Source organism: Magnolia sinica, chromosome 1 (genome assembly GCF_029962835.1).
Source record: "Magnolia sinica isolate HGM2019 chromosome 1, MsV1, whole genome shotgun sequence".
Classification (NCBI taxonomy): Eukaryota; Viridiplantae; Streptophyta; class Magnoliopsida; order Magnoliales; family Magnoliaceae; genus Magnolia; species Magnolia sinica.
Window position 1 is genome coordinate 95,210,530 of NC_080573.1, and position 72,089 is coordinate 95,282,618.

Genomic DNA, 72,089 nt, shown 5'->3' on the forward strand with positions numbered 1-72,089 from the left:
CATGGGTCATAGTTGCCATGTTATATGGGTCGTGGTTGTCATGTTGCATGGATCGTGGTTTGCAACGTGTGCACTTCCTTTTCTACCAAATTAACTATTGGTACCATAGCTTAAGGCCTACGATGGGGTGATCCGATCCATCCACCTTGTTGACCAGCTTGCCGTGGGCGCAAAAAGTCCTGACTTGGACAGTGTCCACTTTTAACAAACATCAAAGTGAGCCTAGAAAGTTTCGACAGTCAACATTATTTTCAATTTTCTGGCCCACACGAGCACTAGATCAGGCTGATATTTGGGCCCTACCCCTAAAATGACACAATAAAAAGGATAGGCGGCATGGATTATACACATATATCAATGTGGGCCCATATGGGTCATTGTTTGCATGGGTTGTAGTTGTCATGTTATATGGGTTGTGGTTGTCATGTTGCAAGGATCGCGGTTCCTTTACTACCAAATGAAAGGATAGCCACTGGTACAATAGCCTAAGGTCCACAATGGGGTGATCTGTTCTGTCCACCTTGTCGGCCTGCTCGCCGTGGGCCCAAAAGTCCTGACTTGGGCAATGTCCATTGCTAACAAACATCACAGTGATCCTGGAAAGTTTCAACAGCAGGTTCCATTGTCATCATTATTTTCTATTATGTGACCCACATGAGCTCTGGATCAGGCTGATATTTGGGCCCTAGCCCTAAAATGACACGATAGGAAGGATGGGTGGCATGGATTATACACATACATCAATGTGGGCCCCAAGAGTTTGGTCCTTGCCCACGCACAAAAAAAGGTTTCGTACACATCACTTTCTTGGCATTAAATACGACGTAACTTCTTATTCCCTAGAAAATCGTACAACTACTGAAACAAGGACAAGGGCATTTTGGTCAAAGTAATTTTTGGAAGCTTGTCAGAAGGCCACTCTTGGGATATATAGAACATCGTAGCTTTCTAGGTAATTGACCCAAACTTTGAGGCGAGTATGGTCAATTTCCCAAAAAATAAGAGGATGGCTCCAAATCTTATACTGATTGTAATATTTTAACTCAAAAAATGAAGTTTATCTATTAATGAAGCGGACCACATCACAAAAAGTATTGTGAGTAGGCCATAAACCTTTTCGATAAATACGATATTTGTGTTTTCCTTACATCCATATATTTGTGAAATTATGAATACGTTAGATGACATATAAATAGCATCGTGGGCCCCATAGAGCTCAGTGTATACCGTTCTCAGTTAATCACAAGTTGGTACAACAAAAACTTACATGAGTGAGAAACTTCGATAGTTATGCTTCCCAATGCCCATCAAAAGGTACATCCATCTGTTTGATGATGGGGCCCATCAAAAGGTATATCTAATCCGTTGACAACGTTCATAACTTAGGATTTTCCTAGTAATGTGTTAACTCAACGTAGTTTTAAGCTATCGGTGGCGCACAACGAGAAAAAATGTTCAACAGTTTATTGAAATAATATCTACTATTTTGTTGTGCTATGGGCCACTAGATCTAAATATGTTGGTCATTTTCTAGACATTTACCTTTCTCAAAATTCTAGAGAGAATGGACGGAGCAGATTTGACCAAAAGTCGAAGATGGGACTTATAGACGTCATACAAAAATGAGTTTATAAAAAAAATGATCGTAGGGCCCCATTTCGAATTATGACCTTGACCCCACCTCTCTCTTTCTAAGTTTTTTCTCTAAGACCCACCTCCACCCCCACCGTCATTGTTATTTCACTGTGATTATCTCCAGCATCTTCTCCAGCTTTGGCTTCTTGTACTTTTGTAAAATACATTCTTTTGTAACCAAAAACTATAAAAATGACAAACCAAGGTATGTGGACAATATTTGATTTTTTAAATTTTTTTCTATTGTTGAAAGAGATTGTTGTGGGTTGTGATGGTTATGGTGGTTGTCGTAGGTTGTGAATATAAAAATGATCAGGAATGATGACAACCTAGATCACTTCAGAATAGTAAGCCTAACCCATTCTACACTCTTATTTTAATACACAGTGTAGGGGTCATGGTTGTCATCTAGTAAGGATCGATGTTGTCAATAGTGGCCGCGGTCGAGGTTGTCAATATTTTGCACAGTTGAGGTTGGCTACAATTAAAAGCGAGGTTGTCAATATTTGGCACGGTCGAGTTTGGCTACAATCAGATTCGAGGCTTTCAATATTTGGCATGGCCGAGGTTGGCATACAATAAGGATCTAGGTTGTCAATATTTGGCATGGTCGAAGTTGTCATACAATAAGGGTCGATGTTATCAGTATGACAAGCTCGACCCTTAAATGAAAGATTGTTAATCTTGACCCTTATTGTCTCATTGTCAACCTCTACCATTAATGGATGACAACCTCGACCCTTGACCTATTAAATGACTACCTACCATTAGTGGATGATAATCTCGATCCTTATTAGAATGCAGGTCTAAAACAACCAATAAGGACCACTTGCTTGGATTATGAGAAGGCAAAAGTATTCTATTCAATTTTTAAAGGAATACATATTAAAGGATTTTGACAACACTCCTACTAGAAAACAAATGTTTAGGAAGAGTTGCTTTGGACATATATTGGATTTCCCAATGGGTTGGTGGAAGGCCCATGGTCAAATAATCCACTGTCTCATACCCTGTACTTCAGATACAAAGTGTGCATTCTTAGACCTGAGTTACGGTCCATGACTTGTACACTAAGTATACATAAATCCGCCCATCATACAGTTATTAAGATGCATAATTATATGTATTCTAGATTGTCATCACATTAACACCCATACACCCAAACATTGTCTACTTCATTTAATAATACTTCATCCATAACATTCTCATTCACCAAATAAATTCTTAAAACCGATATAATTCCACCCATTTGGGACTTTATTAAACTAAAATAATCAATCATTATCAAAGTTAGAACTATAAATTAACATTTTCTAATTTAATCAAACTAGCAGCAGTTGGAATAAATAAAAACTAAAACTTTAAAAATAAATCTCAAAATCAATTCAGTTGTCTAATGTAGTGAGCTCTTCTTCCGTCAAATGCGACCATTGGTCTTGAGTTTCATCCACCAACCCAACTTCATTTTTCAGTACCTGATTAGATCATCCGGCATCGTCCATCTCTGTACGATTGTTAATCTACAATATTAGCTGGCCAAGCTAGTGAGTGAACCCAACATGGTTCATACGTAGCACAATATAAGATAGCACGATCAAACTGAAGGAGTGCGTATGCATTATTAGCATGGATGCAGATATGTCATGATATGCATGTCAAGTGGGATGATTGTCCACTTGCTTAGTTTGGATATTTGTCAATCCAAAAAAATGTACTCTCCAGACATCCACCGTTGGTAGGCATACGCAATCTGTATCCATCAGATATCCACCTAGGTAGACATGGGCAATCATACATTTACTCTGTGAGTATGCTTCAACTATCATGGGCATTTGGTAATGAATCTATCATGTATAACCATTCAAGGAGATCCCCCAGGAACTCAAGGCATAAGGTGTGTATGCATTTTCAATGGATGCATGTAATGTATGCTCAATGTCTATACATTGATATGTACATTCAACCAGATATACCTCTCTCTAAGAGAACACGAAGTAATGATATCAATGATTGGTATGTGTACATATTTAGCATTCATCAGAACATTCTAAGTCATATATCATAAAGCAAGGATCATAATTATACAATGTTCCAACAATCATACAACAACCATATCAATTAGAACAATATCAACCATCAAACCATCTATCGTAATCATGTAGATATGAAACATGTTGGGATTCACTCACTTATTTATGGTAGGGTCGAATCTTTCAATTAATTTGACATTTTGGAATCTATACTTCAAATCCCTATTAAGATTATTTAACATTTAATAAGTTTAATCCCATATTCTACCAATAAGTAAGGTCCACCTTTGATTATAGCAAGATGACCCAGCATTAATTCATTAGTTAAATTTTGGAAACAATAGGCACTGTCGATCAATGCGGTTGATTGATCAAGTTAGCTCAAGGACCCTCGATCGATCGACCATGGATCAATGAAAATTTAAATTTAAATCCTTAAGTCTTTGGATACTTTTGGCCACCTTCAATCAATCGAACCCTACCAATCGATCGATCAAGTGTGGTCAAATTAAATTACTTTGCTCCCTGGACAATTTTGATAATCATCAATCGAATGAGTTTGATCGATCGGGGCGATCCCCTTGATCGATTGAACCCTGAATTTGATTAGTCGAACTTGGTTACAAATTTTGGAATTTTGTGGCTGGATAAAAATCGACCTTCTTCGATCAATCAAACCCTTCAATCGATCCATCGAAGTCAGACAGGTTCTGTTACACAGAATGCTTTTCTGAAAATTCTAAGGTTTTTCTACTTCTTAGTTTTGATGGATTCCATTATGGAATTGGGTCCAACACATCTAATGATTTTTCTCATAGTTGAATTTGAAAAAACCAAAGGGTCACACATATTCGAACATCTAGTATTTATAACTTGATAGTTGAAATTGTTTTCGATAAATCTATTATTAAATATAAAATTTCATAGATCGCTATGAGAAATCTATTTGTTAATCTAATCTAAGTTTTGAGGCTCCAATACAATTTGGCCTTAATATCTATAGATTCGAATTTTCTTAGATTGAAACAACTGGATTTCTCACATTTGATCATCCTTGTTACAAAAACTTATTAAAAATAGTCTTCTATTATTCATAACTTATCCCTTAGATCAAAATGAAGGACGTAGGGCGAATCCACCACGACCATTGGTTGAATATAGGGTTTTTAGGTAGGAAATTACAGAAAAAAAAGATGAAAACTTACCAGCGGAGGCCCTTCTTTCATAGGGTTTCTCTCTCTTTCTCTCTTTACTCTTTGGTTTAGGATTTTCTGCAAGAATTTCCTATAACTTTTCCCTTTAAATAGAGAAAGCCCTAATTCTAGAAGATTCCACTATAAATTGTTGGTTTTGGCAAAAATATAATTCCTGTGGTGTGAGGAATAGATCCACTGACCTATCTGTAAGTGTTATGGTCTCATGCTCCTTTGGTTGTCAAATTCTGTTGTGCCAAAACCTCTATATGTGTCTTGTATAGTTTGTTGTTATATGAATGTTCAAGACATTGCATCAATGCTTCAAGTCAAGTACAGTGATCTACTTCAAGAAATACAAGGTCATGTACTTGGTCCTCTTCTGTAAGCTTCAATATTCAGAACTACATCGATAAGAAGAGTGCTTATTCAAGTCTAAAGAAGATGTTCAACTCAAATTGAAGTACAACCTAAGAAGACAAATCCAAGCTGTAGAAGATCTCAAGATCAAGCTACATCAAGTAAAGATCTTAAGCTTCATAAGGTTCAAAGGTTAACCATCTTCTGATTAAATGAAGTTTCAATGTTCATACTTCATGTCTCAGGTATGATAGACCTTAGTTTGACCTTAGGGTAGGCCATTTTGTATAAATAATTCAAGTTAAATCTTTTTATATAATTTTGGTCTGTTCTAAGACTAGTCTTGGACCTTGTTCGACTAGTCCTAGCACTGGTTTGACCAGTCCAAGAAATTTCACGACCAGTCCTAAGTTGTTGCAATTTTTTTGAAATTTTTTGGTTATGCTACGACTTGTCCTGAGACTTGGTCGACCGGTCGTGTGAACAGTGCACGACTCGTCCCACAACCAGTCCTGGTTCTACGACTCGAACTACAACAACCAATCCTAGTTTCCTACGACCAGTCCTGGGTCTGCTAAGACCGATCGTGGATGGTCTATGTAACGACCTTGGAATTTTTGTGCTAATCTTTCCTTAAGTAGTTGTTTTGGGGTAATTAGCACTTTACTCGATTGCTTGTGAAATTCGCATCAATCACTTTAAATTGTATCTGCATGGCTCTAAACGTGTAGATTAGTGAGCGCTACGTTACTCTGAAATCTGGGATCCATCGCTAAATCCAGTTGTTCTGGAAAATTTTTGGAAGATCTGGATCGGACCTAGACCGCGCGTCGAAAGTCTGATGGCGATGATCTTAGGCTGTTGCGGTCACTGAGTTGGGCTTGATCTTCACCTCAAAAATCAAGTCGATCCGATGTTCTGAGTCGATTTGATTGAGTTCGGAGTGAAGAGTGTAAGAACGGTTGGAATTTATTAAGCTTTTTTTGAAATCTGAGTCGTGTCGCTTGCGCGACGATTTTAAGCTATCTGACCGTTGAATTCTGACCCAATTTCACCCTCTGATTAGGATAGTTGGCCCAGGCATATCCTAGTGCTTGTGGACCTGATCGAGATTCCGTGACCGTTGAATTGAGTGTGGTCCGCCACGGCTGATCTGAAGAGCCGGTCGGTATGAAAACTCAGCTTGACCTAGATCCATGGTCAAGGAGCTTAAGTCCGACCTTTTGTGGTTATAGGCCCACCAGAAGTGCTTCGTTGGATCGAGAAAGGCTTACTTTGGTTATAACCTAAGTATACCTTGACCCTGGGGTTATTTCCATCATTTTAAGGCCTATATATAGTCCTTAAACCCTAGCTCTCATTTCCATACGAATTTTCTCTAACCCTAGCTTGGAAAGAGAGTGGAAAAGAGAGAGATAGTGAGAGAGATAAGTTGGTGAATCATCTTGGATTCTTCCTTGTTCTTCTTCATCTTTGAACCTTTACTTTGAATCGTTCTTCTGACGGTTCTGAGTTCTTTTGGGGTAAGTTAACCTAACCCTAACCTGTGTTAGAGCTTAGACTAGTCTTGGAGTTGTTGTATCTCATTTCTATCTTTGTTTTAGGGTATTCTTTCGCCGTTGACGAAGACAACTCGTCTAAATCAGTCGGTGTTTCTTTTCTGGCTTAAGGTGGGGACTTTAAGTGTATAGGTTATGGTTTTCAAGGCTTTCAATTCCAGTTAGTGATTTATTCTTGTTATGGATGAGATTTCACATGCCAAATGTTATGTTTACATTGCTTTCCTGATATGCATGTGCTATATTGAGATTTGTGTATTCTAAGTGTATTTATAAAGTACCGTATACGTATATATTATGCACTTATGTTTGCCATGATTATTTGTCATGTATGTATGCTAGATGCATGCATGACAACTCCTTGGAAAAAGGAATTGTCTAAGTGCATGTATTCCAACATACGTCATGTATGTTGTTTCCATGTATGCTAAGTGTTTGTAGAAATGCATGAATGATCTAAGTGTAACTTATTACACTTATTGCGGGCATTGAGAAGTGATTCTTAATACTCCTATTGATGCGCATGATTTCCTTTATGCAGTTACATTCCAAGTTATTTAAATTCAAGCATCTCCTATGCTTACATTTATGTTAAGTTGATATTCTTCAGATGTGTATGTACCATGATTTGAGTTGTTGTTCCATTACTGTTTTACATTTCATATGGATATCTGTAGTAGTGTAAGATGTTTGGGACTATGCCTTAGTCCAGGAAGTCGGTAATTGACCCTATATTCGTGGTTGAGATTGCTTTCGCCACGTAGGATGTATTAGACGAACCCGAGCCGTATTAGAGTTGGCGGCAGTGGTTTAGCCACGCGGAGTGTTTACGCACTCTATGTCGTTCAATTCAACGTGCGCTCGTGCTAGTCGAGTTCGTCAAGTAACCCGATTGTCCGTTGTATGTTAACCATGTATGGACGCTACTATTTGAATCTAGAATACCGAACTTACCAGTGAAATCCTAATTAACTATGGTACTTGATCCACTAAGACTCATGAGCCGGACATGGTGGTATGGGACACCGTGGTTGAGCTGTCGGCCTACGCTGGGGTGACGAGCCTCCCCGTAGTGACCAGTGAGCAACCAAACTCGTGAGCCGATTATGGTGGTATGGGACACTATATTCGTGCTGTCGGCCTACATTGATTGGTGACGAGCCCTTTGTAGTGACCTCGAGCATACCTGGATACCGCAAGGAGGTGACAAGCCGAATTGTGGTAGTAAGGGCATGAAAGGCGTGCATTGATTGGTGACGAGCCCTTTGCTACGACCTCAAATATATGATCGTATGAGATGTCTAGGATTGACGACCCTAGTATGGATTACTGTTTGGATGGTGATATGAGGAAGGTATCTTAGCTTCCTAATCCTGCTATATGAATTGGACTAATAACAACTTGGTAATCATATCCATGCACCGCATTTGCATGTGCTTTGTAGATGTGGCGCACTTTGAGGCGATGTCATGCGTAACGTAAGATGAAGACGCTGAGGGTGTACGCGTGAGGGCACGCATCATATTGCATTCATCTTTGCATTAACAAGAGTACTTAGGATTTATTTAATTGTCCTGCTTTATCATTACTGTTTGATTGAACTGATAACATGTTAACCAGTACCTTATTGTTCCACTGAGTTGATCACTCACTCCCACGTTTCTGGGGCGGTGTTACACACCCACCAGACTCTGTCTTAGGCTCTGATGTTGCAGATATGGATGCGACTTCTAAGGCAGAGCGAGAGCTGGATGATGACGAGGCTGCCTTCTCCTATATGCAGTTTTCAGACGGGTTCTAACGAGCTTCGGTCTGATGTGCGGGATCATGGGATTATTTTTGGGAACTTAAATGATGTAACTTGATACTTATAATTTTGTTAAATAACACTTTCATACGATCTGGCTTGTATATGTAATTCAGGGGTTTACACTTGTACACATATTCTACTATAAGTCTTCCGCTTGCTTTGTTCACTTATCCCTGAATCATATCTGTGTTTTGGCTTAATCTATTCCATATTTTATGCACTAATACAGTCAATATACATCCATCATTAAATATGTTGCATAAGTGATGTTTTGGACTCGGGAGCTGAGTTATGCTCGACCCCCGAATTTCAGGGCGTTACAGTCTAAGACCAGTCATGGACAGCTTAAGACTAGTCGTAGAATGGTTTTTTCAGATAGTGCTCAAAATTTTAAAATGTCGTTGGTTCTACGACCAGTTGAAGTGTTTTCAAGACCAGTCGTAGACGAGATTTTTATATCTATAAATAGAGCACGAACTTCAGAGATTGATAACTTAATTCAAGAAAATTCAAGGCTTCACTCTGAGATAAGTTTGTGTTCATTTTAAGCTACTTTGTGCTTATTTAATATTCTCTTTTTGTTAGCTTATGCATTTGATTTTGTTTTTACATTCCAATCTGATTTGAAAGAGGAATTTTTGTATTCCGTCGTTTTGGAATCAAAATCAAATAAAGCTAAGCCCAACTGGTTTAATTTAAAATCAATTAGAACCTAGAACCATTTTAAAGTGAGTTTTGGACATTGAACTTCTATATTCGAACTTCTACTCCGATTGGTTCTTCCGGGCTGCTTCAAAGAAAAGGAGAAATTCAGGTATTTTACATTATTGTAATTTACATTCTTTTTGGTTTCTTTTGTGATTCGCCAGAAAAATCTCATTATACTGGTTATCTGAGGAAAGCCAAAAAACTCAGAAAGAGGGATTTTTGAATTGTATAAGCCCATTTAAAAGACACAATTGTGAAGGTTTTAGGTGAACCTATGAAACCTATTTTAATAGTGAACGCTGATATCCCTTGTGTGAGGATATTAGGAGTGGAGTAGCTATGTGGCTATTGTTTAACAGTTGGTGTACACACAGGCGAACCATTATAATTTCTTGTGTCGTGTGATTTGAATGTTTATTTAATTTCTATATCTTTTATCATTCAGATTTGGGGGATATATGTGTGGATGTGAATGTTGTAATATTTACATTTCTAGCATTGTGGGAATGTTGTAATAGTTTAGAATTTATTTCTTGCTATTTCTTTTATTTCCTTTTCAGTTTGAGTTTTTGATACAAAGAACGTTCTAGAAATAAGGTTGTCCTGCCATAAACCCTTGGTTTTTATGGTGTAAGGTTGTCCTTAGAACAATATTTGTATCAACGTTTCAATACTTGATTATTAAGGCTGCTTTTTATTTCAGCATTGTGAATTGATTTCCTTTATTTGGCTATCAAACTCTTTTACTCCGCTGTTATTATTTTAACTTGGCATAGTCCTATTCACCCCCCCTCTAGGACATATAGCTAGGCCATTTCAAGTGGTATCAAAGCTTAATAACTCATTTTTAATTTTTTATTCTTGGATTCATTTCTTGAGCTAACACTCTAAGCTATATATAAGATGTGAAATTTTGATAGCCTTTCAGTCACTAGGCCTCCACCATTTGATGGCTCCAACTATGCCTATTGGAAAGCCATGATGAGGATTTTCCTCAAATCAATGGATGAGAGTGTATGGCAAGCCACAATGACTGAATGGATCCCACCTACCACTGAAGTGACTGGTATCGATGGTTCAAAATCGATGAGAGTAACACCGTATTTCTCATGGACTACTATTTAGAAAAATGAGAGTAGTGCCAATGCAAAAGTACTAAATGCAATCACTTGCGCACTATCACCAGATGAGTTGAAAAGAATTATATCCTATGATACTGTAAAGCAAGCTTGGGATATTTTAGAAATGACACACGAGGGTACATTAATTGTCAAGAAATCTAAAGTCCAACTCCTCACAACCAAATTTGAGGAAATTCATATAGAAGAAAATGAAATGTTTATGGACTTTTATATAAGATTGAATGACATTGTAAACTCTATGTGGGGTCTTGGCGATAAAATCCCAGAAATTAAAGTGTGTGCAAAGATACTACGCTCACTTCCTGAACGGTTCAACTCTAAGGTAACCGCGATCCAGGAACTTCGTGATACGGACAATATGAGGGTAGAAGAACTAGTTGGTTCTTTACAAACCTATGAGTTAAACTTTGAAGCTCTTAAGGGTAAATTTATCGCTCTTAAATCTTCTAAATATATTTCTTAAGAAAATTCTGAAGATGATATGGCTCTTTTAGCGAAAAAGTTTTATAATATTTTCAAAAGTAAGAAGAAGGTTGATTTTCAAAAATCAAATGATAAGAAAAGATTTAAACCTAAATCTAAAACTTGAAAATCTTTGAAAGATAGTCAATGTTACAACTGCCAAGAATATGGGCATTTAGTAAATAAATGTCCTAAAAAGGACAAATCTAAAAAGAAAGGAATGTTAGCTACTTGGGATGAATCTTCTGTCACTGAAGCCTCTTCTGAATCAGAAGATTCTGGAACTGAGTCGGGCAATGAAGTTAAAGCTCTTATAACTCTAGCTAAGTTCACTTTTTCAACTTATGATGATTCAACTAGTGAAGAAAATCTGAATAGTGATCATGAAATGAAGAAGATCTACAAGAAGCTTATAATGCCCTATACAAGGAAAGTTGTAAAATTGCTATAAAACTAAAACTTTAAAAAGAAAAGTTTTTAAAACTTAAAGAAAATTTTGAGTCACTTGTTTTAGAAAAATCCCATATTTCAGATTGTTTTGAAAAGACTAAAAGTGATTTAGAATTTAAAACCTCCCTGATTGAAAAACTTAAATCTGAAAACGATAAACTTAAGCTTGAAAACTATTCACTTTTGAGTTTAAAGGATACATGGAGGTATGCCCAAGGAGATCCAAAGTTTGAAAAACTTCTATCCAGATTTAAAAAATGTGGTAACAGATCCGGGTTGGGCTATGATAAGAATATACCTTCTAAACAGAAGAATTCTCCTCCTAAGTTTGTGAAGGGAGAAACCTCTAACTCAAAAGGGAAAAGTATTAATCAAAGTTTCTCTAAAAATGCTAAAACTTTTCAAAAACCTAAAAGCAATTATGTCAACTATAGAACTCAAATCTAAAATCCTTTAGCTAAAAAAATAGTTGATTTGTTTAAGGAGCTCTTAAAATCTAACTCAGTAGGTCATTCTTACAACAACAGACAAAAGAAGACCAACTATATTCCTAAACACAACAGTTATGAAATGGGTTCCTAAGGTTACTTGCTTGGTTGCCCACACTGCTTTCAAAGCTGAAAGCCATTCAAAGTGGTACCTTGATAGTGGGTGCTCCAGGCATATGATAGGCGACAAGGCTTTATTTACCGATCTTAAAGATATGACTAATGGGTCAGTCACATTTGGTGATGGTAGCAACTGCAAGATTATTGGCCAAGGTACGGTTTAACTCTATAACCTCCCTTTGTTTAAAAATGTTTTATACATTGAAGGATTAAAATACAATCTGTTAAGCATATCTCAAATATGCGATAACAATCATAGTGTAAGATTTTCTAACTAAGGTTGTGAAATTCTAAATAATAAGGGTTCAGTAATATTAACTGGTCGTAGAACTTCTAAAAACTACTATATTGTTAGTGAATCCAGTTCATCTAGTCAAACGTGTTACATGGTCCACACCGATGAGACTGATTTGTGGCATAAACGTCTTAGACATGTACACTACCGTAATTTGTATAGACTGAGCAAAAGAGAACTTATAAGAGGTCTACCTAAATTACAAAAAATAGATAAAATATGTGGTGAATGCCAGATTGGCAAGCAAACTAGGAGCTCTCACAAGAAGGTGAATTCCAATGCCACATCAAGACCACTCAAGCTTCTCCATATGGATTTAATAGGACCAACCAGGATGGAGAGTCGAGGTGGCAAAAAATACATACTGGTGATCGTGGATGATTATACCAGATTCACTTGGGTAGCTTTCTTAAGGGATAAATCAGAAACCCTTGAGGAAGTAAAAAAGAGTTCTTAAACGGATCTAAACGAAAAAATGTTCTCAAGTCTGTAAGATCCGTAGTGATCATAGATTTGAATTTGAGAATAGCAGTTTTGAGAAATTTTGTAGCGATCAGGGAATATCGCATGAATTCTCTACACCCAAAACTCCACAACAAAATGGAATTGTAGAAAGAAAAAATAGGAGTGCTTCAAGAAACAATTAATGTAATGTTGAATAGTATGAAGCTATCTAAACATTTTTAGGCTGAATTCGTAAATTCTGCATGCTATATAATCAATTGGGTCTATACGAGAAAGTCAAACTGCAAGACAACTTATGAGATGTGGTTGCATAAGAAGCCTATTGTCAAATACTTTCGAGTTTTTGGCAACAAGTGTTATATTCTACGCGACCGTGAAAATCTGAAAAAGTTTGACACTAAAAGTGATGATGGGATCTTTTTAGGATATTCTTTAAACAGTCGTGCATATCGTGTTCTAAACAACAAGACCGGTGTGATTCAAGAGTCCATTAATGTGGTCATTGATGATCACTTGAATACACCTGCCCCTAGTTCAGATAATGATGAAGTTCTTTTAATTGACAAACCAGATACTTCATCAAGTCAAAATAATTCTGAATTAAGGACTGTCAAAGATTATTTAACCACTCAAATTCTTGGAAACCTTCTCACTGGTGTGCGCACTCGTAGAAAATTAGAAGACATATGTAACTATGTGTGTTTTACATCCCAGATTGAACCTGTAAACGTAAAAGAAGCTCTTTCTGACGAAAACTGGATAGTAGCTATGCAGGAAGAACTTAATCAGTTTGTTCGAAATGATGTCTGGTACCTTGTTCCTAGACCTATAGATAAACATATTATTGGAACAAAGTGAATTTTCAAAAATAAGTCTGATGAACTTGGGAATATTATTTGAAACAAGGCAAGACTGGTTGTACAAGGGCAAACTCAAATAGAAGGGATTAATTACGATGAAACCTTTGCCCCAGTTGCTCGCCTTGAATCAATCAGACTTTTTATATCCATTGCATGCTTTAGAAAGTTTAAAATTTATCAAATGGATGTAAATAGTGTCTTTTTGAATGGTGATTTACATGAAGAAGTATATGTTAAACAACCTACAGGGTTTGAAGACCCTAAGTTTACTAATCATGTATACCGTCTTAAAAAAGCTCTACATGGTCTAAAACAAGCTCCCAAGGCATGGTACGAAAAATTGACTAAGTTTTTACTAAGTTATAATTTTTAAATGGGTAGTGTCGATAAGACGCTCTTTGTTAAGAAACATAACGATGATATCTTAATGGTTCAGATCTATGTTGATGATATTATTTATGGATCAACATGTACTAACATGACTGTTGAGTTTGCAGATTTAATGAAATCTAAGTTCGAAATGAGCATGGTTGGGGAATTAAATTATTTCCTAGGGTTGCAAGTAAAACAACAACCTAACGGTATTTTTATTTCTCAAACCAAGTATGCCTTGAACTTGATTAAAAAGATCGGATTTGAGAATGGTAAGAATTTTATTACTCCTATGAGTACAACTCTAAGACTCTCAAAGGACTCTACAGTTAAAGATGTGGATCCTAAATTGTATAGAAGTATGATTGGTAGTTTACTTTATTTAACTGCTAGTAGACCTGATATTGCTTTAAGTATTGGTATTTGTACTAGATATCAGTCTAACCCTAAAGAGTCACATCTAACTGCAGTTAAGCAGATTATTCGATATGTCGCAAGTTCAGTAAATTTAGGTCTTTGGTATCCATATGATACTAGTGTTCAGTTGGCTGGGTACACTGATGCTGATTGGGCTGGGAATATCGATGAGAGGAAATCAACCAGTGGTGGTTGTTTTTATATTGGAAATTGTTTAGTCTCTTGGTTTAGTAAGAAGCAAAGTTTTGTATCACTCTCAACTGCTGAGGCTGAATACATTGCAGCTGAAAATGCATGTACTCAGCTTGTTTAGATGAAACGTATGTTAAGTGATTACGGAATAACACAAGATTCTATGGTCTTATATTGTGATAATTCCAGTGCAATAAATATTTCTAAAAATCCAATCCAGCATTCACGTACCAAGCACATTGACATTGGGTATCATTACATTCATGAATTATTGAAAGATAAAATAATATCTTTGGAATACATTCTGATCGAGACTCAACTTGCTGACATTTTCACTAAATCGCTCGACAAAAGCAGGTTTAGTAAATTGAAATTTGATCTTGGTATGTGCAATTTAAATTAAATATTCTTGCATACTTGTATCATACTGTGTGTGTGTGTGTGTATGATAATTTAATGGCTTAAGTTTCAAATTTTTATGAAAAATGCTTATTTTTGTCGGTACACGACCAGTCATGTGTGCACTGAACCAGTCGTGTCAGGACTGGTCGAGCACATCCATGACTCGTCGTAAAACTCGATGGATCTTTTAAAATTGGGGAAAACCTTTTCTTCTTCATTTCCACTTTTCTCTCCAACAAGCCGACGCCCGACCAGTCGTACCCACCTTCATTGTTCTTCAAGGTTAGTGGGTTTTATGCATTTTTCTTATAGATTCTAGTTAATAATATTACTTCATTTTTACTCTTGGAGTAATCTATTTGATCTTTCATTGCAATTTTGGAATTTTCTTTTGAAAAATCTAATCTATCAAAACTCCACTTCAAATCTTTTGTATCTATTTGTTTCTTTGAGTCTTGGATTGCGAATGGATGTTAAGGGAAAAAAGAAAACTTCTCGTGGTCCATCGTCTTCTAGATCAACTTTTATCACTCAACGCCATCTTCGGTCACCCGAAAATGATCCCTCTGATGTACGAGATTTGCGTATGCACAAAGTCATTGTTGAACGTCTTGTTGATCTTAACTATATTACTCATTTTGGTATCCTACCTCTACTCCAATCTGTAGGATGGGATAACATCTTACATTGGGGTGGGCCTGCATACCAATCTATTGCTCAATCCATGTTTGCATGCATTTCTTATTTTTCTAGTGAGAATTTATCATTTAAAATTGATGCTAGAGAAGGTCCATTTGATGTAGATCGTCATCTAATTGCTGACCTTATGGACATTCCTGTTAATGATGAGGGTATTCCCATTCATACTTTAGCTGAAAAACCCTCAGAATTAGAAAAGCGCATGCCCACTAGAGAACTGTGTAATATGGATGTGCAATGGACTCATAAAGGGAATGTGCTCCCCTCAAAGTATTTGTTATCCAGATATAGGGTTCTTCACAGAATATTTATTTCAAATTTGTACTCGCGTTCTGGTAACAAAACAGAACTAACTGCTTTTATGGTTCATGTTTTGCATTCTGTCATCTCTGGTGTAAACATCTGTCTGACTTCTTTAATTTGTCATTCCATCATTCAGTTTTGTCTCCATCCAGGTCATAGTGATATTCCATTTGCCTATCTTATGACTATTTTAGCCACTCACATGCTCATGGCTATGCCTGTTGGAGAGGCACCTATCCATCATCTTATATTCAACAATACAAATATTAACAACATGAAATTGGAATTGGCTCCTGGCCAAGTGGATGTTGGTGGTAGTGGTGCTGAAGCAGGGAATGAAGCAGAAGCTGGGAATCTTCCTCCTGATGATGGCTTAAATTTTAAAATTTTAAGATTTTATGGTCTTAAATGATCCGGGTTTTCAGCCTTCTGATGTTGATGAGAGGTTGAATTCTCTTAAGGAAGAGATAGCTCAATTACGTGTAACACAATCATCTCAATTTGCTTATCTGCGCAAGTATATGAGGCGCGTTACTAAGGGTTTACACAAAATTGATCCATCTATTCCTGCTCTCTCTTCTGGATCTGACTAAATGTTTTTCTCTAATAGTCTGTAATAACTTCAATACTTCTTTGCTTTCTCTCAGTTTGTAAGACTGTTTTTTTATCTATCTTTAGATTGAACTGGATTATGATATGTGGATTTTACTTGTGCTTATCTTTTTCTCCTATCTTGCCTAGTTATTTCATCTATTACTCTCCTATTTACTATTCTTGTCCATTTATTCTTCCTTTGTCATTTTGTGACAAAAAGTGGGAGAAAATTTTAGTTTGATTATTTATGGTTATAAAATGGAGATGGATATGGTTTAGTAGCAGCAATAGCAGATTTATAATTTTTTATGTATGCTACTCAGGGGGAGTAAGTATAGAGGAGTGCCTCTAGATGAATGTTGTATGTTAGTTTATAACAACTGGTGCATGATTCTTTGTTAAGTATGTTTTGTGCTCCTCTTATTTTTATTTGAATGTGTTTTATCACAAATTTGACAAAGGGGGAGATTGTAAGTGCTATAGTCTCATGCTCCTTTGGTTGTCAAATTCTGTTGTGCCAAAACCTTTATATGTGTCTTGTATAGTTTGTTGTTATATGAATGTTCAAGACACTGCATCAATGCTTCAAGTCAAGTATGGTGATCTACTTTAAGAAATGTAAGGTCATGTACTTGGTCCTCTTCTGTAAGCTTCAATATTCAGAACTACATCGATAAGAAGAGTGCTTGTTCAAGTCTAAAGAAGATGTTCAACTCAAAATGAAGTACAACCTAAGAAGACAAATCCAAGCTTTAAAAGATCTCAAGATCAAGCTACATCAAGTAAAGATCTTAAGCTTCATAAGGTTCAAAGGTCAACCATCTTCTAATTGAATGAAGTTTCAATGTTCATATTTCATGTCCCAAGTATGATAGATCTTAGTTTGACCTTAGGGTAGGCCATTTTGTATACATAATTCAAGTTGAATCTTTTTATATAATTTTGGTATGTTCTAAGACTAGTCCTGGACCTTGTTCGACTAGTCTTAGCACTGGTTCGACCAATCCAAGAAATTCCATGACCAGTCCTAAGTTGTTGTAATTTTTTTGAAATTTTTTGGTTATGCTACGACTTGTCCTGAGACCTGGTCGACCGGTCGTGTGAACAGTGCACGACTCGTCCCACAACTAGTCCTGGTTCTACGACTCGAACTGCAACAACCAATCCTGGTTTCCTACGACTAGTCCTGGGTCTGCCACGACCGATCGTGGATGGTCTAAGACCAGTCATGGACAGCTTAAGACTAGTCGTAGAATGGTTTTTTCAGATAGTACTCAAAATTTCAAAATGTCGTTGGTTCTACGACCAGTTGAAGTGTTTTCAAGACCAGTCATAGACGAGGTTTTAGCATCTATAAATAGAGCACGAATTTCAGAGATTGATAACTCAATTCAAGAAAATTCAAGGCTTCACTCTGAGATAAGTTTATGTTCATTTTAAGCTACTTTGTGCTTATTTAATATTCTCTTTTTGTTAGCTTATGCATTTGATTTTATTTTTACATTCCAATCTGATTTGAAAGAGGAATTTCTGTATTCCGTCTTCTTGGAATCAAAATCAAATAAAGCTAAGCCCAACTGGTTTAATTTAAAATCAGTTAGAACCTAGAACCATTTTAAAGTGAGTATTGGACATTGAACTTCTACTCCGATTAGTTCTTCTGGGCTGCTTCAAAGAAAAGGAGAAATCCAGGTATTTTACATTATTGTAATTTACATTCTTTTTGGTTTCTTTTGGGATTCACCAGAAAAATCTCATTGTACTGGTTTTCTGAGGAAATCCAGAAAACTCAGAAAGAGGAGTTTTTGAATTGTGTAAGCCCATTTAAAAGACACAATTGTGAAGGTTTTAGGTGAACCTGTGAAACCTATTTTGATAGTGAACACTGATATCCCCTATGTGAGGATATTAGGAGTGGAGCAGCTGTGTGGCTATTGTTTAACAGTTGGTGTACACACAGGCGAACCACTATAATTTCTTGTGTCGTGTGATTTGAATGTTTGTTTAATTTCTATATCTTTTATCATTCAGATTTGGGAGATGTATGTGTGGATGTGAATGTTGTAATATTTACATTTCTAGCATTGTGGGAATGTTGTAATAGTTTAGAATTTATTTCTTGCTATTTCTTTTATTTCCTTTTCAGTTTGAGTTTTTGATACAAAGAACGTTCTAGAAATAAGGTTGTCCTGTAATAAACCCTTGGTTTTTATGGTGTAAGGTTGTCCTTAGAACAACATTTGTATCAACGTCTCAATACTTGATTATTAAGGCTGCTTTTTATTTCAGCATTGTGAATTGATTTCCTTTATTTGGCTATCATACTCTTTTACTCTACTGTTATTATTTTAACTTGGCGTAGTCCTATTCACCCCCCCCCCCCCCTCTAGGACATATAGCTAGGCCATTTCAGTATCCCACTACAAAGAGTGCTTTTACTAATTGGCACAATGCTTGGTTTTGTTAATAAAGTAAAAAAATAAATAAATCAAATTATGTCTTTATTTAGTCAAGGTCTTAATTGGGTCACTAAAATTAGGGTTGTTACTGTTCTCAACCCCAAGTGTAGGGTCGCGATATAGTAATAATCTCGGTGAGACCGAGGTCGAATCCACAGGGACTAATCTTATGTGTATTCTGAAAGTAACTAGAACTAGAACTAGAAAAAGATGTGAATCTAATTCTGAAGTAATTGAGAGAGTAATTGTGATTAAGTAATTAAAACGTGTAAATTTAAAGTTGGGAATTAAGGTTTTCAAGGATCCACTTGTAGCAATCAGGGGGATACTATGCTTGATTTAAAGACACAACTAGAATTAGAGTCCTATCTTATCCAGTTGGAAGGAGAGACAGTCAGATTTCTGAACTTCTCATGAATCAAATCATTAAAGAAGTAGAATTGGGAAGATTGGAAGGGATTCTGTCACCTAACCATGCCATGGGACGATGGCAAACAACAGGATTTACCAATCCATCAATCTCAAAATAGGAATGGACGATATTCAAAGCTATTGCAGATCTATTGTAATTTGTCATAACAAACCATTAAAAACTAAAAATATTCCATATATTCAAACTAGAATCAAAGAGAATTCAACATAAACATGGATCAAAGTAATACAAGCATCCCATCACGCTACAAGCTTCACTTCTTAGCCCTAGCTAAGAGGTTTAGTCAACCATAGACATGATTGAACTAAAATCTCTTAAGAAAAACATAAAAACAACTAAGGAAAAGGAAGAAAAACTCTTGGTGATGTCTTCTCCACGTTTTTGCTCCACTCCTCAAACCCTAGAAGATGCCTAGGGATGCCTTAGGGACTCCTATTTATAGTTTTGCAACTCTAACTTTCGTACCAAGTTGGAAAAATCTAGAAACTGCCTCAAATTTACGCAGTCCATGTGGTGTCTGCGTAACCTTAGATGAGTCGAGGAATTCGTTCAACTGGTTGAGGATGACTGGAATTTAAAGGATTTTGTCGCTAGAGTTTGAGTCGAGGAATCTTCGACTAGTCGAGGGACTAGTCGAAGGAGGTAGATTTTTAGGATTCCTTTTTATCTTTCCAAGTCTTCAATGCTCCTCATTCCTCACTTGGTTTTCTTAGATCTTTGGCATGTAAATTCTTCATTCTTGGTCTCATAAGATCCATCCTTGACCTTGGTGATTCTTGAGCATTAAATCCATGCTTATAACATCCTTTTTCAATCCAAGCCCTTAAATTCACCTTGCAACATAAACATGATTAAAATAAAACATTAAGCATTATCATGTTTATAAAACCAAGTAATAAATGAGGTCCAATATGTAATATTTGACCCTCAAAAGTTACATTCAACATTCAAGGCACCATCATGAAATTGACTAGCTGGACTTTGCCCTCATTACGGGTCTAAGGTTTGGACTTGTTAGATCAAATGAGTTTGGAGAGGGTCAAACAATCGGGAAAAAGAAAAGAAAGAGAATTAGGGAGGCTTACTTGAAAAAAGGAAGTGTAATGAAGGATGATTTGAAAGAAGCTTATCTCTCTCTCTCTCTCTCTCTCTCTCTCTCTCTCTCTCTGCGGAAAAAAATACGAGGATGTGATGAAGCTGGCCCTTCTAATTTGCATGGAGAATCTAGTAGTTGCATCTCCACAAAAGAATAATTGTGTAGATAAGTACGTTAAAAAGGTCAATGACTTAGATCAATTCAATCGTAACCTATGGGGCAGTGTGGAGTACAAATATTTGAGGGATGAAGCTAATCATGCAATTAGCCGTGTTGACAAGAACGTGAGTACCCCTTTTATACAATATCTATGGATACACGTATATGATACATCTAATTTATTGTTGTCCCCATTTAGAGAGTATATTTCTTTGGTTGTTTCTTCTTTTCTAAATATTCTTTACATGTCCCGACTAATGTTTAATGTATCATATTGTCGGATAAATAGATATGGACATATGAGCGATTCCCTAAGTTATCGACCGATAAGGGGTGGGTTGTAAGAAGAGTTACTGTCCGAATCCCTAAACCACTCAATTGGAATCCTTACATAGTAGGTCAGTATGAATCCATCTCAAGGGTCTTCAAGACCATGCTAGTAAGGCTAATTCGTTATTATTACATTATAAGAATGCATTATGGTTATATATTGTAAATAATAGATCACTATTACTTCTGCAGGTGGTGATTGCTCCAGAGCTTACACAGACGGAGATGGAAGAAGAGAACGGAGTCATTAAAATCCTCAAAGATGAGGCTTATATGAAGGACTGGGCTCTACAGTTAGAAGTTAGGACAAAGGAGTCGGTGAAAGAGGTTGTCTAGAAATACGTCACTGAGAAGAAATTAGAGAAAAGAAGTGAAAGAAGAAGTGAAAAGGGAGTTGAAGAAGTCCGGGAAAAAGAAGTTGAAGAGGAAGGAAGAGGAGTTGAGAGAGGAAGTGTAAGAGGTAGTTAGAGATATATGGACTTAGGAGAGGAAATGAGAGAGAACCTAAGAGAGGGAGAGAGAGGGAAATGAGAGAGGAATAAGTTGAGGAAGTGAGAGGGAAATAAAGTGAAACATCGAAACTAGAGATGAATTTTTGTATCTCAATCGAGGAATTGGCGACAAAAGTATTCAATCAAAATAAGAAAACAAGACTCGTTTTAAAAAATTTTGATCATAAACTTAAGAGCATCAGGAAAGATGTACAGGAATTAAGAGAGGAGATGAAACACATTGACGTATTGGGAGAGGAAATGAAGGATCTCAAGGAAAAGAATGCTTCATTACGTGAACAGATAAAGCTCTTGAGGGAGAAGTTTCATGCTGATAAGGTATGTGAAATTGCATTTGGTTTGATTTTTAATAACACATTATGAATTACATATCTAATATGTGATTCAATATAGGCTATCGGCCCATCGTTACGATACATGGAGGATGCTCATTCCAAGCTATCCATGGACACAAACGAGGCTGCTAATCAATCTACAGATATAGATGAGGCGGGTTGAAATCACGCGATTGTAGATGAGGCTATTGGTTAACCTACAGTTATGGACGAGGCTGCTAGCTAGCCTACAGTTATGGATGATGCAGGGGCAGTTAGCAGACATAGCTGAGAGTAGCCAGCACATGGATGTTGACGAGGTGGGTGGGCAGGTTGCGACCGACTTATATGTTACTCTGATTATGGATGTGCAAAGGTTCCAACGCAATGCACCCCCATCGAAATGGGTATCCTCCCCTTACATGGTTCCATGTTCCTCTCTTACATCAATCCTCTTGAGGGATATGTGGATTTGCATAGATCTCTGATAGATGAAGAATACAATGTTTTGAAACTTATAAGGTAGATGTAGTGGCTTCCATGAATTAATCACATAATCACATATACGACTTAAACCCCTAGGTCAATTCTGAAATAAGTGTATATCCTTCTTTTTGTTTAATTAATATGGGACATGTACTATGTGACTAGGTACATGTTTTATGACACATTTTCTCAATATGTAGGGCATTAATCTATACTTATACTACTTGACCAAGCATCGACTTCAATTTCCCTATGCTTGACCATAAGATTGCGCATTCATGCCAACTTTTTTTATGGTATTGTAAAATTCCAACTTGTAGTTTAATGTTTTTTAATAATATTTACTTATTGGTGTTTCTAACAATATTTTGGTATTATAATACAAAATCATAGAGTCTTAGTTGCAATTATTGCGTAATTATGGTGCCAGTATCTACAATGATAGACATATTATGAAGATCAAAAAATTCAATGACAACCTTATGTCTATGGCTGAGGTTGTCGGTCACCAGAAGCCATGGTGGAGATATGAAATGGTAAGCCCTTATTTGCATATATACTTAGACTAAATGATATTATTCTTTTGAGAAATGTATGTCTTAATTATTTTTTTATTTATTGTGCTTGATAGTTTTACGTACTTTTGAATGCAAGACAACAACATTGATTTTGGGTGTCATTTACCCAAGAAGGAGAGAGGTTGTTTTTGTTGACAGCGCATACAGTAAATGGAAAGGCAAGAATGATTTGTATGCGGCACAATTGACAGAATGGTTAAGGTGGCTGTTCCATATTCTTGACAGTAGGAATGCTTTTTGTGAGAGCTGATGGAAAGTGAGGATGATAAATGATAAATAGAGGTAAGTGAATGGGGATGATTGTGGCATCTTCATGCTCAAATAGATAGATTTTTTTTGTAGCAGAAGTAAAATTGACTTTGCACCCATAAGTAGACATTTAAATAGTCTACATTCACTATTGTATATTTTATGTTTTGTTTTAATCCTTTTTTTTTTGTACAATGATATCCTTGAATTTCAAAAGACCAACGCATACGACTGTCTAGAATACAAAATGAACTTTGAAGTTGCATACTTCTTGGCTAAACGACCAAGAAGAAGAAATCTTTCAATAAAAAAAACCAAAACAATGACTTTAATGTTGTTGTAAATTAGATTTTAATGACTTTAATGACTTTCAGATGCATTATATAATAATTGTGTATGAATGTATATGATGGATGGAAGGATGATGTCGATGAATGGTGATATATAAATATAGGATGGATGAATGATGTCGATAAATGTGAAAGATGAGCTATTGATGTCCTAGAAAGGGGGGGTGGGGGGTGAATAGGACTATGCCAAATTCTTTGAAATAATATGGAATAAATAATCTAAATAGCACAAAGTATTGAAACCTTGATTCCAAATAATTCGTAGGACAACTTTCACCTAGTATTTTATGCAAGACAACCTCATATCATGGCATCTTTGAAATCAAACTTTCAAACAAGAAAGAGGCAAAAAAATCAAATAAAACAATTACCGCAAATGCCCAAGAGTTATTGTGGTTCGGTGCTTAAACCCACACCTACTCCACTCCTAAAATTACTATCCTCGTAATTTTGGCTTTCATAATTTTATGGTTTTCACAGGTTCACCTTAACAACCTCTTACAATTCTTATGATTTTCATGGGCTATCACAACAAAACTCCCTTTGTGATTTTCACGGGCATACCATAAATCAACACCCAGATTTCTGGGCTATCTCCGAAAAACTCAAATATATCAATAATAATAACAACTGTACTTATCTTCATATTACAATTTGAAGATGTAGTCGAGGCTTGAAGCAGTGATCTTCTTTCTTGAGTGTTGATGAGGAAGTATATGCTCAACTAGAAAGAATATAGGGATTTAATGTATTTTAAGGAATAAAAACCCTAACTACTGCAAATTTAATTCTCTATTTCTCAAGTAGAGTATAAATTACTTTCTAATTGTATTTAACACTAACTTGAGAAATAGAATTGAATACGCTAAATAAAAATAATAATTATCACACATATAGCTTGGGGAGCACCTGAGTTTCTCTCAAACTTAAAGAAGATTTATCACTGATTTTCGTTGTAGAAATGAATGAGAGAAGGTATCCATTTATAACTAAATGATTTGGAAATTCAGTCAACCAAAAAATAAGTTCGGCTAGCCGAATTCCAACGATTCTGTTCCAACGGCTATCGGATTGCGCAAGATAAGATTTATTAAAAATTCGATTGGTCAAATCCTTTGAAATCTGAAAGTTCCATTACTGAAAACTTGACTTGAGACACCTTTGGGCAAGCCCAATCACAAGTTGGGTTGGTCAAACTTGCAATAGTTTTTCTGAGTATTGATGTAAACTTGGCCAAGTGAGGTTGGGTTAGCCGAAGTAAGTTGGGTTGGCCGAACTTCAGTACACTTACACTGTAAATTAAACATTTTAATAAATTTTCAAAAGGACCTAACCTAAGGTTTTTCTAGGGTTATATAACCTGGTGGTTGGCATATACAGAGATCTTAAACTTGAAACCATGCCAATGTCTTTATGTCTTGAGATGTTGAGCCGATCTTGAGCCGATTTTAATGAGATGTCATAGAGGATTGAAGTGTACTTGAAATCTAACCAGTATTTTGTCTATGAAATTGATAACTCCAAGTGTGCTTAAAATACAAGCACTTACAATCTCCCCCTTTGTCAATTTCGTGACAAAATACATATACATACATACACATCATATCATACCATACAAACATATATTAAACATACACATCTCATGGACACATCCATCAATTTGAAGCTTTGGTTCAAAAATCATCTATACACCACATGTAGATTAAAAAATCATCTACACTGTAAGACCCGTATCCTAAACCGTACCATTCCATAGATTCCCGCGATCCTCCTTATCAAATTTCGGCGACCTGCGACCTATAATCGGCGTTTGCGCGCGACCTTGGGTCACACCCTGTCAACCTGAGTTGACTCAACTTGAGACTTGTACTTTAGCGACTGCGTCGTCGCTGCTGTTCCAACGCCTTGTCTCACACATCAAGGGGATACTTGGGCTAGGAGTTGTGTGCCTGCGTATATCTCGAGGAAACACCGCGCATTTGCATAGTCCAGGAGAGGAATCTCTACAAAATATCCCATCAATCCTATCAATGTCAAGTACAACACATCACTCAACACATCACCCAATACATCACTCACCCCATCACAACCCATACCTCTCTTACACAACAACCCCAAAAGTCAACATTTCCATCCCATCTCCTCTCTCTCTCTATCCCATACATCACTCCATCCCATCTTCTCTCTCTCTTATTTCTCCCTTCTCTTCCAAGCAACCCAAGGAAAAAAACCCAACGTCCAAGCATTTCTAAGCTCCAAAAGAACCAAGTGTGGCCCACTTCCTAACCCTCTCATCTCCCATCTCAACCCTACATACTTCATCATCTTCCACCAAGATCGAAGCCAAGGAGTTTGGCGTTCCATCAGACCAAGAAGATCAATGGTGGGTGAGCTCGGATCTATAATTTGATTTTTTTTATGATTTAAGAGTCCACATATGGTGGGATCCATCTTAATGTATTTATTGTATCAAAGAGGGGGCCATAGTGGTGGGGTCCCTCCATCATCGCCGATCTCTCTCTCTCTCTCTCTCTCTCTCTCTCTCTCTCTCTCTCTCTGTCCTTCTCTCCCTCTCCCTCTATCTCTCTCTTTGATGATAGAACATGGCCCATGGGATGTATGTTTCGGATCCACACTGTACACGTGCGTGACCAGCATGATATATGTGTTCATTTATGCCATCCGTCTAGCGGCATTATAGCCACTGGACTAACGTCAACATTTGTGGGACCCATGCTATTGGGAAACATGGGCCCCACACATGTGCAGAACCCCATCATGACGTGTGTGCCATCTGCACTATCCATCTGGACGGTGCTGTGAGGGACACCAAGATGTATGGGTTTTATCCTGACCATCTAGCCACCTGGACGTGGTCGTGAACCCCACCATTGATGTTTGTGTTTCATCCATCCATACATCCGGGTGGGGCGCACCATGATATAATATAAATATATATATATATGTATGTATGTATGTATATTATATTATGGTGGGTCCCACGTAGGACCCACCTGTGTGTGGGAAGCCGATTGGCTGATGTACCTTACATCAGCTATATAGCAGATGTATTGACGTCAGCAAGTTGGTGGGGACCACCATAATATCTGTGTTTCTTATCCAAGCCATCCGTACATGCCTGGATGGTCTTGTGGGACCCGTGCATGAGGTATGTGTTGAATCTGCACCATCCAGTGATCTGGACAGTGAGGACCACCATTATGTATTTTTTTAACCACACCATCTAGATGCTTGGACAGTGGAAGCCACCATTGATGTGTGTATTAAATCCAAGCCGTCCATCACATGGGACCCACCATACTGATTGGCGTCAACAAGTTCTGATGTTGAGCCGATCTTGAGCCGATTTTAATGAGATGTCATAGAGGATTGAAGTGTACTTGAAATCTAACCAGTATTTTGTCTATGAAATTGATAACTCCAAGTGTGCTTAAAATACAAGCACTTACAATCTCCCCCTTTGTCAATTTCGTGACAAAATACATATACATACATACACATCATATCATACCATACAAACATATATTAAACATACACATCTCATGGACACATCCATCAATTTGAAGCTTTGGTTCAAAAATCATCTATACACCACATGTAGATTAAAAAATCATCTACACTGTAAGACCCGTATCCTAAACCATACCATTCCATAGATTCCCGCGATCCTCCTTATCAAATTTCGGCGACCTGCGACCTATAATCGGCGTTTGCGCGCGACCTTGGGTCACACCCTGTCAACCTGAGTTGACTCAACTTGAGACTTGTACTTTAGCGACTGCGTCGTCGCTGCTGTTCCAACGCCTTGTCTCACACATCAAGGGGATACTTGGGCTAGGAGTTGTGTGCCTGCGTATATCTCGAGGAAACACCGCGCATTTGCATAGTCCAGGAGAGGAATCTCTACAAAATATCCCATCAATCCTATCAATGTCAAGTACAACACATCACTCAACACATCACCCAATACATCACTCACCCCATCACAACCCATACCTCTCTTACACAACAACCCCAAAAGTCAACATTTCCATCCCATCTCCTCTCTCTCTCTATCCCATACATCACTCCATCCCATCTTCTCTCTCTCTTATTTCTCCCTTCTCTTCCAAGCAACCCAAGGAAAAAAACCCAACGTCCAAGCATTTCTAAGCTCCAAAAGAACCAAGTGTGGCCCACTTCCTAACCCTCTCATCTCCCATCTCAACCCTCCATACTTCATCATCTTCCATCAAGATCGAAGCCAAGGAGTTTGGCGTTCCATTGGACCAAGAAGATCAACAGTGGGTGATTTTGGATCTACACTTTGATTTTTTTTATGATTTAAGAGTCCACATATGGTGGGATCCATCTTAATGTATTTATTGTATCAAAGAGGGGGCCATAGTGGTGGGGTCCCTCCATCATCGCCGATCTCTCTCTCTCTCTCTCTCTCTCTCTCTCTCTCTCTCTCTCTCTGTCCTTCTCTCCCTCTCCCTCTATCTCTCTCTTTGATGATAGAACATGGCCCATGGGATGTATGTTTCGGATCCACACTGTACACGTGCGTGACCAGCATGATATATGTGTTCATTTATGCCATCCGTCTAGCGGCATTATAGCCACTGGACTAACGTCAACATTTGTGGGACCCATGCTATTGGGAAACATGGGCCCCACACATGTGCAGAACCCCATCATGACGTGTGTGCCATCTGCACTATCCATCTGGACGGTGCTGTGAGGGACACCAAGATGTATGGGTTTTATCCTGACCATCTAGCCACCTGGACGTGGTCGTGAACCCCACCATTGATGTTTGTGTTTCATCCATCCATACATCCGGGTGGGGCGCACCATGATATAATATAAATATATATATATATGTATGTATGTATGTATATTATATTATGGTGGGTCCCACGTAGGACCCACCTGTGTGTGGGAAGCCGATTGGCTGATGTACCTTACATCAGCTATATAGCAGATGTATTGACGTCAGCAAGTTGGTGGGGACCACCATAATATCTGTGTTTCTTATCCAAGCCATCCGTACATGCCTGGATGGTCTTGTGGGACCCGTGCATGAGGTATGTGTTGAATCTGCACCATCCAGTGATCTGGACAGTGAGGACCACCATTATGTATTTTTTTAACCACACCATCTAGATGCTTGGACAGTGGAAGCCACCATTGATGTGTGTATTAAATCCAAGCCGTCCATCACATGGGACCCACCATACTGATTGGCGTCAACAAGTTCTGGGGTCCCACATGATGTACGTTCTACCAGTAACATCCACACCATCCATGGCTTAGATGTGGAGGAGCCTAAATGATATGTGTGCTGTATATGCCTGCTGCTGGAGGGAAATTACAAATATCAGATTGATTTAAAATATGGTGGGCCACCACGTGGACCCACCTTTGATGAATATGTTGTATATCCACATTGTCTATTAGGTGGACCACACTACAAAATGCAGTGGAGGATTGAACGCTTACCATTGAAACCATTTGGGTCACAGAAGCTTTGGATTAGTATGAGATTTGCTTTTCCTCTTAATCCAGGTCTTTATGACCTTATGATTAGATTGGTTGGGAAATGAACATTTAGGTGGGCTTACGAATTTTTAAAACCGTGGAAATCATTATCTCCACTGCTATTTACGGTATGGTCTAGATGATCTTCGGTCTTCATCTCCGCTGCTATTTATGGTGTGTCCCATGTCATGCGACCCACTTGATATATGAGGCCCAATGTGATGTATTCAAGGCTCATGGCCGAGGCCCATTAGGATGTATTCAAGGCCCATGGGTGCGGCCCATTGAGATGTATCTGAGGCCCATGGGCGAGGCCCAATGTGATGTATTTGAGGCCCATGGGCGAGGCCCATTGTGATGTACTCGAGGCCCATGGGTGAGGCCCATTGTAATGTATTCGAGGCCCATAGGATGTTGCCATTATATTATATGTGAGGCCCATGAGTGAGCCTTAATATGATGTACGTGCGGCCCGTCACATTGTGTATGAATCCCTTATATGAGGCCATGGGCCCACTATATGTTAGGCTCTATGTGGGCCACTCCTTGGGAGCAATGTTGGTTAAATGTCCACATTGATGGGTAATGATGGTTAAATGTCCTCATTGTGACCTTCCCTTAGGCCTTGTTAGTCCCATTCTCATCATTCTCTAAGTGGGTTGACCCTAGTCATTGGGTCCGATTTGCATGATCCATCTATTCTCATTGGGCTATCCCAAGATGTTGGGCTCCCATTGGTTGTTAGTAGGATTAATTTTTTTATTTTGGAGTCCATCTAGGACTCATTTGGGCCTTAGGGCATCTAGTGGACCATCCAATAATATGGTGAAGGGATCCTTTCCGGATCCTTAGGTTTGTGGGTAGGCCGCTTAGGCCCAACCTTGAGATAAGGGGGAGTACATCATCATCATATAATATGTGTAGTATAGCTCCACGATCCATGCCCATACACATCATATATATGCTTGATATAAGGAGTGATTGATTATAACACATACCATTGGGCAGATTTTTATGGTACTCCCTGATAAGAGGAGTTGCCCACATGAGCGCACGGTACGTGCAAGATTGCTGCATGACTGGATAGTGTGATTCATGCATCTCGCATTGTGTGACATGACTACTATACGCCTTAGCGACATCAGGACCTTAGCCTTCACAGGCGTATCATGGTTGGCAGGATTAGACACTGAAAATTTTATTCTAAATGGGGTGCTATAGATGTCCGTGGGTGAAATTTTCTAAACCCTTATGGTATCAGGAGGTTCCTCCAACGCCTAGATTGAGTGGATGCATGAGTGCCGAGTGCTGAATACCAGGAGGCCTCGCTTTCCACTGTGTCATGGTCAGTTGAAAGGGGGTGCGGCCTTACCCACCTGAGAGGAGGGGGCAAAGCTAGGCTGAGTTTGACCAGCTCAAGGAATGGGTCTTCTATCGATGAACCGGGCCCAATATTGGTAGGTGGATAGTGAGGTCTCTTCCACTCACTTTGTTGCGCATGATGGGGCGACAATCTGGTTTGGAGTGTACTAGACTCCGATGATATTCCAGAGCTGAGCTGTATTAATATATGGACTCATATGAGGATGGGTATGCATGAGTTGCATCTCGCATCGTATGGCCTTGGTATGGCCGACATCATTCATGCCTTGCATCGCATAGCCTTGGTACGGCTAATAGTATTTATGGATTCACTCTGATATTACATAATTGTATTACCACATTGCACACACACTTTCACCACCCTCTAAGCTTTCCATAAGCTTATTCACGACTATTGCATGCAAGTAACGTTGGATTGCAACAGCGCTTAGGCAGGAGCGCATAGCAGATCATCTTGGAGCTTTTGTATATCTTTGTATTTCCCTTTCCATATTGTACTTATAAGTTTTTGATCATAGTGGAAATGTGATAGAGTTGTCGGTTGTTGTTTGTGAGTTATGCTGGGTTATGCTTATTACCAATTAAATACATGTTGAAAATCCTCCTCGTAGGATCCTAGGATTGGAACCTGCCATATGGGTGCTGTGAGTCAAAAGCGGGGTACTACAGAGGCTGTCGGCGCTGGATTCGGCGATCGAAAATTTTATGAGCCCGGTTTTCGAATTTGGGGTGTGACATATACACTACGTGTAACTTCCCTTGAGAAATATACTAAGTTTTTTTTTCCATCCAAACATATTCACAAGATATATCCGTGAAAATTTTCAATTTTACAAGTAAGCATCACATGCATCATCATGTATTACATGCATCAATGCAACACATATGTATAGAATCACTTTCTCCCCATTTTGTCACATTTTGAAAAAGGAAGATGTAATGAAAAGAGCATTATTAGATGGGCAAATGAATGAAGCATAAATGAAATAACCTGATTTAGCATATCATCATCAGAAATCCAAGTCAAGTGTAACAAACAGTGTATCAAAGAGTGTATGAAAGAGTGTCACACCAAACCATCTAAGTATAAAGTTATTACAAACCATAATAAAGAAAATATCACTCTAACTCAGAAGGTTGAAGTTGGAATCTCAGGATCATTAATCTTTAAATTCCTACTAAATTAATGAAAGTACTTTTTAATGTACTTCATGTTATTTTTCTGAGTTTGAGCTAATGACTCTTGAGATACATGCAAAACGTCCACCTTCTCCTCTAAAGTTGACGACCTCTTATGAAATTGAGAGGGATTAGTCAGAATATGTAGCGTCTTCTGATTCTTTCATATCAACAAAATTATCATCCATATTAATGTCCCCTTCCTATGTTTCTTCCTGATTGCCTTGTTGCTTAGGAAGAAGAGATAATCACATCATATTAAGATTAGCATAATTAAATGGCAATTCAGACTCCGATGCTTCAATTGACAGGATTTGAACATGAAATTGCAAAGCAATCGAAGTCATAAGATGTGCGAATGGAAGCAAACTATGTCTAGGATGCAGTCTATACTGAATGATCAATAAACAAATCAAGGAGGATGACAAATACGAACACTAGTGACAATGACGTGAACAACATGAAACATGAAAGGAGTAAGGTCAGTCTTAGTCCCTTCCCTTGGATAAATGTTTGAAGTAAAAATCCAATGAAGGACGTAGTATTTAGGAAATAACCTACTAGTGGGTGGGGCGTTACCGGACCTACATTCTACATTGAAGCCACATAGCACATGGGAAATAAAGTCTTTTTCTGAATTATTCATTTTGTCAGAAAGAGTGCAAATTGGAATCCCATGTTCTGCCATATTTATTTCCATCAATAAAGAGGTGGTGGAAGGTTTTATGGTGACGATTTCTTTTAAAAATTTAACTTTGAAAGTTAATTCATCTATAAAAACCTCAAAAATAGATGCGTATATGCCTTGCACAATTAACCGGTAAGCTGTCCCACTCCATTGTAAGATTTTTCTCCCATCTTACATAAAATAGGATTTCAACAAGACCATATTGAGCAATGTGATTAAGATTAACTGAACACTCTATAATGATGCTTCTTGTTCTAAAATCTTGAACATTTTCGGGGTCATCCTCTAGTTCGCATATGGTCCGCACATCACATGGACCAGAACGGGATGAGGAACCCACTTGAACCTTGTGTATGGTGCATTTAATTCCAAGTTCCATGCTTTAGAACAACATGAAATCAAAAAATATAGAGGGAGAGCAAGTAGATCAAATTTTGAGGAAAACCTACAAAAAATGGATTTCTAGATTCAAGAAAAATGATAAAATCAAGATTCTAATGCAACTAAGAACTTAAATTTATAAAAGAAATGCTCAAAATCAACTTACAAGAAAGTTAGAAGGATGGGTTAGCCAAATGGAGCACCTGTGGATGGAAGAAGATGAAGTGGAAATGGGGCAAAATGGGAATTTTTTTTTCTAATTTTGAGGCATCCACACATGATTCGATTAATATAATATATTATATTATATAATAATATATCATATATATATATATATATATATATATATATATATATATATATATATATATATTTCATTTTCTGGTTTAAGATGTTAGCTGTGCTTGGCTAATCTTATAGAATAAATGTGAAAATAAAAATAAAAACAGAATCAATATCATTATTAAATAACACATAATCCAATATCATGCTTGAAATTAGAAAATTTGACACTATCAAGCGGCTTAGTCATGATATTTGCAACTTGCTTCTTAGTTTGAATGTATGATAGTTTTATCTTCAACTAATTCTTGTATATAGTGATATCTTATGTTAATATGTTTTGTACGAGAATGTTGAATATATTTTTTGATATATTTATCACACTTGCGTTATCGCAATATAAAGTCATCGTATTTTAAACAATTCTGTAATTAGCTAACATATGTTTCATCCACATAAGTTGAGTACAAGCATTTCCTGTAGCGATGTATTCTTCTTCTACAGTAGACAATGATACAAAATTTTGCTTCTTACTCATCCATGATACAAGAAAGTTTCCAATATAGAAACATCCACTACTTGTAGATTTTCTATCATCAACATGACCTGCCCAATCTGCATTAGTGTATCCTGCTATTTGAACAAACGTATCATGTGAATACCATAAACCTAAGTTAACAGTACTCACAACATATCTGATTATCCATTTTACAATGGATAAATGTGATTCTAAGTCATATTGACATCTAGCACAAATCCCGACACTAAAAGAAATATTCGGTTTGCTAACAGTTAAATAGACTACCAATCATGTTACGATAGAGTCAGGAATTAACACTTTACCTGATTTATCTTTTGATAATTTGAGTGTTGTGCTCATAAGAGTATTAAAATTCTTACCATTTTCGAAGCCAAACCTCTTTACCAAATTCAGTGCGTATTTGGTTTGGGAGATAAATATTCCATCTTCGAGTTGTTTGACTTAAAGTCCAAGAAAGTAATTTAGCTCGCCGACCATACTTATTTCAAATTCTGATTTCATAAGATCTAAAAATTTTGAAGAGATGAGTAGATCCATAGATAATATTTTCAATATATATATGAATAATTAAGATATCATCATTAAATTTTTTGACAAACAAAGTTTTGTCAACACTACCCATCAGAAAATTATGACTAAGCAAAAATTTAGTCAATATTTCATACCATGCTCTAGGGACTTATTTTAAACCATATTATGCCTTTTTAAGATGGTATACATAATTAGGAAGTTTGAGATCTTCAAAACCCTTTGGTTGTTCAACGTAAACTTCCTCATTTAAGTCATCGTTTAAAAAAAGCACTTTTAACATCCATTTAATGTATTTAAAAAATTTTGTAACGTGTAATTAAAATAAATATCCTGATAGACTCAAGGCGAGCAACTGGCACAAATGTTCATCATATTCAATGCTTTTTATTTGAGTATAACATTACACAACCAGTCGTGCCTTATTTTTAATAATGTTTCCAAGTTCATTAATTTTATTTTTGAAAATTCATTTGGTTCCAATCATATGTTTATCAGATGGTCTGGGAACAAGATACCATTTATCATTTCTTACAAACTCATTCAGTTCATTTTGCATAGCCATGATCCAACTTTCATCAGCTAGTGCTTCATTTACATTAACCGGTTCTATTTGAGAAGTGAAGCAAATATGATTGCAAACGTTTTTTTAGGTGTCTTCTGATTTGAAGACCATTATGAGGGTTACCAAGTATTTGATCAGTTGAATGGTCTTTGACTAACCTTAACTCAGTAATATTTGATTTAGATGATGATTCAGATTGATTAACCACAATGATATCATTATCACCATCATCTTGGTCAAGTCTAGGAATGATCGGTTGATAATCAATTACAACATTGATTGATTCTTGAATCACCCCAATTCTTTTATTTAAAACACAATATGCTTGACTGTTTAAAGCATATCCTAAAAATATTCCCTCATCGCTTTCTGCATCAAACTTACCCAAATTTTCTTGGTCACGTAAAATATAGCATTTGCTTTTAAAAGTATGGAAGTATTTAACAGTAGACATTTTCTTAAACCATAACTCCTAAGCTATTTTATTTTTAGCCGCTCATATATAAACACGGTTAAGTATATAGCATACGATATTTATAGCTTCAGCCCAAAAGTATTTAGGCAATTTCATTCTATTTAGCATTTTGCTAGCTATTTCTTGTAGAACTTGATTTTTCCTTTCAGCAACTCCATTTTGCTGAGGTGTTTTTGGAGCAGAAAATTCATGTAATATCCTATAGTCATTACAGTATTTCTCAAAATTGTTATTTTCAAACTCAGTTCCATGATCACTTCTAATTATAATTACTGACTATTCTTTTTTAGTTTAAATGCATTTTATAAGCTTTTTAACTTCGAAAAGAGCATCTGACTTTTCTCTTAAAAAGGCTACCTAAGAATATCTAATGTCGTCATCAAATACTACTAGGAAATATTTCTTTCTACCTTTACTCTCCGTTTTAAACGGTCCAACTAAATCTATATGGAGAAGTTCAAGATGTCTTGTAGTGGGTAAGGAGTTCACTTTCTTATGACTTCTCCTAATTTGCTTGCTTATCTGATGGGTACTATATACTTTGTTTTCTATCTTTTTCAATTTGGTTATACCTCGTAAGTGATCTCTTTTGCTCAACTATAGTTAACATGTCTAAGACGTTGGTGCTATAATTCGGTCTTGTTTATTTGGACCACGTAACAAGAATGATTTGTTGAGCACAAGAATGATTTGTTGAGCAAGATTCATCAATTATATAACAATTTTCAAACGTTTTGCGACCTTTTAATATCACATGTACTTTATTATTCATTATCTCACATCCATGATCATAAAATTTCACATTATGATTGTTGTCACAGATTTGAGATATGCTCAGGAGATTATTATGTTTTAAACCTTCAATATATAATATATTTTCAAAGATAGGTAAGTTGGGAAGGTGTATATTACCTTTACTGATGATCTCATAGTTGCTAACATCTTCGAATGTAACTGATCCGCCATCGATCTTGTTAATATTTGAGAGAATGAATTTATTACCTATCATGTGTCTAGAATATCCATTATTTAGAACAAATTTGCTTTTTCAAAACAATCAGAAAAATGAGATTTTTCCAAAACAGCCTTTTCAAGTTCTAATTGTAATTTAGCATATTTTTCTTTTTGAATTTTCAGTTTAGCCGCAATCTTGTAACTTTCTCTGTACAGGGCATCATATGCGACTTAAAGATTGTCTTCATTTTCAGAGTCACTTCCAAGAGTTTCATAATCAGATGTTTCACAATCATGTAAAGAAGTGATTTTGGCTATAGTCATAAAGGCATTAAGATCTTTTAAAGCTTCTTGGTCTGATTCGTCCGTTTCTGAATTAGTTTCAGATTCTAATGATTCATACCAAGTAGCAATCTTGCCTTTTCTTCTCGATTTATCCTTTTTAGGATATTTTGAAGCGAGATGCCCATACTCAGAAAAGTTGAAGCATTATGTGTCATTAGATTTAGATTTTCAATAATTTAAGTTTCATTTTCTTTTATTAAATGGTTTTTTAAAATTAGTTCTTTTGTTATTTTAAAAAATTTTATAAAATTTCTTTGCCAACATAGCCATATTGTCCTCATTTTTCTCATTATCTGAATTTACGATCAAATCCTGTGATTTAGATTTAGAGGATTTACGGGTAATGGACTTTTTCTTATGAGCTTTGAAATTCAGCTCATAAATTTGAAGATATCTAACTAACTCATCAACTTTCATAATATCAGTATCCATCAATTCTTGTATAGCAGTAACTTTCGAATTAAACCTATCAAGAAGTGATCACAGTATTTTTGCACAAACCTTACTATCATAGATTCTATCTTCGAGACCACACATCGAATTGATTATATCATTCAATTTCATATAGAAGTCCATAAATGACTCATTTCCTTACATACAAATTTCCTCAAATTTGATTGTGCGGATTTGGATCTTAGAATTTTTCATAATATTGATTCATTCATTTGTCATTTTAAGTATATCCCATGCTTGTTTAGTTATATCACACAAAATAATTCTTTTGAATTCATCTGGTGATAGAGTACAAGTTATATCATTTAAGGATTTATCCTTAGCATTACTTTCACTTTTTTGAGTAGTTGTCCAAAAACTATAGGCGATTTTTTTCATGAACATGGTTCCATTATCAACTAATACTTCCATCATAAGAGAGATCCATTGTATCACAGTGGCTTACCACACACTCTCATCAATGGATTTAAGGAAGATCCTCATCTTGACTTTTTAATATGAATAATATGAGTCATTAAAGGCAGGCGGCCCGGTAATGGATAAACTTTTGAAATTTGACATATTATACCTCTGGATCTAGCTCTAGGAAGTAAATCCCAAAAAGGGCACCCTCGCTCTAATACGACTTAAAAGATGATCTATCGATGTCTTAAAGGGTTGGTGAATAGGACTATACCAAATTCTTTGAAATAATGTGGAATAAATAATCTCAATTGCACAAAGTATTGAAACCTTGATTTCAAATAATTCATAGGACAACCTTCACCTAGTATTTTAGGTAGGACAACCTTATATCACAATGTCTTTGAAATCAAACTGTCAAACAAGAAAGAGACAAAGAATCAAATAAAATAATCACCACAAATGTACAGGAGTTATGGTGGTTTGGTGCTTAAACCCACATACTCCACTCCTAAAATTACTACCCTCATAATTTTAGCTTTCGCTATTTTAAGGTTTTCATAGATTCACCTTAATAATTCCGATAGTTCTTGTGATTTTCACGGGTTATCACAACAAAATTTCCTTTGTGATTTTCATGGGCGTACCACAAATCAACCTACTGAGATTTCCAGGCTATCTCAAAAAAACTCAAATAAAACAATAATAATAACAACTGTACTTATCTTCAAATAATGATTTGAAAATGTAGTCGAGGGTTGAAGCAGCAATCTTCTTTCTTGAGTGTCGATGAGGCAATATATGCTTAACTAGAAAGAATATGGGGATTTAATGTAGTTCAAGGAATAAAAACCCTAACTGTTGTAGATCCAATTCTCAAGTAGAGTATAAATTACTCTCTAATTGCATTTAACACTAACTTGAGATAAGGAATTGAATAAGCTAAATAAAAATAATAATTACCACACAGATAGCTTGGGGAGGACCTGAGTTTCTCTCGAGCTTGCAGAAGATTTATCACTAATTTTCATTGTAGAAATAAATGAGAAAAGATTCTTATTTATAGCTAAAGGATTTGAAAATTCGGTCAGCCTAAAAATAAGTTTGGCTGGGTAGATTTTAACGATTATGTTCCAACGACTATCGGATTGCGCGGGATAAGATTTATAAAAAAATTCAGCTGGTCCGAACCAAAATTCGGCTACCTGAACCCTTTTGAAATTCGAAAGTTCCATTGTTGGAAACTTGACCCGAGACACCTTCAGACTGGACGAACCCAAAGTTGGGCTGGCCAAACTTACAACAGTTTTTCTAAATATTGTTGTAAACTTGGCCGAGTGAGTTTGTGTTAGCCGAAGTAAGTTGGGTTGGATGAACTTGAAGTTGGGCTGGCCGAACTTCAATGCACTTACACTGTAAATTAAACATTTTAATCATTTTTTAAAAGGACCTAACCTAACATTTTTCTAAGGTCATATAACTTAGTGGTTGACATATACAAAGATCCTAAAATTGAAACCATGCCAATGTCTTTAAGTCTTGAGATGTTGAGCTGATCTTGAGCCGATCTGCATGAGATGTTGTAGAGGACTGAAGTGTACTTGAGATCTAACTAGTAATTTATCTACGAAATTTTACAACTCCATGCATGCTTAAAATACAAGCACTTTCAAAATGATTGTGTATAAATGTAAGATGGATGGATGATGTGTCACGCCCCAAACCCGAGGACGGACAGCTTCCGTGATGCCCTGAATTCGGCACTCGACTTCCATACACCAAGTCCCGAGTTCAGCGCACCACAAGGAAGATTTTTGACTGAATTATATATATATATATATATATATATATATATATATATATATATATATATATATATATATATATATACATAGTAATACCTGAGCATGAAGATCCATGATCAAACTACCAAGCAACACTCACCATCATAAGTCCCGATGGTTATAAGTATAATGCTTTACAAAAAATACGTAACGTCAACATTGCCCAAATCGAAGAATAGATACAATGCATCAAGAAAGCTAAGTCTTCCAAGCTATTCCAACCCTGAAAAAAAATAGAAAATAGGAGGCTTAGGCAAAAAGCCTAGTGAGTACACACGTGTGTGCAGTGTGTCCTACATGCAGGTAAGATAAATATGCTACAAGAAAATCATACCATAGCCATAAGCATATTACATGCATCCGTAATCACATCATCATCATCATATTGTCATGCCATAATTATACAATATCGGAAATACTGACAAGTCCATGAGTCATACAATATCAGAGTATGCAATATAAATCAGCATGTAAATGAGGAGTTATAAAGAGCCAAATATCAGATGTCGAGGATGCAATGCAATATGTGGTGCGAATGAAATGACTATGCTGGAGTGAGGTCGGGATGGTAGTACATAGTATCGCAGACTATGGGGTCTATCACAAGGGACTTCTGTCCAAAATAGTCCCATACCTAATTTGGATAGTCAGACTCAATGTGGTAAACTCTTGATCTCAGGTTAGTCGCGCGCCCTAACCAAAATCCTGGCCATTGCGAAGGTACACACAATAAATAGTTGTGCACCACCCGCCCGTGTGAATAGTGAATGAATGAATGAATGAGTATGTAACTCCTGCTCAATAAGTCCACATATCAGTACAGTTCATCTCTGGGATCATCACCGGGGTTTAGTACACTTCAAATGGCACTGTCTCTCTCCCAGCAGCACAGTCCAAGTGAGCGTAAGAAACCTCACTATCCGCTTGACCAATAGTCTGCCAATACCTATCCGGCACGTCGATAGCGGACACATTTACGAGCTGGTCAAACTCAGCCTAGTAATGCCCCCTACCCTCGGGTGGGTAAGGCCACACCCCCTCCCAACCAACCACGACACAGTAGGAGACGCGGCCTCCTGGTATTCAGTACTCGGGCGCTCATGTATCCACTCGGTCTCGACGTTGGGGCATCTCCTGGACTCGGAGGTTTAGGGATTTTCACCCAGGGACATCTATGACGCCCGTATGCTAGAACCAAATATTTTCGGTATCCCATCTAGCCATCCATGATATGCCTGTGGATGCTACAGCCCTGATGTCGCTAGGGCACACAATGCAAGATGCATGAGTCATACAATCCAGTCATGCATCAATCCTGCGCATACCGTGCACTCATGTGAGCTAACCTCCGCCTATCAGGGAGTCTCATAGTAACATGCTCAATGACATATGCAATGATCAACCACATCTCATAACGAACATGCAGATGGTGCGTATGGGCATGTATCATGATGTTATGCTATCATGTACTCGTAATCGGCATCGTCAATTGGAATCGGTGAGAATGGGCCCAACAAGGCCTAAAGGACGGTCACAATATGGACATTCAACCATGATTGCCCGTCAATGTGGACATTTAACCAACATTACTCCCAAGGAGTGACCCACATAACCATCAATACATACATCATGACGAAATCACACATCACATTGGTCCTCATATACATCACTTTAGGTTTTTCTCAAGGGCCGCATATTCATCGCATTGGGCCTCACTCGTGGGCCGCATATACATCACATTGGGCCGTATCATATGGGCCTTACACATCGCTATGGGCCTCGACACATGGGCCAAGAATACACCACATCAGGCTTCACAACCCATGGGCTTCAAATACGCAATAGGTGGGCCCTACACATGGGCCTCAAATACATCACAATGAGCCTCATCATATGGGCCAAAAATATATCTCAATGGGCCTTGCTCATAGGCCATGAATACATGGCTACACCAATTATGATAAATCTTATACTACAACCACTTCACACGTTACATAGTTAATGGCTCATATTTGGTGCTGCATAGTTAAGGGCCAAGAGCCACGTTTCATCGTACCATTTACGGTTTAGCAATCACAGCGTATAGAATCCAGGACCTTAATAGCATTAGCTTGGGTAATATAACTCTACATCACATTCAGTTAGTGTACAACTTAGTTATATGTGATTCAAGTGGCGGTATCTATATCGATAAGCACAAACCTACGTCATTGAATGGCCATCAATGCCACTTGATTTCATACGATTAGGTGGCCTTGTACGTATTTCACATTCATACAATTAGATGACTACGTATACTACATATACTCCACTATTGCCTATGATTAGGCAGCTATATATACGTCAAATACCTACATGATTAATGGACCAAACAGTTATATCACACCCTCAAACCACTAGAGTCTACATATTTATTATAATTAAACATGTTTAAGGGTTTAGACACAAGTCACATGATCCTATTACTTAGGACCATACTCTAACCAAAGTGCCAAGTGATCAAGGGCTGTCCACAACCAGCCCATTAAAGGGATTATTCATCATTACTTTAAAAATTATAATACTAGTTCGTCATATGTTCAACACATGGAGATTACCAACCCTTGTCGAAGAGGCCCAATGGTTGGCCCAAACAAGGCTACCACTGATGGGCCCATATAACATTCACTTAAAATGGGCCTTAACATTCTTGGACCCACAAATAAATAGAATTTACAATGAGTTCTATATGGTGGAGCTCATGGGGCTTTCCCATGAGGTTAAGTCGTATGTGACTCACTTAAGACTTAGGTCTACTTTGATTTTAGCACAAATTCTAAAATGATATGAGGAAGTGGATGGTCCGCATAGATTAAATAGATGCCCCATGGTGGCCTTAGGTTGGATTCAATAGTTAGGTCATTATTCTCGCAACCTTGTATTATATGGTCCAATTCAGGTTGGATTGACTGATCCTTGGGACAATGCTCTAAAGGGGACCCGATACATGGGCTAGATGGGTTGAATATGTAATACATCATCAGGATGACCCATAATAAAAAATTTTAGTAATAAGAGTTCAATTATATTATTTCATAATGTCCGGCTGTCTAATCATTGGATGGGCCTGCTTCATGGTAACATACCGTCAAAAGGGTTAATAAAATAGATAAACGATGAGGATCTTAAATATATATCATGTCATAGCCATGGTAGATTAAGTGGCATAACACCTGCATCAAAGTGGGCCATACCACACATAAGTTGAGAAGTTTACCCTCCATTAAATATTCATAATCGGGTCTACAGAGATGTGGTTCATAAATCCGGCCCATCTATTATGTGTGTCCCACTTGGTTGAGGGGTCAGACCAAGTTTTAGATACATCCATATTTCAAGTGGACCTAACAAGTGATTTTACATGCTCGAGCTTCGAATTGTACGAATGGTTCAAGGAGATCAAAGTTACATGGGTCCTAAAGTGATGTATTTATTATACCTACACCTTTCATTTACTTTTAGAGATCATTTTAGAAAATTATCTAAAAATGAATCATAACCAAAGATTATCTGGATCTCACCTCAATTAGCAGTGAGGATAATGATTTCACCGTTAAATCATTCATAGGGCCCTCCATAATGTTTATTTTCCATTCGATATGTTCATAAGATCACCAAGACCTGAATTAAGGGGAAATACAAATTTCATATTGGTCCAAAACTTCTTACCCAAAAGGGTTCCATTGGTAGATATTTAATCCTTGCTGCTTTTGTAGTGTGGCCCACTTGATAGTTAGATCTATCTTATTTTTCTTCTCAAACCTTAAGACAAGCTCACCAAATGGATGAATGGTTTAGATATAACATATACCACATGATCAGACCCATGAAAATTGCTGATTTATTCAGCTTCTTAAATTTATTTTTATTTTCATTTTTTTTGATGGTGTGGGCCATATGAGTTCCGTGTACGGCGGAATTTTGAGGGTGACCCATTTTTAAAGGGGACCCATCAAATGCACGGTGCTGATGTTTGACATACATCAAGGTAGGGCCTGTGGTGGGGCCCATTTTCTTCCAGTGTGAACAGCAGACGCTGCTTGCTGCAGCGTCAAACGCTGAAAGCAACAGCGTCAGGCTGTTTTGCATTTTTTTTTTCATATTTGGGGCCCATAACAGGACGATCCAGTCCGTCTATTTCATGTGTCCCACTAATTTAACGAGTCATTCCAAGTTTCAGATACATCAAAATTTCAGGTGGGGCCCAGCAAGTGCTTTTATATGTTTTAGCCATGACTGCACATTATTTTAGATGGTGTGGGCCACTTAAGTTCTTTATACGGTTGCTTTTTGGTGTGACCCATTTTCAAGAGGGGACCCATCAAATGCACGGTGCTGATGTTTGACATACATCAAGGTAGGCCCTGTGGTGGGGCCCACCTCTTTCCAGTGTAAACAGAGACAGCTGCAGCAGCAGCGTCAGAGTGCTTTTTTTTTGTTGTTTGTTTTTTTTTGTTTCTCATATATGGGGCCCACAACAGGACGATCCAGTCCATATGTTGTGTGTGTCCCACGTGGTGGAGCATTCAATCCAAGTTTCAGATGCATCCAAACTTCAGGTGGGGCCCAACAAGTGCTTTTATATGCTTTAGCCATGTCTACACATTAGTTTAGATGGTGTAGGCCACCTAAGATTTGGATTGTCTTCATTTTTCAGCTCCATGGCTAAAATGAGCTGAGAAATTAAATGGACAACCCGGATTAAATACATACATCATGTGTGGGGCCCGTTGGGGACCCACAACCCCTGCCCCATTAAATCAAATTGCTGGCAGCGTCTCTCTCTTCTTCTTTTTTTAGAAGTGTAGGTGTGTGTGAGTTTGGCCAGCCCAATGGGCCAATGGATGGATGATTTAGATGCCATACAAACATTTTGGTGGGGCCCACTATCAATGGGTCCCACATGAACTCTATAATAAATTAATTTTATATGTTTTCTCCTATGCATCCCCACCATTAATAGCATCATCATCATTATTGCAATTATCTTCACCATCAATCATACTATCTTCATCATCCACACCGTTAATCACATCATCATCAACGTCATCTCTACCATACATAAACACAACAAAAATAAAATAAGAATGAGTAGGGTGGGTGTACTCACCTTGATGAATTAGATGGATGGTTGAGATGTATGGAAGGGATGGAATTGATGGTTGAGATGGATGAAAGGTATGGGATTGATGGAGTTAATGGCCCACCAAGATCACTCCTCTCTCTCTCTCTCTTATGGAAAAAAATGGTGAAATGCTAAGGAATGGAGGGGTATTTATAAAGAAATGGATAAATTTTTGGTTAAGTTAAGCTAATGTGATTAATATTAGCTTAGGCTAGGATTATGGTACTTAATTCATACTTTGTAATTAATGGTGGATTAAAGGAGCATGGGATGGCATGGTGTGGTGATGTCATGTATAGTGTATGGCATGGAGAAAGGTTGACTTTTCATGCACATGAGAGAAAGGAGGTATGGGTATGTGACATCACACACATGGGTAGAGATTCTCTCACCCATGTGTGGCATGTACATGTGTGCATGACATGTGTTGTGCACATGTGTGGAATGAAATACATGGTGTCATGCGCACATGATACACTTATTATTCTTCACGGCGTATCTCACTGACAGATTATCATACCGACGAACAGGTGGTACCTCCACGATCGCGGCGATGGGGTGGTCGATATGAGATAGGTTTCAAGGTCTTGAGGTCCCGGTCAGTTGGGTGTGTACTATGAACGGCTAATCTAGGTCTAGCTAAGGGCATAGATTATCATGTACATATATGCATAGAAACTGGTACGAAATGGACTGGGTATTACATGATGTACACAGGAGGATTCCCTGTCAAGCATGTTAAGAGTTGTGGTTTTAAATATAAGGGTTGAATTTTAATTAAGGGTCGAGATTATTATCCACAATGGGTCGTGATTGACAAGCAGTCCGTTATGAGTCCAGGTTAATAGACAGTTGAGTAAGGGTCGAGATTGTCATCCACAATGGATCGAGGTTGACAAGCAGTTGAGTAAGGATCGAGATTATTATCCACATAGGTCAAGGTTGATAATAGATGAATATCGATGTATACTTAATGTGAACCTCAACCATTACTGGATGATAACCACAACCTTTAAGTGGACTGCCTATCAACCTCGAACCTTAATGGATGACAACCCCAACCTTTACTGGATGATAACCATGACATTTAAATTGAAAATCGCAACCCTAAACCTACTTGACAAGGAATCCTTCTGTGTAAATCATCCATCCATCCTACATTCATACACAACATTATCCAGCTCCACATATTTCATTCTAGGACATTTTGAATTATCACACATCATTTTCACATTTACATAACTATTGACAAATAATAATAAGAGGGCTAATATTTCTTAAAGTCTCAAATACATAAAAAAATTTATGTCAGCCTACAAAGAGAAAGGTGCGTCGGTGCTGATTGTAACCAGTTCGCTTGCATCTCAAGCATTTAACTATTGGCCTATCTTCTCTTTAATATATAATTCAAATCTTGAAAGGACAAGCTATAGATGTCCTAGAGGGGGGGGGGGGGTGTTACGCACAAGACTCGGTGACCGGGCTCATAAGAATCACGATTGCTGATTTTGGTGCCGACAGCCTCCTTAGTACCCCATTCTCGGCTCCTAGCACCCATACACTAAGTTTCGATCCTGGGATCCTACAAGGAGAATTTCTATAACATAAGTCTATTTCATAAAGAGCATATCCAAGATCATAACATCATAACCACAGGTAATGACTACAGGAACACTATTACAAAATCCACTAAGAATTTAAACTTTTATAAGATACACGAATTAAAAGGAAAATACAAGAACTATATAAGGGCAATCTCCAAAAGGTCCACGACACACTCCACGCTCCTGCCCTGCTACTACTGCTGCCTAGAATTACTTGCACGCATCAATCGTGTATAAGCTTATAGAAAGCTTAGAGGATGTTGTAAGTGTGTGTAATACCAGTGTCGGGAATGTAATATCAGAGTGTGCGGAAATGTGGCAAGAACCATAAATACTATCAATGCTGTTAACATACTAAGGCTATGTAACAAGAGGCCTACATAGCCAATTCTATATGCAAGGTGCAATGCAATCATGCCAATCCTCATTGCAAATACACATATCAATATAGTTCCACTCTAGGGAATCCACCGGGGTCAAATACACTACCTACTAACTACTGCTCTCCTAGCTGCATAGCCTAGTGAGCGTAAGAGACTTCACTACTGGCTTGTGGACAGCCAATCACCAACAAGGTTCGTTGGTAGTAGACCCATTCACGAGCTGGTCAAACTCAGCCTAGCTATTGCCCCCTTACTCAAGCGGGTAAGGCCACACCCCATCTCAACCGACTACGCTACAGTGGGAGTCGTGGCCTAATGGTATAAGACACTCGGGCGCTCATGTTTTTCACTCGGTCTTGGCGTTGAGGCGTCTTCTGGTACCATGAAGGTTTAAGGGCTTTCACCCAAGGACATCCTAAATGCCCTAAATGCTCAAGTAACGTTTTCGGTGTCCAAATCCAGCCATCCACGATATACCTGTGGAGGCTATGGCCCTGATAAAGAAAGGGTGAATATCCCCATGCTATGCAATGCCAGATGCATGAATCACACAATCAGCCATGCATCAATCCCGAGTATCCAATGCGCTCAAGAGGGGCAACTTCATCCCTCAGGCAATACCATAATATCCTACCCAATGGCATAACCATAACTAATTATAATCTCAACCAAGCACACATATGATGCATGTGGGAATGAGTCATGAAGATAAGAAAGTATGTCATGCGGTAATGTTGTACTCTCCTCCTAACCAAGTAGGGTCTAGGTACTTAGACAAATTCCACAAGGAATACAACCTCTAGTGGGGGCCTAATAGCCTGGGGTAGCCCACAAGACTAAGATAGACAATGACATGGGCCTAAATGATAAGAATGGGCCTAGTAAGGGTCTATGGTGGACATTTAATTACCCATGGATGTAAGTGAGCCTAGCCGGGCCTAGAAGGGTACACAAATGTGAACATTCAACCATCATTTGTCCCAAAGAGGCAGCCCAATAACAATCTACCAAGAATCAAGGCCCGTGGCCCGAGCACAATCATAAATAAGAAATGGACAGTTATATATATATACTACTTACATCGCATGTTGGGCCTTAATAAAGTGGCCCAAGGCTTGCATACATTACATAGGTTCAAAAGGGGCAATACATGGCCCAATCCATATACAATTACATGGGCCCATAGGGAAGGTTATGGCCTAAGAATAAGGTCACCAAAATCATACATTATAGTGGGCCTAGTGGGCAACCCATTATCCTAAGCACATGGGCAAGAATCACATCTAAGTTAAGCCAATTGGGCCTTACAACCTTAACCCAAAAATCTAGTTGCTTTAATAGGCAACCAAGGGCCCAACCACACATACATACTTCAGCCCAACCAACCTAACATAATAATGGGAAGAGCCCATACATCCACTGGGCTTAGCTAGGACGTCCCAACCCATTTGGGCCTACAAGGAGTCTTAAAAATCTGGTTGTTTAAGGGTCCTTATAACCCAATTTAAGTGGGCCCCCAAGACGCATTAATTAAGCCCAAAATTAGGGAAATAAAAATATGAAACATTCTCACAAATCCTCACAATATGGTGGGCCCTGCACCCTTAAAAATCCAGCAATAAACAATGTATATTTATAAGGTATCATGCTGGATTTTCAGCCCACCAGCTATCTGAGCCTGCTGGAGCCTAAACTGGTAAATATGAAGTGGATTTAAATCCTAGGGTAGCCAGAAACATGCACAGGGGGCCCCATCACATAGGGAGTGCACATACAACACATAAAACAAGTGGGCCTTGTTGTTGGACTGAAAGTCCTGTAGTAGCCCAATGTAGTGGGCGTCCCACAAAGGGGTGGGTGGTCTAATGGGCTGAACGATCTGGCCCACATTCAGCCCACATCAAAGGATAAAGTGGGCCCCACCATACACGTCTTGCTTAAGGGTGGGCCATGTTCAAGTGGGCCACACAAATAGATGGATGCATGGATGAAACATTTCATCAAGGTGGGCCACATGGAGGTGGGACGGTCAACCTTGCTGGACGTCAACCAGCTGGGACATTTAGAAAGGTGGCTGTCTAGCCACTTCCACCCCAAAATCTGATGACCCTGATGGCCTGTTCACATAGGATGGGTCCCAACAAGGTGGGCCACTATAGAGATAAATTTTAGGGTCAAACACCAGCCCAAACAATCACACGCAAAAAATTACAGAAAGGTATTAACGAGAAATTAAATTCTACTGTTGAAATTGTTGTTGTCCCCATGTTTGGCACCTCATGGGGTAGGCCTAGGCCTCCCAAATCACTGAAAAAATAGGTGGGTTTGGTGCTTCCATGTGGACAACAAGTGGGGTCCACTAGAGTAGCCCAATTTCCCCAAATTCAAGGTATATTAGGTCCATTTCAAACATGTAACATTGCTGGACTGTTCAGAAATTTCTGGACGTCTAGCCTTCTTTAGCCCATCCCATAGGTCTCAATCATGGGATAATTAATGTGGGCCCATTTTACATCAAGGTGGGGTCAATACCCCAGAAAACCCCCAAAGAAATCGGGGATAAAAAAGCCCCACGAATGGGCCTAAAACAATGCCAAAAAATAATGCTACAAATGGGCCTGAAATTTGGACAGCAACATACGCTATCCATATTTCAGTCCATAGAAAATATCCAAAGGGATTTATTCCCAAATACATTAAGTGGGGTCCACCTTAAGGGACCATAAAAATTCCAGATCCATGTCCTTGCAAAAATCCAAAAAAAAAATAATAATAATCAAGGTATGGGGATCATCCAACCCATGCATGTCAAAGTGGGCCTAAATGTCCAGCAGGTGGGCTTGGACGTCCCAAATTTATGGTGGATCTGGGATTTTTCTGATCACCTTAGTGGCCACACAAATCATCAATCCAAAGGGGAAGAAATAGAGAGAATGAGAGAGAGAGAGAGAGAGAGAGAGAGGGAGAGATCATGCCTGTAGGGGAGGGTTCCATCATTATGAACTCTCCACCTTCACATCCACACCATACAATGTACATAGATCTTACATGCATGCTGTCCTACAAATCAAAGAAGTTGCTGAGGTAAGGATGTTATCCCTACCATGTATGCAAGGTCTAGATGACCAATGATGTGCTGGATCAAAGGAAAAATGCATCAGGGTCAGTCCATGGAGAATGGCCCACCATGGAAGTGAACATGCATGAAATAAGCTCTTGGCCTCTCATCTTGGAGTCATGTGGGATCTCCAACATTGATTGGTGGGTCGTACATGCTTCCAAACATGCTAGGAAGGAAATGCAAGAAGAAGGAGAAGAAAGAGAGCTTTAAACAACACCCACCTCCAACATCTCCTCTAATCTTCAATGGTCCAAAGGGAAGGTTTTAATGGAGGAGAAGATGTTATAATGGTGGGATTGGGAGAGAAGGGAGGAAAACTTGCTGAAAAATGGAGGAGAGGTGGACACTTTCCACCATGGGAGAGGGAGAATGAGAGAAATGAGAGAGGAGAGAGAGGGAGGAGGGGTTTCTTGCAAGGTAATGAGTAGTTTTGGGAGATGGGTAGCTTAGGGAAGGGTGATAACATGGGTTAGGGAGAAATCAAATGAATGGTTTTTCTTTTAAGAAAACCATCATTGCTAGCTATAGGTTAAGCATGATGGGAAGTAGGGTGTATGGGATAGAGTGCTCTAGGTGGGGCCCACATGAGGAAACATGCCAATGGTCCAGGTGGGTCCCACATGCATGATGAATGGCCAAAAATGGTGCGGTCAATATTTCAAGATGTACACGTCGGATTCATGCAAGAGACGAGGTGTTGAAACTGCGGCGTCGCTGCGATCAGAATGACATAGGTTTCGAGTCGATCCTGGTCGGGTTAGCATGAAGGGATTTAAGGATGACCGCAAACGAAATGTATATGTCGCGGGTCACCGGGATTTAACCGGTAGGATCGCGGGACCTAACAGAATAAGACGGATACTCAGGCTAGGGTCTTATATCTCTCTCCACCTATAAAGAAATTTCATCCTTGAAATTTACCATAACCAGAACAAAACAAGGGAAGGAAGACAAAAACATCATCATCATCATCATCATCATCATCATATATATATATATATATATATATATATATATATATCAATCAACACATGACGAGGCAATACATAATATAATACAATCAATCAATCAGTAAACAAATGAGGATAGCGCTCCTTAATCTCTACTTCACGCTCCCAAGACGTCTCTGCCTCCGAATGATGACTCGATTGAACCTTCACTAAGGGAATGACTTTAATCTGGAGAACCTAATCCTTCCGATCAAGGATGCGAATTGGCTGCTCAATGTTAGAAGCATCCTCATGAACCTCGAGGGGCTGCCAATCAATCACTGGAATAATGTCTGACCCACACTTTCGCAACATCGATACATGAAACACTTCGTGGATATCGGACAGCTCAGAAGGTAAGGCGAGCCTATAGGTCACGACGCCTATGTGCTTGGTGATCTCGAAAGGTCCAATGAATCTTAGGGCAAGTTTGCCCTTCGCTCTAAATCGCACCACGCCCTTCATGGGCGAGACCTTGAGATACACCATGTTTCCAATTACAAACTCAAGGGGTTGACGCCAACAATCAGCAAAACTCTTCTATCGGCTCTGAGCTGTGCACATCCTTTTCCTGATAATATTAACAATCTCTGACGTCTGCTGTACAAGCTCGGGACCTAGGAGACGATGCTCTCCAACCTCGGTCCAACAACTAGGAGATTTACATGGTCTACCATATAGTGCCTCAAAAGGAGCAATGCTAATGGTCACCTGATAACTGTTGTTGTACGCGAACTTGGTAAGGCGCAAGTGCGCATCCTAGCTACCCTGGAAGTTGATCACGCAAGCTCTGAGCATATCCTTTAGGATCTGATTGACCCTTTCGGTCTGCGGATGATAAGTAGTGCTGAGCTGCAAAGTAGACCCCATCACCTTCTGAAAGCTCCTCCAAAATTGAGACGTGAATCTGGGGTCTCGGTCAGAGACTATCGAAACAAGAATGTCATGCAGTCTCACTATCTCCTCAATGAATACCTTCGTAAGCCGATCCAATGTCCAGGTCACACGCATCGGAATAAAATGTGCTGACTTCGTCAGATGATCGACGACAACCCAAATGGTGTCATGACCGCACTGAGTCTTCGGCATGCCCATGATAAAATCAGTTGACACGTGCTCTCACTTCCATAGTGGAACGCTCAGCGGCTACAAAGGACCAGGGGGTCTCTTGTGGTCTGTGTTGACATGCTAGCAAGTGTCACACTTAGCCACAAATCTAGCAATCTAATGCTTCATCCCTGACCAGAAATACTGCCTCTTCATATCTCTATACATCTTCGTGGAGCTCGGGTGGATCGTAAGTCGATCGGTGTGCCTTGGCCATCAGATCTCTACACAACTTTAGCATGTCCGGAACACACAATCGGCCTCTGTAGTGAATTCCACCATCAGAACCAATTTGCCAGTCTGACTACTCCACGGATGTTGCCTCTACTCGGTATCCCTGTAACGTATTGTCTGTCTGCTGAACCTCGATCACCCTTGTGACAATAGAGGATTGAATCGACAGGCTCGAAAGCTGAACAATAGAGGACCGCAGGCCAAACTTGAAGTCGAACTCTGATATATCCTCAAGCATATTCTATTCACGAACCATCATTTGCACCACCAGGCCTCGTGGCTGACGGTTGAGCGTGTCTACCACCACATTTGCCTTGCACGGGTGGTACTGAAGGTCGAAATCATAATCTTTCAGAAGCTCCATCCATTGCCTCTATTGCATATTCAGCTCTGACTGTGAAAATAAATACTTCAGGCTCTTATGGTCCGAGAAGAGCTCGAACCTGACCCCATAGAGATAATGCCTCCATACCTTCAGTGTGAAGACAACTGCTGCCAACTCCAGATCATGCGTGGGGTAGGTCAGCTTATAGACCTTGAGCTGGTACGAGATATATGCTACTAGCTTCCCGTGCTGCATCAGAACAGTACCCAAACTACTCTAGAGGCATCGGTGAAGATAACAAAACCATCACTCCCATCAGGAAGAGTGAGGATAGGAGCGGACATGAGGCGGTCCTTCAGCTCCATAAATGCCTCCTCATAAGCGTCACTCCACACAAACTTAACGCCCTTCCGAGTCAGCCTGGTCAACGGTGCTGCAATATGAGAAAACCCCTCGATGAATCACCGGTAATATCTTGCTAGACCAAGAAAGCTATGGATCTCGAACGCGTTCGTGGGCTAGCCCCACTGACGCACTGCATCAACCTTCGAGAGGTCCACAGCGACACCCTCCCTCATCACCACGTGACTGAGGAATCTCACCTCCTCATGCCAGAACTCACACTTCTCTAGCTTCACATACAACTGGTAGGCACGGAGGGTCTCCAATACAATCTACAAATGCATCTCATGGTCTTCCCGGGTCCTCAAATACACTAGAATATCATCGATGAAGACTACAACAAATTGGTCGAGGTAAGGTCAGAAGACCTCATTCATCAGATGCATGAAAATGGTGGGCGCATTGGTCATCCCAAAAGACTTGACCAGAAACTCGAAGTGACCATAGCATGTCCGGAAGGCTGTCTTCGGAATGTCCTCCTCTCGGACCCAAATCTGATGATAACTGGAGCACAAGTCAATCTTGGAAAAGAACTGAGCACCCTGTAGCTGGTCGAACAAATCATCAATCCTCAGGAGTGGGTATCTGTTCTTAATAGTGACCTTGTTGAGCTCACGGTAATCCACGTAGAGCCCTAACGAGCCATCCTTCGTCTTCACGGACAATACCGTGGCTCCCCACGGTGAACTGTTAGGACGAATAAAACCCAAATCTCGTAACTCATCCAACTGCTCTTGTAGTTCCCGTAACTCCATTGGTGCCATTTGATAGGGGGTCTTTGAGATAGGTGTGGTACCGGGCACCAGATCTATCTGAAACTCTATCTGCTGGCACGGCGGCAAACCTAGGATCTCTTGAAACACATCTGGGAACTCGCGTACAATCGGCAACTGCTCAAAACATCCATCCACTGACTCATCAACAACACAGGCCAATAAACTCGACAGCGGCTCTCCTCTGGGCTCGGCAACAAACTAGAACATAGGCAAGCTAGGCATGTAAAATGTGACTATTCTCATGGCACAGTCCAAGACAACATGGTACTTGGCAAGCAAATCCATACCCAGGATGACATCATACTCAGCCATCGACAAATTGAACAAATCAGCGGGCAGGAACATCTCTCTAACTAAGACAGTACAAGATGATTAGAGGCAGCTCAAAACTGCAGACTTCCCTAAGGGAGTCAAAACGGATAAGACCTCAGGCACGGATTTCGATGGAAGACTGGTCAATTGGCAAAATTCCTCGACCATAAATGAATGGGATGCTCCGGAATCAAATAATATACATGCAATAGAAGAGGAGACAAGAAGAATACCCTCAACTATTCCTCCTGACGATGACTAAGGGTCTTGAACTGGCACCTGCCGTGTAACATAGAATCTACCCTGGGCGGGCAAAGGAAGCAATCTTGGCAACTGAGGGTCCACAACCTACTGTGTGGCATAAAACCTACCTCGGGCCGGTGGGGGAGGTGCCTGTCCCCTATGTGGCCGTCTCTGCTGTTGTTGCAGTCGCTAAGGCAGTCTACCCTGCTTCCTTTGCTGATGCGGAGAGGCCTAGGAGGCTAATGCTGGGGTCGCTGCTGCTGCTATTGTGGTGGATGGTGCGGGGGCTTTTGTGATGCCCTCTGTTACTGATGCGGCTGGGGATGGGGACACTCGTGCCTACAATGTCCTATCTATCCGTAACCAAAATAAACTCTAGTGAATGGTCCAGAAGAAGATGTCGCTGGATGCGCAATGGGCTGTTGAAACCCTAGACAGCCCCTATGCCAATGGTGCTGATGCTGACGGGAGCTCTCTTTCGGTCCCCACTCTGATCTCTAGCCCTCTGCAAAATGGCCCAATCCTCCTCATAAATTAGGGCCCTGTGTACAACCTTAGCAAATGTAGTAAGAAGATGCCCAACCACACGGTTACGGAGGGTGGGACACAAGCTGCTCACAAAACGGCGGGCCTTCCACCTCTCATCATCAACAAGATAGGTGGCGAATCTGGACAAAGCAACAAAACATGCCTCATACTAGGACACGGTCATATAACCCTGAACAAGGATCTCAAACTCTAAGGCTCGCTGCTCTCGAATATGCTCTAGGAAGAACTTCTGGTCGAAGCGAACCATGAAGTCTTCCCATGTCCACACGAAACCTGGTCTAACTGACCTAGAATATAGACCGTAGCTACATTATTAGGCTTAAAACCATAGCTAAAATTTTCCAAACCGTAGCTAAAAGCTAACACCTCAACACGTTCATACAACCTTGGATAGCCCTATAAGGGACTCTATGAGGCCCATTAAAATGTGTGTACTCCATCTAATACATCTATCCATTTTTAAAGAGCATGTTAGGGCAAGAGTCCAAAAAAGGAAGTAGATTGAAAGATCAAGTGGACCACATGGTAGGAAACAATGGAGATTAATACGTACCATTGATCGATGGTGTGGTTTAATTAAATCTTCGATTTTCCTAGATGTTGGGGTCATTCCCTATATTAAAAAATTATAAAATTAATGGACAAAGTGGATATATCAATTACATCATGATGGACCCCACAAAGCCCTTAACAAGGCCGTCCGTCTAGAGCCCGTCAGATGTGCGCATGCGGATGGCCTGTTACGGATGGTGCAATGGCTACTGTCAAGTGGGCTTTTAGCTACGGGTTAATACCATAGCAGGACCGTAGCAGGTGAAAATGTGGAAAACCACGGTGCCTTTTTCATTTCCCCCGCTCACGAGACGTTTCATTTCCCACCTCTGTCCCTTTCTCTCTCACAAAACCTTCATACAACCTGGAAAAAACCCCATTCTCTCACATCCGTCCCTCTCTCTCTCTCTCTCTCGCCCCTTTTCTCTCTCTCGATCTACCCTCTCACGAGCTCCTCTTCTCTCCCTAACCACCCCCTCTGACTCGATCTCACAATGAGTTACCTCTCTCACGCCATAATCCGTGTCCATTTTAGGTATGCAAGATCAATTTTCTTTTTTTTTTCTTTTGAATATTCATATTTCTATCTTCTTCTTCTCTTTTTTTTTATGGACTTGGATTGGGGGTTTCTCATGCTGTGTGGTGTCCAATGAATCAATGAGCTTAATTTCATTAACGAAAAATGGTCAGGCATCCAATGGACAGGCTTATTTTGTGCAACAATGCTAGTTAGGACCACTGATCAATGGATCATTGCTATTGAATGGACAAGTCCCACCAATCAAACATATTAGAGACATTGCTCCGAGCTATTAGTGTCTCAAAACTAATGGTGGACCTAGAATGTCTTATTTTCTACATTTAGTGGAGAAATATTATGTATTTGGGTTATTTTTACTCTATTTTTTGGCTATTGCTATTAAAGTTCTCTAGGTGAACAAGGGCCATTGTAGATTTTCATTTTTTTCTGTATGTCATCATCTAACCATGATCAGATGATGAGAGAGTCTTCCAGCTATTTTTTTTCATCAATGGTTCTTCAATTTCCATTCCAAACATGTCCTCAAAACCCATACAAAAACCTGTATATGCTATTGTTTGACAATTCACAAGCTTCATGCTTAAGAACAACACGACAACAAAAATAAAACTGCCCAAAACAATCATTTACAAAATATAAACCACTCCCGGACAAAACAAACAACTTCCCATCTTCACAATCAGTGATCAGTATTAGCAAGCTTTTTGTTTTTCTCCAAAAGAATGAACATCTAGATTTCAACTAGTAAATGGCACTTACCAACATTCTTCTCAGTTGCTCTGATCTCGAAATACTTGGATGATGAAGGTGCTTAATGAGTGGACAGGCCCCAAGGTGGTGTGTGCACGTGTTGATGCACAATTGGAGATCAGGGAATGTTTTTGAATTTGGGAACACCATTGTGTTTAAGAAAAGAATTTAAGCAAAGGGAGGAGGGAGGGAAGATAATATATGTGCTTAGGCTATAGAATGTTAGGACTGAAAGATGAAAAGAAATGGTTTTTGGTTAGGGGAACTGCTAGATTGTATGGGTGAACATAATGGTGTTCAAGTGTCCTGATTAGTGTTACAAATAGCACCCATACCGTAGCATGGCTACAATGCCACTTAGTGCACCAAAATAGCATAACTCCCTAGTAGCGTATGCTATTTTGGGTGTAGGACTTAGCATACACTAGACTCTATCTAGCATATGGGTAGGTAGCATATGCTATCGTGGTTGTGCATTTTAAAGCTTAAAAGTTAAAAAGTTTAATGTTGTAATACTTTTATAGTAAGCACAATTTGAAAGTTGGTGGTGATTTCATTCTCCTCACACTTGGCATTAATGTAAAAATATTCAATTCCAGACCCCATCCAAACTAGGGTCACCATTGGGGATGAAACATGTCTCTAGAATCATACATATCAGGCAACTGTAACAAGTCTGTCAAGTTTACAGTTGAAGAATTACAACTAGTTTGAAATGGTGTAAAGGTAACACAATATGCTAACATATAAAAGCATGGACTTTTTTCTCTCCTTTAAAAGCATTATTCCCTTTGTCATCCAAAACCTTATTCCCTCTTTCGAAAGCTCTCTTTCGATTCTCTCAATCCACACTATGATTGAATACAAAATTTTAGAGAATCAAATGGTCCCATGAGAATATCTCTCAATCCATCTTGAAGGATCTAACTTGTTCTTTTCCAAGTATCCATCTTAAGCAATAAATTCTTCTACTTCTTTAATCAGTGTATAAACTTCAAATCTTAGAAAATTTTAGAGGAATTCCCATTTCCTGACTGTAATTGCTAGTTTGCTACTGGTTCAGAGGAATTTCCATTTTCTGACTTTAATTGCTGCTAGTGCTCTCTTGTTTTCAGAATAAGGTAGTGCCGGTGTCTTCTGAAATCTCCATTTTCTGACTTTAGTTGCGACTGGTGATCTCTTGTTTTCAGAATAGGCTAGTGCCAGTGTTTTGGAATTGTTTCTTTTGCTTTTCCTTTTGTTCTCTTTCTTTTTAAGCTTTGGGGGATGTATGCTCCCCTGATGCTGCTCTTTATCCATGGATATACTCTCATCTTCCTTTTTTGGTAGGTTAGTTAGTTTAATATAGGTTCCGTTGCTTTTCAAAAGAAATAAAAAATAAAATCTAGAAGATTTGATACCATTCCAAGAATGACCTGCTGGAGAAAATGGAAAGAAAAGTGATCTCTGCTTGCATATTTGGTTCCAGAGAAAGGTAGAAAACCCTCCCCTATGCATAAAGAGAAAATTCCATCCTGTTTTAATCCTTGTTGAATGGTTTGGGGGGGGGGGGGGGGGGTCTGAAATGCCCCTAAATGCATCTAAAAGTTCTTACTCTGAGAACGGGAATCAAGCAAAAAAGTCAACAATAGAAATCTTTGTTGGTTCAAGCCAAAATGTCTGAAAAGAATATTAGAATAAGAGCTTTTGAATTTTAGTTCCACTTCAGGCTTGGGCACAAAAAGTTTTGTTGGAACTGGCTGAAATAAAATAAAAACTATTATGTTAATTTAAAGTTTTTAAATCACATTTTGGGTAAGTCTTCAAAGATCTCTTTTCATGGCAACGAAGGAACTTCTACCTTGGGTAACTTGTTGTGCTCGTATGGATGCTAATAGATGATCTTTTTTCATTGGGCATTGATAACAACAATGAACAATTTCTAGCTAGCATTTTAGCTGAGTATTTCAAAACTCTTTGGTGTTTTAGCTTCTTTAAAATCTCATTTATTTATTTTTATTTTTTTCTTCTCTCAAGTCACTACACTTTCTTTATTCTTTTTGTCCATACTCTATTCTTTCTCTTGAATTTACAATGCATTCTACTTTCCACTTGCAGTCGCCTGCTGTTTATAAGGTTGTATGTAATCTATTGAAGGTGAGCCTGTTTCTGGTGCCTGCATTTAGAAATTAGCATTTCACTCTTGAAATGTGTTGTTCTAGTATTAATGGTGAGCCTATTGATGCTTAAGTTATCTTTACAAGACCCAACCGAGCAAACTGGCATTGATAACTTCATGGTACAACAACTTGATGGAACAGTTAATGAGTGGGGCTAGTGCAAGCAAAAGGTATCATGGTTGTTCCTCATTTATTTTTATTTTAGAGGAGTTTATGATCCTTCCTATTGGGGCATCCACTTTCAAGGAAGCCATGAAGATGGGTGTCGAAGTATATCACCATTTAAAGGCAAGCTTTTATTTTACTTAACAGCTTCAAAAACTATCCATTTAGGTCTTGGCTACAAACTTTGATTCCCTCCTCCTTTAGGCTATGATTAAGAAAAAATATGGCCAAGATGCAATGAATGTTGGTGATGAAGGTGGCTTTGCTCCCAATATTTAGGTTTATTGCTAATTTAGCTTTTCCATCCTGAGAGAGTAAAAAGGAAAGATGAGAATCCCTGAACACTGTCATGATTTACATCCATATATGTATTCTCAATTACCAATATCATGACATGAGAATACCTTATAGGTGCATGTTGATGGGAAATGGATGATTGATGAGCTTTTAATTTTCCATTTATATATTTTTCAGATTTTTTTTTTTGTTGAGTAATTTAAGAAAATCAGAAATCTTACAATTGGTGTAGGGGAATTGGTGAAGCCAAGCATGTTATGAGTTGAACCAACAAACAGTTGCTGGAACTCCAATCATATCATAATGCTTTCTTTGAGTCCCAACTGTAGTGATTGCAACATGGTTTGAGGAAATGCTCATATCTTTTCCTTAAAAGACTTTTTTTTTGTATTGATATAAAATGTTTCATTTTTAAATTAATCCATTATACTTTATTTTCATCAAATAGAATGTAAGTATAGATTTGGGGCTTTGCAGGGGACCTCTATCCTGTTTGTTCTTGAATTTAGGGGTACATAACCAAGCATTCATGCACACTATGGTAGTGGAAGCACATGGTAGTATTTTGCTCGTGTCCCAAGACTATAAATATAAAATACCCTTTATCCACACATTAGAAATCCAGAATCTGTTTGATTAGAGACCTTTTCCTCCTTCAAACCATCTCTATTGTATGCATTGGTAATCCCACTGGCATGAATCATCCTTTTTCCATTTGAGTTTTGAAGTTTCTTTCCTTTACTGTGATGTACATATTTTTACAGAGTTTGGGTTGTGGATCTCACACAAATTGGTTTGGTTGAAATGCAGGCCATCTCCTTGGAAGAAATCAAGGAATCTATGTCTAATATGTAGCCATTGTCCTCTGTGAATTCTCTCATGTAATCATGTCTACTTTATAATTGTATGTGTATAATGAGAGAAGCACTTGGTTGTTTGTGAAATTTCATAAAGGAATGTTCCATTGTTCCATTATTGTATAGCTGACAATCCTTTTGCTGAATGTTAGCTACCATTGTTCCTTCAAAAATCCTTTTCCACACTACAATGGTTGTAGATTTTCTATACATTAAATACCATTGAAAATCCTTTTGCAGATGTTCTAAGGAACAATGGAATAATGGAAGTTGTTGTTCCAAATTGACAGTTGTTGTTTAAATATATCTTAATGTTGTTGTTGTATAGAACAATGGTAGCAGATTTTTGAAGTGTGTGGATCAGTTGTTGGGGTATGAAGGGTTTAGTTGAGCAGTTGTTGTTGTATGGAACAGTTGGTGAAGGGTTTTGCAGATTTGCAGAGAGGGTTACAAACTGACAGTATGAAGAAACTATTTTGTCTAGCTTTATCTTGCTTAAAACCATCTTTCTTACTTTGTTGATTTTTTCCTTTTACTTTCTTCTTCTTTCTATTGAAACTTAACACCAATCGAGAGAACAATGTATGCTAAGGTTGTTTACACAATGCAAGTATTCTTGATTCATCATGGAAAACAATGAATTTCTGGGTTCATCAAAGTAGGATTCCCCTGAAGAACTTCCATCTCTTTTCTAGAATAGAACATCCCATTCAATGCCCGGCTTCAAGAATATTGGAAACAGTGGTGGCCTGAATTTTCCATATCAGTCAACTGTGACTCCAACAAACAATCCTTCACCCAATCATACATTGGTTAAAGTAAGCCAATTTTTTAAAGATCAATACAATTATCATATCTTAATTGAATTTGATATGATAATTATACTATATGGAAAAGGATATTGGTTCTTAAATTTGTTACTGTCTGCATAACATGTTGGCAGTAGTGCACATGCTTGTTTTGATGTGTTTGCTACTGATGCATGGCTAAGAATGACTTTGGTGTTAGGCCTATCTTTATTTAAATTTGTTGTTGTTCCTCTTCTTCTCATGTATTTATTTATTTATTTATTTATGTCATTTACAACAGGTAACAAAAGCATCAACCTATCCAAGCTGTGCATATTCATCAACGAACATAGATTGGGGTTGGAATTGGAATTACATTACTGTCAAGCATAATTCGAAAGCCTGTAAGCTCAGCCTGACTTCATGATTTAATATTTAAGTTAGATAATTGGAAAATATTTGGGGTAACATGTGTAGATCCTGGTTGAAGGCATTACTCTCCCCACTAGAGGTGGGAGTTTTGAAGCGCCCTAACTTTTACTAATGGACACCTTGACCACGTGAATGACTCTACCCAATTCATTGGCTGATTTTAGCTAAAATGGTTAATTTATTCTGTTTTTGCATAGATTTTTCATATGACTACATTGTTTGCATGATGACATTGATTTTCAGCCATGTGTAGTAAGCTTTCGGATCAAAGTGAAGCTGAGAATAGGGTGTTAGTTGATGACAAGTTGATAACTAGTAGAGGCACATCCATGGAGTTTTCTCCTGCGATTGTTGAGAAGCTATTTGGCTGTGAGAAGGCATTGGATCTTCCTGTTAATGAGAACTTTAAATAGACATATAACTATTATGTTGGCATTGTACTTTTGTGAATGGATTAAAATGAATGATTGTATTTGATTGAATGAATGATTGTATATGAATGAATGAATGAATAATTGTGTTTGATTGAATGAATGAATGAATGATTTAGCCATGAATATTTATCTATATTAGCTTATATGAGTTGATCTATTAGGGCATGTACTACAATGGTAAGAGATGCCATTATTATATTTTATTTATTTAAAAAAAATAGGCATTAGCTACGGCTATTCACTGTAGCCTTTTATCTAAAAACCGTAGTTGTTGTTAATTTCAACCTATTGCTACGGTTCTCGCTCTACTTTTAGCTACAGATATAATCCGTAGCTATATATATTTTAGAGCCATGAAAAATATTCCTATGGATTTAATTCGTACCTATTGTTTATATGGCTACAGCTATTTACCGTAGCCCTTTGTCTGGAAACCATAGTTGTTGCTGATTTCAGCCTATTGCTACGGGTCTCGCTCTACTTTTAGCTATAGATTACTATAGATATAATCTATAGTTGTAGATACTTTAGAGCTACGAAAGTTATTGCTACGGATTTAATTCGTACCTATTGTTTCTATAGCTGCGGATTTAATCCGTAGCCATAGCTTTTAGACCTATGGCTACGGTACCAATGGCTACGGTTATGCTATAGCCATACACCTTTAGCTATGGCTTTTATCTGTAGCCTTTACCTAATTTTCTGGTAGTGTGCCAACAGAACTCTCTGCTGGGTCATGCACCGTATAGTATCGAAGATCTTCTCCACTTCGGAGCGCCACAACTCAGCTGTGGAGGGATCTAGCTCACCTGAAATCGTGGGGGATCATGCGGTCTGAAATCTCGAAATAGAGCGCTTGCTCGCATCTGCTCGGCCTGCTCGGGAGTCTCTATAGGATGCCTGCCCTGTCCCTAGAGGGTAGTGGTGATTGCCTGGAGCATCTGCTGTAACTGTTCGGTTCCAACTGGAATGGTAGGGGTTGTACTAGCTTCAGGAGGAGGCACAGGAACTGTGGGAGCCTCAGGGATAGGCATGGTAGGCTAAGGAATAGGATCAGCTAGAGGTGGAATGACAACCTCTGGTATAGGATCGGGACTAGGGTCCGCAACAGGTGGAGCAGGATGTGCTTGGGTCGATCGGGTCGCTCGAGTATCACATGTGCCTCTACCTCTCGTGCCTCGACCATGAGTGCCTCATTTAGGTGGCAACGTCTACACAAGAACAAAGGTGATGGACACCTTTTGATTTGAATTCTCAAGGGACTCGGACATTAGGGAAACAGAATCAAAGAGAGAACGCGCTTGAAGCAGATATGTAATGCTATCTTGAGTTACTTCTAGGTTATTTTGTTACGCTTTGATACCAACAATTGTCGCACACCTTGCTAGGACCCATCCTATGTGAGCATAGGCCATCAGGACCATTAGATTTTGGGGTGGAAGTGGCTGGATAGCCACCTTGCTGGACATCCTAGCTGGTTGACGTCCTGCAAGGGTGACCGTCCCACCTCTATGTGGCCCACCTTGACGAAAGATTTCATCCATGCATCCATCCATTTGTGTGGCCCACTTGGATGTGGCACACTCTTAAGTGGGACGTCCGTGGTGGGGCCCACTTTAACCTTTGATGTGGGCCAGTCCGTCCAACCCATTGGACCGCCCACCCCTTTGTGGGACGCCCACAACATTGGGCTACTGATGGACTTTCAATCCAGCAACAAGGCCCACTTGTTTTATGTGTTGTATGTGCACTCCCTATGTGGTAGGCCCCCTGTGTATGTTACTGGCCACCCTTTATATCCACTTCATATTTACCAGTTTCTAGGCTCCAGTAGGCCAAGATAGTTGGTGGGCTGAAAATCCAGCATGGTACCTTATAAATATGCATTGTTTATTACTGGAGTTTTAAGGTTGTGGGGCCCACCATATTGTGAGGATTTGTGGGAATGTTTCAAGTTTTTGTTTCCTTAATTTTGGGCTTAATTAATGCATCTTAGGGGCCCTCTTTAATTAGGTTATAAGGACCCTTAAACAACCAGATTTTTAGGACTCCTTATAGGCCCAAATGGGCTGGGATGTCCTAGCTAGGCCCAGTGGATTTATGGGCTATGTCCATCACTATGTTGGGCTGGTTGGGATAAAGTATGTATGCATGGTTGGGCCTTTAGTTGCCCACCAAATCAACTAGATTTTTGGGCTAAGGTTGTAAGGCCCAATTGGCTTAACTTGGATGTGATTCTTGCCCATGTGTTTGGGATAATGGGCTGCCAACTAGGCCCACCATAATATATGGATTTGGTGACCTTATTCTTGGGTCATAACCTTCCCTATGGGCCCATGTTATTGTATATGGATTGGGCCTTGTATTTCCTCATTTGAACCCATGTAATGTATGTAGGCCTTGGGCCACTTTATTAAGGCCCAACATGTGATGTAAGTAGTGTGTATATATATATATATATATATATATATATATACCCATTTCTTGTTTATGATTGTGCTCAGGCCATGGGCCTTGATTCTTGGTAGATTGTTATTGGGCTGCCTCTTTGGGACAAATGGTGGTTGAATGTCCACATTTGTGTACCCATCTAGGCCTAACTAAGCTCACTTGCATCTATGTGTGGTTAAATGTCCACCATAGACCCTTGCTAGGCCCATTCTTATCATTTAGGCCCATGTCATTGTCTATCTTAGTCTTGTGAGCTATCTCAGGCTATTGGGCCCCCACTAGAGGTTGTGTTCCTTATAGAATTTGTCTAAGTACTTAGACCCTACTTGGTTAGGAGGAGAGTACAACATCACCACATGACATACTTGCTTATCTTCATGACCCATTCCTACATGCATCATATGTGTGCTTGGTTGAGATTATGATTGGTCATGGTTATGCCATTGGGTAGGATATTATGATATTCCCTAAGGGATGGAGTTGGCCCTCTTGAGCGCATTGGATGCTCGGGATTATTACATGGCTGATTGTGTAATTCATGCATCTGACATTACATAGCACATGGATATTCTCTCTTGCTTCATCAAGGCCGTAGCCTTTACAGGTATATCGTGGATGGCCGGATTTGGACATCGAAAATGTTACTTGAGCATTTAGGGCACTTAGGAAGTCCTTGGGTGACAGCCCCTAAACCTTCATGGTACCAAAAGCCACCTTATCGCCAAGACCAAGTGAAAAACATGAGCGCCCAAGTGCCTTATACTATTAGGCTGCAACTCCCACTATAGTGTGGTCGGTTGAGATGAGGTGTGGCCTTACCCACTTGAGTGAGGGGACAATAACTAGGCTGAGTTTGACCAGCTCATGAATGGGTCCGCTACTGGCGAGCCTTGTTGGCGATTGGTTGTCCACAGGCAGATAGTGAGGTCTCTTACATTCTCTAGGTTGTGCGGCTAGGAGAGCGGCAGTCAGCAGGTAGTGTGTTTGACCCTGGTGGATTCCCTAGAGTGGAACTATATTGATATGTGTATTTGCGAAGAGGATTGGCATGATTGCATTGCACCTTGCATATAGAAGTAGCTATGTAGGCCTCTTGTTGCATAGCCTTGGTATGGCTGACAGCATTAATGGTATTCATGGTTCTTGCCGCATTTCCGCATACTCTGATATTACATTCTCGGCACTGGTATTACACACACTTACACCGCCCTCTAGGCTTTCTATAAGCTTATGCACGATTGATGCATGCAGGTGATTCTAGGCAGCAACAGTAGCAGGGCAGGAGCGTGGAGCATGCCGTGGACCTTTTGGAGATTTCTCTTATATAGTTCTTATATTTCCCTTTTGAGCCATGTATCTTATAAAAGTTTACATTCTTAGTAGATTTTTTAATAGAGTTCCTGTAGTCATTACTTGTGGTTATAATGTTATGATCTTGGATATGCTTTTTATGAACCAGACTTATGTTATAAAAATCCTCCTTATAGGATCCCAAGATAGGAACCTGGTGTACGGGTGTTAGGAGTTGAGAATGGGGTACTACGAAAGCTGTCGGCACCAAAATCGGCAATCGGGATTCTTGTGAGCCCGGTCACCAAGTTTGGGGCGTGACAGTTGTGACGGTCTAGCCCACATCAAAGGTTAAAGTGGGCCGCACCATGGACATCCCGCTTAAGAGTGGGCCACGTCCAAGTGGGCCACACAAATGAATGGACGCATGGATGAAACATTTCATCAAGGTGGGCCACATGGAGGTGGAACGGTCACCCTTGCTGGACGTCAACCAGCTGGGACGTCCAGCAAGGTAGTTGTCCAGCCACGTCCACCCAAACTCTAAGGGCCTTGATGGCCCATGTGCACATAGGATGGGTCCTAGCAAGGTGGGTCACCATAGAGATAAATTTTGGGGTTAAACACTAGCCCAAACAATCACACACAAAAAAATACAGCAAGGTATGAACTAGAAAAAAATCATGCTGCTGAAATTGTTGTTGTCCCCATGTTTGGCACCTCATGGGGTGGGCCTAGGCCTCCCAAATCACTGGTAAAATAGGTGGGTTTGGTGCTCCCATGTATGGACAGCAAGTGGGGTCTACTGGAGTGGCCCGCTTTCCCCAAATTCAAGGTATACTAGGTCCATTTCCAACATGCAACATTGCTGGACTATCTAGAAATTTTTGGACGTCCAGCCTTCTTTGGCCCATCCCATAGGTCTCAATCATGGAATAATTAATGTGGGCCCATCCTACATCAAGGTGGGGTCCATACCCCAGAAAATCCCCAAAGAACTTGAGGATCATAAAGCCCCACAAATGGGCCTAAAACAATGCCCAAAAACAATGCAGCAAATGGGCCTAAAATTTGGACAACAACATACGCTGTCCATAGAAAATATCTGGAGGGATTGATACCCAAATACATTAAGTGGGGTCCACCTTAAGGGACCATAAAAATTTCAGATCCATGTCCTTGTAAAAATCCCCAAAAAAATCAAGGTATGGGGACCATCCAACCCCTGCATGTCAAAGTGGGCTTGGACATCCCAAATTTCTGGTGGATCTGAGAGTTTTCTGATCACCTCAGTGGCCACTCACATCAGCAATCCAAAGGGGAAGAAATAGAGAGAAAGAGAGAGAGAGAGAGAGAGAGAGAGAGAGAGAGAGAGAGAGATCACGGCCATAGGGGAGGGTTCCATCACTGTAAACCCTCCCCCTTCACATCCACACCATACAATATACATAGATCTTACATGCATGTTGTCATACAAATCAAAGAAGTTGTTGAGGTAGGGATGTTATCCCTACCATGCATGCAAGGATTAGATGACCAATGAAATGTTGGATCAAAGGAAAAATGCATCATGGTGAGTCCATGGAGAATGACCCACCATGGAAGTGAACGTGCATGAAATAGGCTCTTAGCCTCTCATCTTGGAGTCATGTAGAACCTCCAACATTAATTGGTGGGTCCTACATGCTTCCAAACATGCCAGGAAGGAAATGCAAGAAGAAGGAGAAGAAAGAGAGATTTAAACAACACCCACCTCCAACATCTCCTCTAATCTTCAAGGTACTAGCTCCAATGGTCCAAAGGGAAGGTTTTAATGGAGGAGATGATGTTGTAATGGTGGGATTGGGAGAGAGAAGGAAGGAAAACTTTCTGAAAAATGGAGGAGAGGTGGACGTTTTCCACCATGGGAGAGGGGGAATGAGAGAACTGAGAGAGGAGAGAGAGGGAGGAGGGGTTTCTAGTAAGGTAATGAGTAGTTTTGGAAGATGGGTAACTTAGGGAAGGGTGATAGCATGGGTTAGGGAGAAATCAAATGATGGGGTTTCTTTTTAAGAAAACCATCATTGCTAGCTATAGGTTAGGCATGATGGGAAGTAGGGTGCATGGGATAGAGTGCTCTAGGTGGGGCCCACATGGGGGAAACGTGCCCATGGCCTAGGTGGGTCCCACATGCATGATGAATGGCCAAAAATGGTGAGGTCAATATCTCAAGATGTACACATCGGATTCAGGCATGAGACGCGGCGTTGGAACCGCGACGTCGATGCAGTCACAATGGTATAGGTTTCGAGTCAATCCGGGTCGGGTTAGCATGATGGGATTTAAGAATGACCGTAAATGAAATCTACAGGTCGTGGGTTACCAGAACTTGACCGGTAGGACCGCGAGACCTAACAGAATAAAACGGATACTTAGGCTAGGGTCTTACATGGGAGGTTGAATAGGACAATACAAAATATTTTAAAATATTGTGGAATAATAAAACAAATCTCTCAATTGCTTAGAGTATTAAAATCTTGATTCCAAATAGTTCGTAGGACAACCTTATTTCACGACGTCTTTGAGATAAAAAATATCAAACTTAGTAAAAGACAATCTATCACAACGAAAGCAATAAAGAAATAATCAATCACCACCAATACACAAGAAATTATATGTGTACTGTCTCGAAAAAATCCGTACAAAAACCCGAGTACCACCTCAGGCAGAAATCACTAAGGACCGAATCCTTTAGAAATTAGATGAAAATTAATTAAGTACTAAACTGAATTAACCGGTAGATTAGCTTAAACTGATTTCTATACAAACTGCAAGACCCAAATCCAGTAGAATCGCTAACCCAACATCACCTAAAAACCTAGGGTTAATCTCAAAACCCAGTTGCTCTCAGGAGCACATTGAAACTCCGTATCAGACCTCGACCGCTCGTCGAAAGTCCGATTACTGCGAAACTATACTATTATGACCACCTTACTGGGCTTGACAACCATCTTAAAAATCAAGCCCTAATAGTATTCAGAAACGCATAACTTAAGCCCGGAGTGAAGTATGTGAGAAACGCAAATATCTTTAGAAAATGAACCTAAACTTAAGTGAATTGGGTCGTTCACTTGCAGGCCAAATCTAAGGTTTCAGACCGTCAAATTCTAACTCAATTACACCCTTGGATCAGGAAAATTTTCCAACACAGGTTAGTGTACTTGTGGTCCTAATCGAATGACGATGATCGTTGAACTGAAACTAGTCCTCCGAGGTCGATCCGTAGATCCGATCGGATCGAAAACTTAACCTGACATAGATCCATTGTCAAGGAACTTTCTTTGGACTGTATACAGAAAATGGACCTCTAGATGAGCTCCGTTGGCCCGAAACAGCCACCCTTTGGCTATAACCTAAGTATACCATGGCCCTAGGGCCATTGACACCAGTTCTGGGCCTATATAAGGGCTTTAACCCACCCCTCTCTCATTCCATACGAATTTCCAAACCCTAGGAGAGAGAAGAGAGAAAAGATAAGGAAAGAGTGAGGAGAAGAGAGAGAGAGAGAGTGAGAGATAGTTGTTGGGAATCGTTCCCGCCGCTCCACGTGCCAAATCATCCTACCCGTGTCGTTATACCGACGATTTCGACTCTGTTCTTGGGTAAGAAATCCTAACCCTAATCTGTGTTAGGTATCCAAATAGAGTAAATGGTGAAATAGATAACCTATTTCATGATATAGGTTGTCATTGTGCCGTAGGCAAAGGCGTAGTGTTCGAATTGAGTTCGATACGAGTTTATTGACGGAAGGTGCAGACTATAAATGTTTAGGTTATGGTTTTCAAGGCTTTCAATGTCAATTAATGATTTATGACTAACTTGATTGCTATCACATGTGCTTAGATACGATGTTTTCTGTATATTACACCTATATGTAAAATATGTTGATTTTAATGCATTCCATGTGTTTGTTGAAATATTTAAATGAATATGGAATTAGGATTTGTGCTTGCCATGATTATCGATTGAGAATATATGATTGTTGTATGTGTGGCAATCCTTTATGAAAAGATTTTCTATAATACCTGTTATAACTACTTTGTAACGCCCTGAAAATCGGGGGTCGAGCAGAAGCTCAACTCCCGAGTTCCAACGCATCACTTATGCAACATAGATAAAGATGTTTGAATGTTATCCGTATTAGTGCATTAAACATGAGTGGGATTATACTAAAACAACATATCATACTTCAGAGATAATTAAGTTAAGCAAGCGGAAGACTGAATTTAATATAAAAAGTATAGATACGTGTTTCATAACCTCCAGAGTGTGATCATGTAGCTAGGCTGAATATATATATAAGTGTTGTTTCAAACTTACAAAATGCCAAAAAATGTAAATGTTCAACTAATCCAGTATCCCTGTAATCCCATCGAAGCAGAACAAGGTCAACGAGGACCCGCCTGATAGCTGAACATAGGAGAATTCTTCCTCCTCGTCCATGAAGTCCATTTCAGCTGCATAGACTCCGCCATTACCTACATATACAACAGAGTCTAAGTGGTGTTTTAAAACACCGTCCCAGGTAGGAATGAGTAGTTAATTCAGTGGAACTATAAAGTAAAGGTTAACATGTTATCAATTCAGTCAAGCAATAATGATAAAGCAGTACAACAAGCATATCCTAAGTACTCTTGTTAATACAGGGATGATATGCGATAATGATGCATGCCCTCACCTACACTCCCTCTGTGACATCATCTCACGATCCCAGCATGCACCCCTTCCTCTGTGCTTAACTCCAACGCCAAAGGCACGCGTAATGTGGTGCATGTGCGTGATTAGCGAAGTTCTTAATTAGACTTATTCATACAGAAGGTTCGGGAAGCTAAGGTACCTCCCTTTATATTATTTACCAAATTAATGATCCATCTAGGTCGTCAATCCTAGTTAATCACAGACGATAAGCAAGTTTGCGAGTTTACACAATAGGTTGCTACGGGAGGCTCATCACCTCAGCGTAGACTTAATTCACACTTGAGGTCACTACGAGAGGCTCGTCACCTGATCATAGGCTTATTTTGTACTCGAGATCACTCCACTAACGCCTTACCAACTGGCATTCTATTTTTGAAGGCTCATCACCAACCCGACTGGGGACCACATCCAGGCTGCACCAGTGTACGTCGACAGCTCGAATACAGTGTCCCATACCACCGTATTCGGCTCATGAGTTTGGGTTGCTCACTGGTCACTATGGGGAGGCTCATCACCCTAGCATAGGCCGACAGCTCGACCACGGTGTCTCATACCACCATGCCCGGCTCATGAGTCTTAGCAGATCGGGGTACCAAGGTTAAACAGGTTTTACACTGGTAAGTGGTACCTTGAATTCAAGCAGTAGCATCCATACATGGTAAACACATAATAGGCCAATCGGTTTATTAGATAAATTCGACTGGTACGAGTATACGCTGAATTAATCGACATGGTACCACTGTCGACAATCATCGTACGCCTCGGATTCATCGAACGTGTCTTGTATGGCAAAATGACCTTAGCCACTAATTCGAGAATCATTACTGATTACCTGGACTATGCAGTAGTCCCAATTATACTCCAAATACCATAGGCATTCATATGTACTAGTCGAAATAGCATGTAGCAACCAATTCAAATATAAATCTCATATAAGCATTTTAACGAACACATAGATTACATGTTAACATACATAGGAGCGAGATAGATTACATGAGAAAAATGTAACTATAGATAAGATGATTGAGAATCTTATCTCAATACCCTCATTAAATACATTTCAACAAGCATTTTCTCATTCAAGCATTTTATCAAACACTTAAACTACACATATAAACATACATGTAATATATTACTTATAACGTATATTATAGTAAATCCTTTCACAAGGGAGTTGCCACACATACAACAATTATGTATTCTCAAACATAAATCATGACAAGCTCAAATCATAATTCCATATTCATTCAAACATTTCAACAAACACATGGAATGCATTAAAATCAACATAACTTACATATATGTGTAATATATGGAAAACAACGTATCTAAGCACATGTGATAGCAATCAAGTCAATCATAAATCATTAATTAACATTAAAAGCCTTAAACACCATAACCTAAACGTTTATAGTCTGCACCTTTCACCGGTAAACCCGTACCAAGCTCAGCTTGAACACTACGTCTTTGTCTACGGCACAACGGTTACTTGAATCATGAAATAGGTCAGCTATTTCATCAATTCATCTACTTGGATACCTAAAATAGATTAGGGTTAGGATTTCTTACCCAAATCAAAGTTGGATTCGACGGTGTAGCTAGATGTAGATACGTTTCAACACGTGGAGTAGCAGGAAAGAACTACGGCAGCAAACTCTAAGGACCTCCCTTTGATCTCCACTCCTTTCTCCCCTTTTCTCTCTTCTCTCTCCTAGGGTTTGGAGAAAATCGTATGGAATAGAAATGAGGTGGGTTTAAGCCCTTATATAGGCCCAGAACTGATGGTAATGGCCCAAGGGCCATGGTATACTTAGGTTATAGCCAAAAGTCGACTGTTTCGGGCCAACGGAGCACATCTGGAGGCCCATTTCCTGCATACAGTTAAGGAAAAGTTTTTTGACATTGGATCTAGGCCAGGTTAAGATTTTGGTTTGATCGGATTTATGGATCGACCGTGAAGGACCAGTTTCAGTTCAATGATCATTGTCACTTGATCAGGGCCACAAGTACACTGACATGTGTTGAAAATTTTTTCTGATTCGAGGGTGTAGTTGGGTTAGAATCTGACGGTCTGAAATCTTAAATTTGGCCTGCAAGCGAACGGCTCAAATCACTTAAGTTTAAGTTCATTTCCTAAAGATATTCGCGTTTCTCACACACTTTACTCCGGGCTCAAGATATGTGGTTTGGGATACTATTTGGACTTGATTTTCGATATAGTCATCAAGTCCAGTAAGGCAGTCATAACCATATAGTTTCGCGGTCATCAGACTTTCGACATGCGGTCCAGGTCTAATACGGAGTTTCAATGTGCTCCCGAGAGCAATTGGGTTTTAAGATT